Genomic DNA, 72,089 nt, shown 5'->3' on the forward strand with positions numbered 1-72,089 from the left:
AAGAGGGTCTGCAATTTCTCTAAGCCCCAATATTCTTGGGTGTTTCCAAAATAGCTCCTGTAGAGCGGACAGCTCTGCATCTCAGACCACCTGCCCCCAGGCTGTCTGCTGGTAACCCCGCCGACAAAACTCCCCCTACGGTTGCCCTATAGGCCAGACTCCCAGCCTCCGAAACCTGCAGAGTGCATTGGCACGACTCCCTGGACTGTTTTCCCGGTCAGGTCTGTTACCCCACACAGCGGGTGAGGCTGCCCCTGGCTCTGCTGCATTCTAGTTGGCGACATCAAAGGCATGGCAGTGAAACGGTGGGGAGATCAGAGAGCATGTGGGGGAAGCATCACTGCCTCTGCCAGGTGAGGATAGGGACTCGAATTGGATCTTAAAGAATGGATGGGCAATGTGCACATGGCACTTACACGGTAGGCCTAGATCCACCTGCCTTGTCTACCCAGGACAGATTTCCATCCAATCTGCATTACCTTAATGATCTTCAGACGATGCGTCATTGTAAGCAAATCCAAGCCGAGTGAAGCAGATGAAGGCTGAGCAGGTGGTGAAGGAAGAAGAAGCAGCTAATGACCAAAGCAGACGGCTCTTTGGCTGGAACATCCCCATGTTTCTTCCCCCTTCAGAACATTACCTTGTTGGCCAATTACATACTATAAGATCAGATTGAATTCCACGAAGAAACACTCGGTTGGAAATAATTGTAGGTAGACTCATTTTATTAGTATTCCTAAAGACCTCTGTTGAGTAATAATGATGGGAAATCATTAACATATATTTTCAGCTGCTTTAAAAATTAAATTCCGCAGTGTGTTTCACAATTTTATAGCCATTATATAGAACCCTTTGGATCCTCTCACAAAAGGCATTCCACAAATTTGATCTGTTCTTGTATTGCATTACAGTTTACAGCAGTAATCTGGCATTTGCTGTAAGGCGTCATCTCTTTCAGAAGCGGTGACGAAGGGAAGTGCAGGAGAAGGAAAAGAGTGGGTTCTGGGGAAGGAGTCGCCAGCCTCTTTTCAGAGGGGTGCAAGGGAAGGGGTCACATGTGATCAACGTTTTTTGGAGAGATTTAGTCCACTCTTCCCTGAGGCTTCCTGTTAAACGTTACCAGATATGTCTCTTCTTCAATTGTCCTTCAAAAAAAAATCCACGCAGGGATTCCTTTATAAGACAGCGTATAATGTGGACCACTCTTGCCTCATTGCAGTGGGGCCGAAGGACACAGTACAGATGAGCGCAGCCCAGAGTGGAGAGGGTAGTTCATCTCCTCTGCTTCCTCAGCCTGCTGTTTCCATAGTGACCGTGATGCTCGGCAGACCTCTCCAGGGATTTGAAAATTCAGATACAAAATTTACAGAGTAAATTTACAGGGAAGGCAAGGGATGTCCTGATCTATGGCAGTATTGTATTTTTTCACTTGTCTAAGCACTGTTTTAATTTTAGTTTGGAAAACCTAAAAGGTGTCCTTTAGTGGTATTGAGGTACCACACAGTTCTGAACGGAAGGGCCCTGACAGTAGTGCCTAGAAGCCTGGGCATTGACATAATTTAAATTCAGAGTTGATTAGACGTCAGTTCTTGGGGCTACAGTGGCTGCAGAAGGAGCTCAGTTTCTACCCCGAGACCTGAGTGACAATCGTCTGGCTGAAATGAATAGAATAATGAATTACAGAGAATGGGAAAAGGGAGAAATTCATGGGAGGAGAAGTTCACTTCAGGAATCTTAAATGCTTCATGGGAGGAATTCCCTGGCAGTCCAGTGGTTAAGACTCCACACTTTCACTGCCGAGGGCCTGGGTTCAATCCCTGGTTGGGGGGGGAAGATCCTGCAAGCTGCTGCTAAAAAAATCAATTTCACACACACAAGAAGGTTCTTCGTGGGAACAAGACCCGGGCTTTATAGTGGGAGGGTTGGACCTTGTTAAATGTTACTGGTGGTAGCAGACTGGGGGTATTGTATTAGCTGGCGTGCATTTTGGGGGCTATATCCATGTGTGAGCTTGGCGGGGCAACATGGCTGTCATAGAAATACTAATGCTCACCAATATCCAATGTGGTCCTTCTTGAGCTCATGGAAGGTGCTACTTCCCAGACTCCCTGCAGTTAGGCAGGGCCATGTGACTGGTTCTAGCCAATGAACTGTCACTTGCAGTGATGCATGTCATCCTTAAGCTTTCCTGTTGTGCCCTCATCCAGGACTCTGAGGGTCTTGTGCTGAGTTGGATGGAAGCAGCTGAGACTGCTGGGTCCCTGCTTGGAGGACAGCTCCCTGGACTGTGGCCCACACCCACAGAGGATTTTATATAGAAGCAAATACATTTTTGTGTGTTAAGCTAATGAGAGTTTAGATTTTTTTGTTGTTGTTACTTCAGCATAGCCTAGCCTATCCTGACTAACACCTGTGTATAATTTGATTTGGAAAATGAAGGGTAAATTCTCAACCTAATATATAAAGTAACCATGTGAAAACTTAATATCTGGTTCTTGCTCATTTCAAAGGCTTCTGAGGGCAACAAGAAAGAGACCTGAAATCCTTGAAGAGTGAGATACCATCTTGTGTGCCCCTGGAATTCACAGAGGAGCAGTAGTAAGGACCAGGGAGACATCTTCAGGACACTCCTGATTTCCCACCAGAGGGAGGACAGCCCGAGTGGGCCAGGCCCTGGCTTTTAGTCGCACTGGTTAATGGAGTGAAGGACACCAATTAGGGAATTACCTGCTTTAAGGTCAGCTCAAGGCACCATCAAAACAAGGTGGCGAATGTAAAGGCAGGTGGTCTGGGAGCTCTGGGAGCCCAAAGAAGAGGCTCTCAGCCCATTAAGAACCTCTTGGCAGCCTGTTCTCACAGTGGACCCCTCTGAGGCTCTCACCACGTTTGTGGATCCAGTGTCTGGCACATCATGGCACTGAAACAAATGACAGATGCACAAAACTAAGGGACAGTATTGGAGAAAGTTTCTGTAGGACAGACTTGCCAGGTGAGTAGAGTCACTGATGGGTAGTTTCAGCCAGGCTGTGAGTGGGAGGTGAAGTAGTGCAGGTGTGGAAAAGTGAGCATCTCCTGGTGACACCCATGTCAGGTCCTGGTGGCGCCGGTCAAGCTGGGCAGCGACTCAGTCCTGCCATCAAAGCAATGCTCAACATGTGCTTGTCTTTTGTACCCGGGAGCTTTTATTCTTGGAACAAATCCTGTTCTCGTTCATTTTCTTCCCCATGTCCTAAGGTTGTGTTGGATTTCATTAGAAGCAGCAGGAAATTCTTAGGGAAAAAAATCCTCTTTAGTTATGATAATATTAATCAATTCTGGGGACCCAGTGGAAATCACAGTCAATAGAATGTTTTCCCTAAATGCCATGATTTCTACTGGAACTGCTGTACCATGATTATCATTCAGTGGCGTGTCCTCGAGTTAACAATAGATCCATGATATTGTTGGAAAGAATAGATCCCAGTGAGACACTGGCTCTCTCTGACTTTGTTTCCAGAGAAATCAATAAGATAAGAAGCTTGGGGACGCTTCTGCAACACGTGTTTATTCATTGGTATAATTTTGTGGTTTTGTCTGCCTACCTGCCCTCAGGTGTTACAGGCTGTGGATCCTTAGTCCTCTTGGCTTTCATTGCAGACTCCTGGTTACCTTCATATGAACTTCTCCATCCCCATCCCTTTTGATCTCTGGGGAGAAGAGACCCAGTGCTATCAGACAGAGCACCTGCCACGTGCTAGTACAGAATCTGGGGTCTAGACAGATGCCCTTGGGTGGGATAGGTGAGCCTGGGAGACCCTATGGGAAACAGCAGGCAGAAGTCAGAGCAGAAAGGGAGGTTTGGTTGGGCCTGGAAGCAGGCAGTAAACAGAGGACTGGATTCCAGACCCAGAGGAGTTAACCTATGAGTAGGATGTGGAGGCTGCCAACCAGTGTCCTGAAAATTTTTAAAATAATGGGAAGGTTAAAATCCATTGCTTTTGATTTTTACTTGCTTTCTTGTGCTGTCTGAGTTTTGGGGAATGTCTAGTTAATAAAACTCTTTACATTGGAATTTAACTGGCTATAAAATATGGTCTTCTCCCCAGTTTGAACTTCGGCACAAAGCCAGCAGCCAGTGGATAAAATCGGTGCTTACTGGGTTGGCTAAACTGTAATCTTGGAGCATCTATGAGCTCAGTTTTTGCCTTTATAGAATAAAGGGTAGTCTTTCTCTACTTTTAAGTGATCAGATGCAAAGGATATGTTTTTCTTTCCATCAGCTCTCTTTGCTTCTGAAATGCCCTTATTAATATGAAAAAATTCTAGACTCTGGAGACCTTTTAGGATTGAATGGGAGGCTACTTCTCTTAGAGTATGTGCAATGGGAATTTTCTCCAAGGCACCCGACTGAGAACAGTATTTTTGAAATCCTCTCATATAATTACCCTATGACCCAGCAATTCCAGTCCTGGGCATATACTCAAAAGAAATGATTGCATATGTCTACTAAAAGACACGTACAAGAAAGCTGGTAGTTATATCTCTAACAGCCAAAAAGTAGAAACTCCCCAGATGCCTACCAACAGCAGAAAGGATGAAAAGTTATGATATACACATGCAACAGACAACTACAATAAGAAAGAATGAACTAGCAATATGTACAATAACCTGGGTGTATCTCAAAGACGTAGTGACGAGACAAAGACGCCAGACACAAAAGAGGACACACTGTGATTCCATTTATACCTGTTAAACTGCAATATGGAGATGGAATTCAGAATAATGTTTAACTTGATGGGAGGATATTAACTGGGTAGGAGCATGAATGAGCTTTTGAGGTGTTGGAAATGTCTTTGAATCTTGATCAGGATGGTGAATACACACACGCGCGCACGCACACACACACACTTATGGAAAATTCACCAAGCTGCCTACCATAGATAGGTTATATCTCATACATAATAATCCTACTAATAAAAAGACTGATAAAAGATACTTGCTTTTTCAATCTAGTTTTATGTTCACATTCCTAATTCTTGTTAGGTTATACTGAAATGAAAGACAATCTATTTCATTAGAGGAGGAACATATTTAGCTAAATTAGTAGATAAGATGTAAGTCCATGATTTAGGGCAAAGAATGGGGAAAATAAGACAGAGCACAAGGAGGTGATATATTTATACGTATTATATTTAGTTTATATTCAGAATGAAATGTGACCAGATGGACCAGAATCTCCCTGAGACTCAACTGAGCAAACCTTCTCCTGGTCACTCAGTCATTGGGCACCGTCTACACACTAAGAATTTGAGATGAGCAACAGCTGTGAGACCCTCCTAAAGCTCCTTGAGAAGATGAAATGACCATCTCATGGGGTTTAGATAAGTTCCTCCATTGTCAGAGGAGACTTGGGAGGGGTATGTATGGTGGAAAGTGGATGAGAACCCACGTAGGGTCTTGTGCTGCAAGTAAGAGAGATTATTCAGGTGCTGCCAGCTCAGGAACTTCTTAGGACGTGCAGATACCTTTCTTCTGCTATTATTATAGTCATAGTTATTTATTTATATTTTAAATGGAAGTATAGTTGATGTACAATATTATGTTAGTTTCAGACGTACGATATAGGGATTCGAAATGATCACTGCAATAAATCTAGAAAGCATCTGTCGCCATACAAAATTATTCCCGTACTATTGACTATATTCCCTCTGCTCTACATGACATACCTCTGACTTACTTATTTCATAACTGGAAGTTTGCACCTCTTCCCTTCACCTATTTCTCCCATCTCCTCCTCCCTCTCTGCTCTGGCAATCACCCATTTGTTCTCTGTATCTATGAGTCTGTTTTCATTTTGTTTTGTTTGTTTGTTTTGTTTTTAGATATAAGTGAGATCATATGGTATTTGTCTTTCTCTGTTTGACTTATTTCACTTAGCATAATACCCTCTAGGTCCATCAAGTTGTTGCAGTTTGCAAGATTTTATTCTTTTTTATGGCTGAGTAATATTTCATTGTGTATATACATATCACATTTTCTTTGTCCATTCACATGTTGATGGACACTTAGGTTGCCTCCACATTTTGGCTACTGTAAATAATCCTGCAGTGAATATGGGGATGCAATCTTTTCAAATTAGTGTTTTTGTTTACATCCAGTAAATACCCAGGAGTGGAAATGCTGGGTCATGTGGTAGTTTTATTTTTAATTGTTTGAGGAACCTCCATACTGTTTTCCATAGTGGCTGCACCAATTTACATTCTCACCAGCTGTGCACGAGGGTTCTCTTCTCTCCACATCCTGGAGAGCACTTGTTATTTGTTGCCTTTTTGATGATAGCCATTCTGACGGCTGTGAGGTGATTCTGTGGTTTTGATATGCATTTCCCTGATGATTAGTGATGCTGAGCATTTTTTCATGTGTCTGTTGGCTGTTTGTCCATCTTCCTGGGAGAAATATCCTTTTTTTTTTTTTTTTTTTGTGGTACACAGGCCTCTCACTGTCGCAGCCTCTCGTTGTGGAGCACAGGCTCCAGACCTGCAGGCTCAGCGGCCATGGCCCACGGGGCCAGCCGCTCCACGGCATGTGGGATCCTCCCGGACCGGGTACGAACCCGTGTCCCCTGCATCGGCAGGTGGACTCTCAACCACTGCGCCACCAGGGAAGCCCGAAATATCCTTTTTTAAATCAAATTGTTTTTTGATATTGACTTGTAGGACTTCTTTATATAATTAAAGGCAGAAGGAAATGATCATGAAGATGGAGAGAATGACCATGAAAAAGATGAAGGAAGGTTAGGAGGAGGAACAGGATGAGGAGAAAGTAACATTTCAACTTGGGAAAGTCACTGCAGCTTTGAACCTCAGTTCCCTGATCTGTCAAAGGCTACTGCACTTGCCTCTCTTTTTGTGACGATAAAGCGAAACAACAGATAAGAAAAGATCTCAACAACTGTGAATTGCTATATACATGGAGGCGTGAAGGTCTAGTAAAGATATTATGTATCAATAAGTCATGTGACCTTTCACAGCGGGTCAGATGCTGTGTGCATGTGAGTGGTGCATGCCCAGGGGGCGACGGTGCTCACCCTGTAAAGTGATGCAGGTCTGGCTCTGTAATGTCTCACCTGTGGGGTTCGGCTCTCCAGTTCCATAGACTCACACCTGCCCTGCAATAAATCAGTTGATATCCATATTGTTTGCCATGTTTCACCCCATGAAGCAGAACTTTCCATCCTTGTCAGCAGTTTTAATGAGTGATGGAGCCAGATGAAAACTGTTTAAATATGCTAATGGACTGACAGGAGATTAAATGGAGCCCTTAACAAATGACTCTCCATCCAGCCCCCAGCGTCACGTTAATGGCACTGATATTCCTGCCTGTCGGGAGTAAAGACCTTACATATCCCGGTCTTTGCTCCTGCTGCCCACCGTGAGCCTGTGACAGCCAGAGAATTATCACGCCTTCTTTGCACATTATCCCTCTGTCTCTCGGTGGCCATGGAGGTGGCTTTGCGAGGCTGCCCTGAGAATTATTGCCTTCCTGATCTATCTGTTGCTGGGCCACTCTCCTGGGCTAGTGACAGAAAGGAAAACCCAGTTACAGCACTTAAGATAGCAGTATGACGTATTTCTCGTATTTTGGGTTCATTTGAAAAACGATAAGGATGAACGTTTCCTGCAAAGGCTTGAAATGTATGAGAACTTGAATACTGAAACTTGAAAGGTACATTTGGGGTGGTTCCCGACTCATGCTTGATGTTTGGGGAGAGATGTTTCAGTGGGGTAAATTAATTTGTTGTTTTGGTTGGCGATAAAACCTGATTGACTGCGTGCTCCAGGACAGTGTTCCCCCAGTTCTGAGTGATGTGGGTCTCCTGTAAAGGACCCTCTGCTCCTCGTGTAGCTCCCACTTCCTCTTCCACTTCGAACTCCTAGGTCCTCCTGAAGCCTCCAGGCAGGAAAAAGCAGTGTAGCCCCTCTTACCAGAGGGTGCTTCTACCACGACCTGGAGACCATGCCGAGAGCTTAGCTGGGTTGATGCCTTGAAGATGATGCTTTCCCTCAAAATCCGTTCCCGTCTCCCTCATTGTCTCCAGATCAATAATAGCTGAATCATCGTTCAGTATAGTCCAACTGGAGAAATACAGTTTCTGCTATGGGAAGATCGCCTACTCAGTGGAAAATTTGTAGGACTGGGTGATAGGAACTGATAGGAAGCAAGAGAATGCGTGGGGATGGATATTGAAGGTGATGGTGGGAGGGATCGAATACAAGGTGAAAAGTGGCAAGTTGATGAATGTGGGAGCATCCTTCTGTGACTCACAACTGACATTACTGGCAGGAACTCTTGGAGCTGGTCCTAATATACAGTTGAGATGACTCCTTGAGGTTTGAATGTGAGGAGGAACGCAGTAAATGAGAGATTCCAGAAGTCTTTTGCCAGGGATTCTCAGGACAGCTCAGGAGGCTCAGGGAAGTGTGCAGTGGGAGTGGATTTATTGCACGAGAAGGAAATCTGATTCTTGTTCCCTAAACAAGTGTAGAGGACACTCATTCACCATGGTGATAAAGACGGCATGAGCGAGGGAGCCACCAGCACCTTTGAGAAGCCGGTGGTGGCTGTCCTCTGTACGCCAACATCGACAGTAGAAAATATTGCCGAGGAGCCGGGCTGCCTGTCTGTGGTCAATAGGATGATAGGATTCTGAAAAAACAGAAGGCAAGGGGCATTTCTTAAGTGTTAGAAGCTAGTGGATGTACATAGCATAATAGGCAACAAGGCTGAACAGGTGACCAAGGATCCCAACCCCCAGGGGGTGCTGGTGATGATAAAAGGCTGGACTTTTTCAAGATTCTCTGACCCGCAGAAATCTGCAGTGCTGGCCAGTAACTCATGATTATCTTAGGACAAGACATGTAGGTGCTGACTACCCTGCTTGGCTTCTGTGATCAGAAAAACATCAAAGGGTTGATGAAATACTTTGATCCCTCACCAAGTTTCTGTATCTGAGCCAACTCTCATGCTTAGATCGAATGGAAAGCTGAGTTCCTTTGAAGAAGGACTCTGTCATTTCTCTGCCCATATTTAAAACAATATTCCCTGGCCCCTTCCTAAAGTGACGTGTGTCCATTTTCTAGAAGAGCCGTACACGGAGGTAAGAGGAATATGCAGAACTCGGGCTGACACTGATATCAGGACCTCTAACTAGTGTGGCGGTGTGTGAAGCTGGGTGACCAATGAGGTTGTGGCCAAGTCCGTCCATCTCCCAGCTCACACCTCAGACTCACGGCATTCGTCTCTGCTCTTTACGCAGTGGCCCCCTGCTGAAGCAGCTCAGCCTCCCACTGTTAGGCACTGTCAGATGGCTGTAACCTCTTGGTCCCACCTTTGCTTAGTTGCAGACCTCAAGGGCATGTCCATGTGTGTAAGCGTGAGGGTGGAGCAAGTGCAGGCGAGGTGGGGAGAGATTTTGTCTGTTACCGAGATTTCACTTGCCTTATAGTAAAAAAATAATAATGCATTTCAAGGACGCTGTCCCTCGTATCCATCAAATCATGGCAGGAACAAAGCTCATTCATACATTAAGCTTTTATTCTTGGAGTTCTTGAATTCATAAGAAGATAATAATATCTGGCTCCAGGCTATCAAGAGAGCTCTTTACAACTGATTCTCAACCGTGGCATTCGTCACCAGGAATATCACTAAATCTCACTTGTCATCCTTCTGTGACATGACAAGCTCTAATGTATTTACAGTGTAGTCGTGCGAATGGGAGGTTACCTTGTTCCTTCCGAGGGTGTGTAAACAAAGCGCTTTCCAGCATACTTCTGTATCAATGCAGGTTTTTTTGCGTGTGTGCAAGGAAGGTGGTGGACCCATGTTGGCTAGACAAGTGGTAGCGTCCGGCTGAATGCCCTCTAGGGAGATGGAGTAAATAACTTTTGACAGTCTTGTCTAGAGGTTTCGGGACTTTTCTTCCCAGTGAATTTTGGTCTGCGGTCGTAATACCAAGTTGATCACTGTGATTGTGATTTTATGCAGCTTGATTTCTGACTTAACTTTGCTCTACTTTCCATTGCTCGGAAGGTGGAGGAGACAATGAGAGGGATGTTATTTTGAGGACAGATTATGAGCAGAGAGAACCTGGGGCAAAGTGCCTGTGTCTTGGAGAAATTCATAAAAAGCATAGTACGGGCATTTACAGACAGCTGCCCTGGAGCTTAGCGAAACAACGTCATATGATTCCAGGTCAGAGACTTAACACTAAAATATTCCTTAAGAGGAAAGAAAGATTAGAGAAAGCTTAAATTCTGGCAAAATAGTTGTGAGAGGAAACATAGGAGAATGCAAAGGGTGTGGGTTAGGGGGTTATTTCATCTTAAATCCTATCTCTGTGACTTTCTAGTTTTCCCCTTTCTGGGGCAGCGAGAGGCTGGCTCCATCCTTATCCCCCCACCTCAGAATGTGACCTTATTTAAAAACAGGGTCTTTGCCGATGTCATCAAGACAAGGTCATTCGGGTGGGCTCGAATCCACTATGACTGATGTCCTTGTAAAAAGGGTAGATTATGGATAAAGAGACGGACAAGCACAGAGGGAGGACGATGGGAAGAGATGCAGGGGGAGCGAACGCCATGGGACCATGAAGGCAGAGACAGCAGTGATGTGTTCACATCCTTGTGGGAGCCCTTGAATGAAATGCTTCCCCACAGCAGTTCTCAATCACATGCTCTGCTGGAGCACCACCTTCCCTGGGTCTGTGGGGTATAACGCCCTCAACAGTGCTATAGTAGCTCGGGGCCGGTATGGGGATGGGCTGGGAGCCTGACTCTGGCTTTGGGTGTTCTGCGGGGACAGCGTGGCTTTTGCCTGGCATCTCAGAGTCACCTTTTTTCACTGCTTCCCCTCTTTCCTCAGGTGGTCTTTCCCCCCACTCCCTCCAACTTTACAAAAATCCTCCCAGCTCCTTCTTTAATTCTCAGAATACCATGCATATTCACACTCGCTTATTCAATAACTATTGATTGATCTCTAGCTGAATTTCAGGCATAGCTCTAGGCATATTTCAATTAAACATGACACGGGGAGGTCTCTGACACCACTCATCGGAAATATCCGAGCCCAGGGAACTATATTTAATATCCTGTGATAAACCATATTGGAAAATAAGATGAAGAAGAATATGTATATGAATAACTGAGTCACTTTGCTGAACAGCAGAAATTAAACACAACATTGTGAGTAAAAGATATTTCACTTTCAGAAGACATGAATGGATATTTTGCAATGGCAATAAAGTAATTTTTGGTCGTTGAAAAAAAAAAATATCCTAGCCCAGACACCTGTTGACAACAGTTGGGGTCTTTGTCTGGGTAAGTCATACGGTGGTGATTGGACTTTGAGAGGAAAATGCTGGTCCAGGATTGCGCTCTGGGTATGCAGTCGGGCGAGGAGACTTGTGTCGGGAAGGGGGACACACTCAGCGCCGAGCTTGTTCTGCACACACACTGAAGAATTGTTAGACACTTCTGTTCTTTCTTACTCTGAAAGATACTTAAATCTGTTCATCTTTCTAGCTGTCTACCCTCCTTACAATAGTCAATGAGAAATCCTGTCAGGTATTTGGTTAAGTTGAATATTTCTTTATTAATATTAAAATTCATTCAGAACTGATGTTAATATTCACAGCGTCAGAAGTAGTGACCAAAACCACAGTCTACAGTACAAAGTATATTAATTGTTCTAGGGTACTCAACTTTTTTTTTTTTCTTCTTCTTCTTCAAAATCTTAACAGGAAATACATTTTCTCTATTTTAAAGAATTTTATTTTTCTGTTTCACCAAAAGGTGGCAGCAGATTTTAGTTTTGGGGTGTACGTCTTTCCCAGGAGCTAGGCCTGGAGACCTTAAAAGTACCGCCTTCTCATCCCCTTGACACTCCCCACCAAAATTCCCCCCCCCCACACACACATACACAGCTGGAGGGAGAGAGGAAGGAGCCAGTTTTTTTGTTTTGTTTTTAAAAATCTTTTTAATTAATTAATTTACGGCTGCATTGGGTCTTCGTTGCTGCACGCGGGCTTTCATTGCGGTGGCTTCTTTCTTCGTGGAGCACGGGCTCCAGGTGCGCGGGTTTCAGTAGTTGTGGCTCGCGGGCTCTGTAGCTGTTGCTCACGGGCTCTAGAGCACAGGCTCCGTAGTTGTGGCGCACGGGCTTAGCCGCTCCGCGGCATGTGGGATCTTCCCGGACCAGGGCTCAAACCCATGTCCCCTGCATTGGCAGGCGGATTCTTAACCACTGAGCCACCAGGGAAGCCCGAAAGGAGCTGTTTTATAAACGATTTGAGACTTGGTGCAGGAAAGAGTGCTTGGGAGCAGATGATGGAGTCTGACAGAGCAGAAGAGGGAAATCCTGGTCTAGAATAACTCCTGGAGATTCTCTTAGCCATGAGTCGTGCGCAGCTAATACTCCATCCAGACAGAAGTAAATGCCTCATCCTGGAAAGGAGAGCAGGACAGCAACTCACAGCCTCCACTACAGGGAGGCCAGGGGTCACTCCAAGTGCAAGGACTTCCCGTCCTTGATGGGATCAGGAGTTTGCATCAAAGAATAAAGCAATGCAATGCTTCTTGCCAGGAAAAAAAAAGTTAGCTGAACTTTTAGTGCATTTAGTGATGTAGTTGACATATTCTGACACAAACTCCTTATCTCCTCACGAGCTGGAAGATTTTGCAAACTGGCACTGTCAGCAAGCCGCTTTGAGTAGCGCTGCCATGGACCAGGTCTGTTCCCAAAAAACAGGCATTCACTCTGGGTCATTTCCTTATCAGCTCTATTTGTGAAGTTAATGTTCCTTTGACTTCCAGAGTCTCTGCTTTCCTAACACTCTTTTTCTTTTTTTTCCCCAGGGTGGGGAGGTTGATTCATCTTAGAGATCTTGTCAGATTGTGTCTGACAAGACACATCTATTTTGTCTTCCCAGATGTCCAATCTTTGTCAGCTGAGAAATATTTGAAGTGCTGACAAGGCTCTTACGGACAACACACCTACTGCTGCCGAGTCCGGAGGATTAATTCTTCTTAATTATGTTAGTGCTGGGCCATCATTCAAGTTTATTGATGCTGTCTGGTCATGTCTAGGAGATTTATAGGTATCTAAATCCATCTCACATAGAAGAGACCTCAAACAACTTGGCTATCTTTTCAGAGTCTTTTGTGCATGAGGCAAAAGTTATACGATTATTACAGAAAACTCCTTCATAAATAAGCACTTGCTTCTCTACGTTTCCTCTCTGGGCCTGGAGGGGAATTTGGGACTTGGGAATTTGTTTGCAATTCCTGTTTCTTTTTCCCCAGCGGCTGAGTTAAAACCCACTCTCTCCAGTCAAAGTGTTTCATTTCTAGTCCAGGGAATATTCTTGAGAATTATATCCAAGTTCATTAGGCAGCATTTAATTATTTTTGTGTACAGGGCCACTGGCTTTCATATCACCGGGTATGAAATGACTGGATTTCAGACAGTCAGATGGAAATAGAATATAGGATAACAGTCTCATGGACGTTGGTACGGAAATGAACCTGGGTCAGCCCAGGGTATCTTCATCCCGGCTGCACATTGCTGTCCTTGGAGACTGAGTGATGCTGAGACAGGAGTGATCTTCCAGCATCTGTACACCTCTAAAGACTGACAGATGGTTCTTACGTTCATGTAGGTTTAGAAACCATGGATGAGACCCTCTATTGATCTAGAGAGGGGAAGGACAGCGGAGGTGCAGAGCTGTGTATGTGCAGTGAGTGTATGTCTCCAGGTTTCCATCAGTGGGGATTCGAACCCAGGCCTTGGGAAAGGACCATGAAGCTAGGGCGATGGGGCTGTCCAGTTCAAACATTCTAGCAGTAAGCACTTGAATGAAAACTGTGCCAAGTCCTGTGCCAAGCTCGTAACGCATCACCTTTTAAAGTATCACTATAACTTTATGCACTGAGTATTATTATCATCATTTTGTCTGTGGGAAAACTGAGACCCAGAAAGGTTTAATAACTGGACCAAGATGACATAAATAGTAAGCAGAAGTCAGGAGGTGAACCCAAGCCTTCTGGCGGAACATTTTCTGTTCTTACCCTCCCTGCTAGAGGAAAAAAAAACCAATTAGGAGACCTGCGGGGGACGACCTGTAGTTTCCTTCGGAGGGCAGATTATATAACATATATGTGTCAGCATCCATAAAAATTGAAGTATGGTGGTTGGCAAACTTATTATAATTATCATTGTGCAAGAAAAGAAAACCATAGGTAATGGAATGGGGAGAAAAAGCAGGATTAGAGGAAGAAGCGTGGGTGAAGTGACGAATGGTCGATGGTCACCAAGAAGAGACTGATCAGTGGGGCACTTTCCTGGTCCCATAGACTCAGAGCTGGGGGGAGTGGGCGGGGAGGACAGCATACACCACGCAGGGCCACAGGTGGGTGGCACTTGGGAACAGACTGAATGCACAGGGGCTGTGAGAGGCAGGCTTTGTTGTGACAGGAGGGTGGAATGACCCCGGTTCCCGTGAAGTGATGAAATTGGTTTGAATAATTCCACGGGCTGATAGGGAACCGAAACCCACTACTCACGGATCAGCAGGCACCGTGCCTGGTCCCGGCAACAGGAGGGTTGTTCGGCTGGAGCGGGTATGGGACTCAGAGCCCTCAGGCCATTTGAGGGCTCCCACGTTTACCAGATGTCAAGTCAGCATCTAACACTGAGCGTGAATTTCCGCCCTCAGCCCACAGCCATTCCCCCTTCAGAAGGCTGTGTAACGACAAAGCTGGGATCACAATGTACGATCTGAAAACACGCCATCAATGTAGAATTGTTCTTAAGAGGAGAGCCAGACGCTTGCTCACTGCTAATTTGTTTTCTTTCCATAGCCATGCAGAGTTATTCAAATCGGACATTTTAATTTAGCTTTACAGCCACGTGTTAATTTTTCCAAGTCTACCAGAGTGTGAGCCACACGGCTCACACCTACTCATTCACAAGTCCTCTGGGAGTCACCTCGTCCTACTGCCCTTCTGCCAAGTGGGACCCAAGACTGGGCCCGATCCTCTGAAAGACTTTCACACTTAGATCTTCTTCTTGGAAAAAGTCCTACCCAAACACCTGGAGGGAAAAGTCACGTTAGAACCAGAGGTAAAAATTAAGGGCCAAATACAATTTCAGATTTTCCTTAAAATATCATTTTTATGTTCAGCTGGCATGACTCTTTCCCTTATTCGAACTCATAAAATAAAAACTAAAGTGTAACTCTATTCCCCAAATACGAGGGCCCTCGTGATCCTCTGGGGGGTAATAGCTGCTTATGGATCACGTGGTCACCTTGAATGGGACGGAAGGTGTGTACTCGGGTGTGGACCACAGTGAATTCGAAATGTAAGCACCGGTGAAGCATTTTATTCAGGCTGAAATGGACATGATTCAGAGCTTTGCGTGGAATCTTTACTCTTGATTTACAAAGGGAGATTAAAGCAAGAAGCAGTGAAGTACTGGTTTATGGATTCGTAGCTGAGGGGATAAAGTGGAATATAAAATGGAAAAAAACTGTAGTCCGAAGTAACAGGCCTAGATTTGAGTCCCAACTCCATCCATCACTCACGGTGAGGATTGAAAGGCAAATCGTTTCTCCTCCTTCTGCCCCAGCGTCCTTATTTATAAAATGGGTACCTCACCAGCTGGGTACCTCACCAGCTGCCCAGTAATCTCACTGGATGGGGGGAATCAAAGGATGAATGATTTAAAAAAATTACTGTTTTAGAAACTGTATGCACATCTTTTATTCTTTGTTTTATTATCCTCAGTAGCAGCCGTGGCAGTCTGGGAGATGGGTTCCATTCGTGTGGGAGCTAGGGGGGCAGGAGGCATGATGTGTATTTCAGGTTTCTTCTCAACCCAAAGGGCATCAAGCATGGCTGCATCGTGGAGTTTTGCTTCTTTGCTAAGCAAACGTGGAATGAATGCGGTGGGGGAGGCTTGTGGAGAACAGTCAACACGGCCGTGCAACAGAGGTCTCCCGGGATGTACCAGACCGCGGTTAGGAGACAGAAGGTGTGCTGTCCGCACTGCCTGTCCCTGTGAGAGGCGTCCCTGGGCCGGGATGCTCTGGACGTGATGGGAGCAACAGAAAGGGAGCCTGCTCTCTGGTTTTCCATCTGGTGGGCAGCCCTAGAGCAACCTCATGATGGGAGGGCAGAGGATGACGTGGGGGGTGGCAGGCTGGCCTCAGAGACAGCGTTCATGGGAGAAACCTGAGAACACCACACCCAAGGCCCAGGCAGCTGGAGTCTGGAGCCCTGGGGGGACCTTGGGGAGACCTCTTTAGAAAATGACGGAACAGTTCAAGCCTTTTGCTTTACCTTTGCCCACGTGCTAAACCCTGGGGAGGGGGTGTGGGTGGTGGTACTTAAATGCACAGAGGGTAGGGCGTGGTGTTTTACATAAATCCACATGCAGTCTTCACAAAACGCTTGGAGGTGGATGTTCATCTTGGAGCCTGGGATGTTTCCTCTGTAAAATGAAGGTCTCGTAAGTGGCAAAGTATACATTCAGATGCAGAGAAATCCTGTCCAGATCATTCAGTTGTATTCAAGGGGTTGAGTTCCAGAAGTTGAGTATAAGCTGGGGCAGGGCCCTAAGCAATGAAAACAAAGGTGTCAAAGTTCCGATTTTTAGTGTCCGTGCTCACACGTGGTTGCCTGCCGACTGGGTAACCCCGAACGGCCCATGGATGGGATTTACATGGTATACGGAATGTGGGTCTGCGCCACACCACAGATGGGCCGGGGGGTGAAAGGATAGGGTTGGGGGGAGCATTAGGGGCATGTAGGTTTGGGTGAGAAGGGGGAGGGGACAGGTCCTGGGCATGGGGCAGGCGGCACATTGCTATTTTTTCTGGTCCAAAGACTATTTCTCTGGTGGATAATTCAGGTCAGAGTGGTAGCAGGGCTACACCTCTGTTTAATTGGATAGGGACGCCCTAGGAAGGCATGCACATCCCAGTTGGCCACAGTCCCCACCATTCCTTTTGCAGGACACCAGCCTGTCCATCTGTTACCCTCCTGGGCCGTGCTTTCATTTGGCTTGGGACCTGGTCTAGCCATTTGTTTATAGAGCTCTGGAAGAGTCCCTTCTGCAATACATTTTTTCTTTCTATTTTTTTTTTGAAGTAGAGTTGATTTACAATGTTTCAGGTGTACTGCAAAGTGATTCAGTTATATATATATTCTTTTTCAGATTCTTTTCCATTATAGGTTATAACAAGATATTGGATATAGCTCCCTGTGCTAGACAGTAGGTCCTTGTTGTTTATCTGTTTTATATATAGTAGTGTGTATCTGTTGATCCCAAATTCCTAACTTATCCCCCCCACTTTCCTCTTTGGGAACCAGAAGTTTGTTTTCTGTCTGTGAGGCTGTTTCTGTTTTGTAAATAAGTTCATTTGCATCATTTTTTTTTTTAGGTTCTACATATAAGTGATACCATATGATATTTGTCTTTCTCTGTCTGACTTCACTTAGTGTGATAATCTCTAGGTCCATCCATGTTGCTGCAAATGGCATTATTTCATTCTTTTTTATGGCTGAGGAATATTCCATTGTATATACGTGCGTCATATCTCCTTTATCCATTCATCTGTCGATGGACACTTCCGTTGCTTCCATGTCCTGGCTATTGCAAATAGAGCTGCTATGAACATAGGGGTGCATGTGTCTTTTCAAATTAGATGCAATAACATTATTTCTGCCTCAGCACCTGGAGTGGTGTTGTTGGCTGGTCCCTGGCAAAGATTTTCCCTTTTCCTTTCCTAAAAGGAGCTCAGTTTATTTTATTTATCCCTTCGTCTCATAGTCTAAGTGCTACAGGGAAAGGACACCACACTCGAGGGGTGGCCTGATTTTTCTCTCCTTCTCTTTGCCCCATGATTGGTTGAGGAAGGAGTGATGTAATTCTGGCCAGTGGGATGTGAGGAAGACTTTTCTAGAGTCTTCTGGAGAAGGAGGTTCCTCACTCTGGGAAAACTACTAGAGGCTACTGAGGTCTCTTCACAGGCATTCTGAGGAAGCATGTAGCTGCACACAGATGAGGGAAGCAGCATCTTCCTTGTGAACAGGTGAGAGAGAAGAACGTGTGCTTCTGATGACGGCAGTGAGCTGCGATTAGCCAGCTGTCAGATCTACCCCACCTGCAGACATTCAGTTATAGAGCCAAATAACTTCCTTCTGAGGTTCATTCAGATTGGTTCCATTCGGTCCCCCTGCAGCCAAAAGTATTATAACGTTCATCACCCTTGACATAGATCATTAGTTTTTTGTGCTCCATGCCCTGGATACTCCCAGACATTTTCCCTCTGTGCCATATGCAAGGTAGAAAAACAAAGGAAAGCTTAACGGTTGCCGGTTTGCCTCTAAGAACCTGGCACAGAATTGGATGTGATATAAATGACCAGCCATGGGAAAGCACAAGGTCTCTCCAAGTACTAGATGTCCTTCCTTAGAAGAACAGGAGAAGAAAATTTAAAACCCTCTGAATTTGGAACAAAGGAGATATAATTGTATTTTTCATGATGTTATTGGAAATCCCATAAATACTAGTTTAAAGTATTAACAGCCCTGACTTTTACAACACCACCAGTAATATCTCAAGCAACATTAAAACCTCTAAATCAAAACTAGATTTAATTCTGTAAAATAAGTGTATAGGTATAAGTGTGTTTGGGTAGACAGAGGGATAGAGAGAGAGAGAGAGAGAGGGAGGGAGAGAGAGAGAGGGAGAGAGAGAGGGAGAGAAAGAGAGATTTAGGTGTCATCTCAAAAAATTAATGCAACTGAAATTAGGGCATTTGTAAACCATAAACGTTTGGGAATGTCTAACAATTATTTGAAAAATAGCTAATTACCTGGTTAATTAAAAATAACTCCTTTGCCTACCCATAGCCTTCTTAATCGAATGTACTAATTTATAGGCTAAAAAGCAGATTGAAAGAATTCGAAGCTGCACATAGCCATTCTTTCTAGTCCAAAGACTTTCTCCAGTAGATAATTCAGGTCAAAGTGGCAGCAGGAGTGTGTCTTTGCAAAGATAAAATTAGATTTTCTTGTTACTGCTCCCCCCAAATGGGGAGATCGTATTGTATTTTTTTTTTTTTCCATCACAAGGTCCAGGAGGAGATAGCTGCATTAGTGATCCTGAAAAATGCCAATAAGCTGTTTCATTATTTTAAAAGAAAATGCTTCTGAAACAGCAGGTCAGGATGTTGAAGAGCAGGTGCTGAGCAAGGGGGGCGATGACATGAGCCTGCTTGTGATTCCTTTTACAATTTGCTGCCGACGCAGGTTCTGACTCCCAGCTAAGCTGGGCGGAAGCAGAAGAATCGATCGCGGCGGTAGTTTCAGCCGCAGAGCGTGTGTGTCAGTGACACACACATGCAGATGGACGCGCCTCCCGTGAACACAGAAAGTGGAAAGGGCAGGAGCCTCTCTGGCTTCCATGAAGCACCATGTCCAGGAAGCAAACACAGCCCGTGGGGTTGGGGCGATGGCTTGTGGCCAGTGGTCCACAGGGAAAGTAAAACCAAACCTGGACCTCCGTGGTTGGTACCTGTGCCCCTCGCGCTGCTCTCTCCTCACTCCTCCTCCAGACTTAGAGCAAATCCCAACTTGAAAAATTTTCCATGGATATTGACCTCTGTCAAAAGCATATCGAAAAGGGGCTTCACACTTGGCTTTCTTTTGTTTTGTTTCTTATTATATACGAACACAAAGAGCTGCTAAGTTCAATTCTGGTAGAGTTTATTTCCAGTTCCACATCAGAAGCCCTCTACATTTGGAATGACTGTTTCATCTTAAATCCTTCAAGTATGCTTTAATCCAAAAATTTAATCACACTGAGAAAGTTCCCTGTGCAACGTGGCCTTTTATGTCAATCCCTTCTTATGTGTCCGTCATCCAGTGAGTGAAATGAACATGAGATCTGTCGTACATGGCATCAAGGATGTGGGTAATCCAGGATGAGCGATGGCTGAGGCCATTTCTCCATCAGATGCAAAAATGGATTTTACATGAAAACCAGAGGTGCTCCAGAGCTCCCTGATCATTTTTGCACCTCATTTTCAGCTGATCCATGCTTTCTCTTCCCTGGGAGATGGAAACGTGTATTTAGCTTTTAATAGTAAATACAAAGGATTTGGCTTTGTCGTATATGAACCTAAAACAAGGCATTGGAAGGGAAGGTGGAAGAGATGGGGTTAGGATTCATTGGGGGTAATCAGATTCTAAAGACAGAGGGAAACTTCAGATCGAGACAGAGGATTTCACCCAGGAAATACATTTTGCATTGCACTCATACCTCAGATCCAAGGCACCTGGGAATAGAGTGGCCCTTTAGATCCTTCCAACTGTTTTCACGATCAAGGGGATCATCGAACATCTCGATATTCCACACAATACCATACTGGTCCATAATATGACAAAATGCTAATTGGATCTGACCAACAGCATGTACCCTAAATGCCCTAGTAGTTCACACAGGAGCCAGGGGATGAGAGAGAAAAGCCCATGAATAGTTGGGAGCCTGTCACATCAAGAAGTTTATGGGGTCTGATGACCTGGGGCATGGCAGGATATCTCCTATAAGGTGAAGGAGAAAAGATTGCACCTTGGCAAGCTTACTGCTAAGAAAGAGGCACTGTACCTGGGGTACCTCTTCAGGTTCTGGCGGTAGCATATACCACTCTGGGAATATCACCTGCACCCACTCATTGGGTGAGTGGGAAGACTGTCAGTTTCAAAAGAGGCAGAGCAAGAAGGCTCAGCAGAGTCCAGGCTGGAGTTCAAGTTCTCCTGCCGCTGGAACCACTGAACCTAGAAGGTCTGGCAGTGCTGGGAGTATCCACACAGGATAAGGATGCTCGTCGAAGCTTTCCAAGCACAGTAGAGGAGCAGTGACCAAGAACCCTGGGGCTCTAGAGCAAGGCCATGCCTTGCTTAGCAGAAAGCTACTCTCCACTGGAGAGACAGCTCCCCAAGGGTAACCTTGGTGTGAAGTTGCCTGTTTCCTGCCCTTTGTGTCATGCCTTGGAGTCAACTGATGGATGGGTTCTGTACCTAAGCTAGAGACAAACATGCCTGGGCTGGACACGAGGGGCTCAGCAGCCCTGCAGGAGGCTTGTCCAGACCTCTGTCCAGTGGGAGTGCTGTGTATTGGACCAGCCAGATACTTCTTAATAGAGAAGATGATTCTGGAAACAAATACAGGTGTATCCCACTAGCTTATGTTGCTGAACTGTATCACCAGGTCTCCATGAGGCAGGATGCACATCCCAAGTTTCAAAATGACTGTACAGGGACTTCCCTGGTGGTGCAGTGGGTAAGACTGCACGCTCCCAATGCAGGGGGCCCGGGTTTGATCCCTGGTCAGGGAATTAGATCCAGCATGCATGCCACAACTAAAAGATCCTGCATGCCACAACTAAGACCCAGGGCAACCAAAATAAATAAATAAATATTTAAAAAATTCTCATTCAAAAAATGGCTGTACAGCTAAGGAGGAGACAATATCCCGTCCTGCATCACGTGCCTTTGTGTCTTCGCCGTGAAACGTCACTCTTGGTGGTCAGCTGGGCACGTCGCCTCACTCACTTAGAGGTAAATTGTCCGTGTGACCCTGGACGGGAAGTCTCTGCAGGCATTTTACCAGCCTTGAACTATCTGCAGGATACAAATACTACTCATTTCCTGGGAAGAAGTCTAATCAGACATTCAATTGAGTCCTTATTTGTGTGGTGTTGGTTTCAATTTGCACAGAGTGGACTGCAAATTACATTTGTACCATGGTCAAAAGGTTGACCTTCTTTGGAAAGTGAGGAAGTAGTATTGGCTGGGACTCTTTCCTTTCCAAGTAACTCCAATTTTAATTGCTTTAATTAAGAAAGGCAATTTATTGGGTGACCTGACTGATGTTTCCAAGGATAGATTCAAGCATGGCTAGATCCAGGAACTCACATAATTAATCCATTCAAGGTGTTTCACTCCCGTCTCCCTTTCCCTTTGAAGACTTTGATTTTCTTAGGCTCTGGTTGTTTCACCTAGCAAAATGTGGCAGGGTTATTGCTAGCCCTCTCGCTGTTAACACTTCCAGCAGAAAGAGGATCTTGTCACTGAAAGTGCCAACACTATGTCCCTGAATTGGAAAGTGTTGGGTCTTGTGTCATCCGGCCTCGAGAGCTGAGTGTTTGGTTTGGCCGGGCCTGGGTCACATGTCCACCCTTGGAGCAGAAGGTGGAGACAACCCTGCCCAAACAAGGGACAGAGAATGAGGAGACTGCGGTGTCCAGGGGGGTCGACTCTTTGTTTATCAGTAAAAGGGGAAATGGATCCTGAGCTGGCGAAGCGTCAGTGCCCACTCAAAGCAGCCCCATGTCAGCTGTAGGTCGGGAAGGCCTATCTTTACGTCTAAGTGAATTAAGAATGATCATTGTTCCCTGGGGGGAATGCTCACCTTGGGAGAAAGCACTTTCAAGCAGTAGCTTCTGACTCTGATCAGTTTGCTAATGAGAATTACCTTCGTTAAAGCAGGTGCTCAAAAGCTTTCCACCTGGCAATGCATTGTTCATGGTTTGAGTTATTGTGTGTGGTCGGGAGCGTTTAAAGTTGTATTTCTTGCTGAGTATGTGATCAATAATTTGAAGCAGTCAGGGGCAAGGTCCACCTGAATGGAGTTTTGCTCTGTCCCCATCACCCTTTGTTCTTTTATTCTGGGAACGTGCAGCTGCTCAGTGGCTACCTTGGGGAAGCTGCGTGGGGCTGGGGTCCCAGAGCAGCCCCTTAATAGCTTGCTCTTAGGGGGTTCCGAATCTCCAAATCTCCATCTACTTATTAGGGAAGTGGAGGTACCCCCTGCCCCCCAGGGATACTGTGAAGCATGAGGGTGGGAAGGCCCTGCCCAGTGTCGAGGGCACGGTGGGAACTCAATTTATTGAACTGGCCTGAATCTGGTCCTTGCGAGCCCAGCGTGGGAGAGCTGGTGGGGCTTGGTGCCCTGCCCACTGGTAGATGTTACAACCTGAACGTTGTGAATCGTGAAGAGTCTGAGGCTCCAGGGAAAGTGTATGTGTACCTAAGCGTAAGACAGTTGTTTTCAGAAGAAGAATTCAGCTGTGCAGTGAGGTTTGATTTTCATCTGAGTCTCTGTGCACTGGGTGCACGCAGCCTCTGCCTCGGTATTTAGCAGGAAGAGGAAGCAACGCCTCCCCAGCCGTGAGCCTTCTTCACGTCGTCGCCGCAGCCTCCATTTCCAAACAGGAAGCAAGTGAAGTGAGTGCATCCGGGAGGAGCTCGGATGCACCTCCCCTGCAGGAGCCAGGGCTGTCTTTCCACTGCAGTCCTCACCTTTCAAGGAACTGGGGGCTCAGATGAGCCTTCTGAGTGTGTGGTCACCAGGGATGGGGACTGAGGGCGTGGTGTATGAGTAGGAACCACGTTGCTTTGTTGTCCGAGGACACCCAGAGCCCTCGGCATGGTGTTGGGCATGGCCAGTGCCCCAGTATTTGCCACTGAAGCTGAGGATACCCACTATACCTGGCGGTGGTGCAGCCACTATGGGAAGCGGTATGGAGGTTCCTTACAAAACTAGAATAGTGTTACCATAGGATCCAGCAATCCCACTCCTGGGCATAGATCTGGGCAAAACTATAATTCAAAAAGATATATGCACCCCAGTGTTCACAGCAGCACTATTTACAATAGTCAAGAAATGGAAGCAACCTAAATGTCCATCGACAGATGAATGGATAGAGGAGATGTGGTACATATACACAGTGGAATATTAGCCATAAAAAAGAATGGAATAATGCCATTTGCAGCAACATGGATGGACCTAGAGATTATCAGACTGAGGGAAGTAAGTTAGACAGAGAAAGACAAATATTATATGATATCTCTTATATGTGGAATCTAAGAAATGATACAAATGAATCTATTTACAAAACAGAAACAGACTCACAGACATAGAGAACAAATTTATGATTACCAAAGAGGAAAGCGGGGGAGAGAGAAATTATGAGTATGGGATACAGATACAAACTACTATAACAGATACAAACTACTATACATAAAATAGATAAGCAACAAGGATTTACTATATAGCACACAGAACATATTCAATATTTTGTAATAACCTACAATGGAAAAGAATCTGAAAATATATGTATATAACTGAACCACTTTGCTGTACACCTGAAACTAATACGATATTGTAAGTCAACTATATTTCAATAAAAAAGAAGGGGTGCTGTCGTTCCTCAGATTCAGAGATATTAATTTGTCCAAATTCAAGTTTATTCAGTGCCTGAGATCACACTACTCCCATTTCCAGTATTTGGGCCTCAGAGAATCCCCTGATGTGAATACTGGCTCTAAACTCACTTCCTCAAAGATAGGAGAGAAACCCACAGTGTGTGACCCCCTCCTTCTGGCTTGACCCCTCCTGTGGCAGTTGAACCAGGAGAAGGGGGTCTGTCACCAGAGGATGGGGAGCTCTTTTGGCCTAGTGATGCTGAGAACAGGGGGACTCAGGAGGACTGAGCTAGGGTACTTTTTGTTTCAGAGAGTGTAACCTTTAAAAAAATGATATAAAATCTCACAACATAAAATTATCTATTTTAAGCGTACAATTCACTGGCATTCAGTACATTCAAAATGTTGTGACACCACCCCCCCATCTAGTTCCAAACCATTTCCATCACCCCAAAAGGAAACCCTGTACCCCTGAATCAATGAGTTCCCACTCTCCCTCTCTCCAGACCCTGGAAGACAGCAATCTGCTTTTTGTCTCTATGATTTACCGATTCTGGAAACTTCATGTAAGTGGACTTATATAACAAGTGGTGTTTCATGACTGGTTGCCTTTACTTAGCACGGTGTTTTTGGAGGTTCATTCATGTTCTGGTATATATCTGCACTTCCTTCGCTTTTATGGCTGAATTGTACTCCATTGTGTATATACCACATTTTGTTTACCTGTACATCTGTGAATGAATATTTAGGTTCTTTCTGGCTTTTGGCTATTGTGAACAGTGCTGCTGTGATCGTGTGTATACGTGTATTTGAGTCTCTGTCTTCAATATTTTTGGTGTATACTTAGGAGTGGAATTGCTGGGGCATATGGTAGTTCTATATTTAACGTTTTGAGGAACGTCCAATCTGTCTTCTACAGCAGCTACGCCATGTTCAGTTCCCACCAACTATGTATGAGGGTTCCAACTTTCCCACATCCTCACCAACACTTGTTATTTTCCATTTAAAAATTATCATTGTAGCCATCCTAGTGGGTATAAAGTAGTATCTCAGTATGATTTTGACTTGCACTTCTCTAATGATGAACGATGTGGAACATCTTTCTATGTGCTGTCGGCTGTTTGCATATCTTCTGAATGTGAGCTTTTAAAGAAAAGTATTTTGTTTTCTTCTAACCGTTTTGGGAAGCATTCTTAGGACATAAGAAACTCAACAAAACCTTGATAATGTGCTCTCTCTCCCCTGTGACTGTAAGTAGATGCAGGGTGGTGGTGAGAGTGGTGGTTGTGAAATAGAAGAGCTGAGTCTTAATACTCTCTCTGCTTCAGCCCTGCTTTCTCTTCCTGGACATACTGCATTGGAAACGTTATTCTGTGCTGGGCAGGACATCTCAGCTTTTCCAATACCCAGGCATTGTTTTCTCGACTAGTTGGCTATCTGGTATCCTTCTAATAGGATATACGTAGGACAGATCTGTGCACAGCTGTGCCGTGTAATAAAGTCTGGGTCCCTGGAGCTGCCCGAGATACTGCTTCAGTAAAGAGAACGTCCGAAGTTGGGCTGCAGCTTTAGGCTGTGTCCTCTTTCATCCCCTCATGGGAAACCTCAGTGCTATTTGGCTTTCTCTGAGTCTCGAGCTAGCAATTTTAGACAAACTGCACTTTTTATTTATTTATTTTTTTTTTGCGGTACGCGGGCCTCTCACTGCTGTGGCCTCTCCCGTTGCGGAGCACAGGCTCCGGACGCGCAGGCTCAGCGGCCATGGCTCACGGGCCCAGCCGCTCCGCGGCACGTGGGATCCTCCCGGACCGGGGCACGAACCCGTGTCCCCTGCATCGGCAGGCGGACCCTCAACCACTGCACCACCAGGGAAACCCCTCAATATGTTTTTATATATGAATCTAAAGTGCCTCCCTCTAAACAGCATATAGTTGGATCTTGATTTTCTTTATCAAATCTCACAATCTTTGACTTTCAATTGTTTTATACAATCCATTCACATTTAATGTTATTATTGATATGGTTGGATTTATAGCTACCATTTTTATTTTTGTTTCTATATGGCTCATGTCTTTTTGTAGCTCTGTTCCTTTTATACTGTGTTCCTTTTTATTAAATAAACATATTCTAGTACAGTATTTTTTTCTTGTTTTTTTTTGTGGTACGTGGACCTCTCGCTGTTGTGGCCTCTCCCGTTGCGGAGCACAGGCTCCAGACGCGCAGGCTCAGCGGCCATGGCTCACGGGCCCAGCCGCTCCGCGGCACGTGGGATCCTCCCGGACCGGGGCACGAACCCGTGTCCCCTGCATCGGCAGGCGGACCCTCAACCACTGCGCCTCCAGGGAAGCCCCTAACTGCACATTTTTGGTGGGGCAGGAGATGGTCTATTCTCAGGCTCAAATGGATAATAGATGTAAAATCAAAAGTTAACCACCAACAATATCGCAATTAAAACTTTTTTGAAAAACCAGAAGTTAACTACCACCTTCTTCTCCATTGTCACTTGGAGCATGACACGCCCCTACTTGAAAACCTTCCCTGGCTACCGCTTTCAATGAAACGAAGCCCATTAAGAGTCTTGAAAGGCCTGCGTGAGGTGGCCCCTGCCCTCGTCTTCCGTTTCTGTCCCTCAAGCCCTCACCCCTGAGGCCCCTGTCACACGGACCCCCTTTCCGGTTGAACCTGCCCAGCTGTTCTGCCGCAGCCCTGAATGTGAAGCTGTCAGCACCACGGTCAGCGCCAAGCCCAGCTCTTCTCAGCCTGGACACCTGCACTCACTCTTCCTGCATCGGACCCCCTCTCACCCTTCAGGCCTGAGCTCACTGGGGAGGCCTTCTGCACCCACCTTGTAAAAGACAACACACCTCTTCCCTTGGTTCTTGCTAAAGAAAACATTCTGATACTTGTTAAAATGGTGAGGAAGACTTTATTAGAGCTATTGTGATAGGTGTCAACGCAATAGGGGAGAGAATGGGGGCTTGACTCCGAATACAACACTGACTCGTGGAGATTTATGGCCAAGGAGCAGGGTTGGGGGAGCCTGTGGATGGGAAAGGGCTAGGAGGCGGCGTCAAGGGTGGCGGGTGGTGGCTCTTCAAACTGGCCTAGCAGGATTCGGCTGAAGGCGGACCAGGTGATCCGATATCACCTGTGGGATGGTGGGAGTGAGGCATTTGGTCAGATGCCAAGGGCAAGGGATTCTTTCCAAGTGGACTTAACAGGGTTCTTGCTAAAACTGGGCTCTGCTGGCCCAGCAAGGATGGGGGCCAAGGTTAGTCTAGAGGAGGGCTCAGCAGAGCCCGAATAAAGTTTGCATAAGGAGAGAGGCTTTGTCCTTGCTCACAGTTCTGTGACCCTGTTTATTTCTTTTATTGCATTTATCCTGATCTGTAGAGAGAACACTTACTAGGATCACGTCTCTATTCTTTCCTGTTTTGTCTTCCCCAGTAAAGCAGACACTCCCGAAGGCAGAGGCTTTTCACCCTTTTCAGCCCCGTCCTCGGTATCCAGAGTGGTGCTTGCTATAGCAGGCTTTCAGGAGGTGTGTGATCCGGCCGTGCTTGGGCCTTGGGAAGTTCTCCAGAAGTAACATGCGTGTGGAACGCGAGCCCTTTACTGTAGACAGCATGTATGAGCAGAAAGGACGGCAGGGCTCTGGAGGGTTCTGCGGAAAGCAGACCTACCTGTCAGTCTTGACAGCTCACCTGCCCGATACCTGAAGACAGCATCGTGGTCCACGTTCCAACACCCACAGTTTAGGGAAATCCCTGGCAGGGCAGGACTTCTGCTGTGACTTATGGATCCCAGGAGTGGCCTAAGCTGTTAGTTTTTCCAGCTCTCACTCTGTCCTGACATTTCCTGTCTCCCTCATTTTTTCAGTGGCAGCCTTGATACTTCACAGAAATTCAAAGAAACTCACCAGGGAGACTTCGGGGACCCCGCCGTAGTGCAGAGTGGATGTATACAATAGCATTGAAGCCAGTGCATATGGGCAGCTGTGTTTTATTCACAACACTGGCCATTGTTATGTTTGTATAGCTTGATATGCAAGGCTTCTTATAGGAAGTTAGTTTTCAGCACTGTTAGGAGTTGGACTCCAACAAGCTTGGATAATGTATCCACAGTTGTTCTTGGCATCCGGAACTCTGCAGATGCTTCTGGCAGCTCTGTATGGGGACAGACACACGATGCCAGCTGCAGTGCAGAGGCTCTCTGTGCTTTGTTGAGAACAAGGCCAGCGATGTCAGCGGCGTTTTTGAGATACTAGCTCCTCTATAAAGCCCTACAGCAGCCTACAGATTTTGTTCTTTAATTCTTGAATTTTAGTTTATTTACAGATTTATTTTTGATGTTAGCATATGGCTGGCAAAAAATTCACAACCATCAAAAGGTTTTTGGCAGTGTAGATGTATACAGTGTGTGGCGTTTGATTTTAAACTCGTTTACAGAACTTTTATTTTGGTCTTCACGATGCCAAACACCTGTTTTGCGCAATACTCACTTTTCAAGTGGCTGTTTTAGTGTCATTCAGAGAACTTGGGTGTGCACATCAATCTGTATTGTAACAAGGGAGAGTTGAGCCTTGCAGTTGACCGTGGTCATTGCTGGGCTCATCCAGATATGCAGACGCTCGTGGAGAAGTCTGTGAGGGAGGGATTTCTTTTTTTTTTTTTTTTTTTTTTTTTTGCTGTGCGCGGGCCTCTCACTGTTGTGGCCTCTCCGGTTGTGGAGCACAGGCTCCGGACGCACAAGCCCAGCGGCCATGGCTCACGGGCCCAGCCGCTCCGCGGCATGTGGGATCCTCCCGGACCGGGGCACGAACCCGTGTCCCCTGCATCGGCAGGCGGACTCTCAACCACTGCGCCACCAGGGAAGCCCCGAGGGAGGGATTTCTAACACAGCCACTCACTGTGTAAACTAGGGAAGTTAATCAACTTCTGTCTCAGTATTTTATCTGTCAAATGAGCCAGTTTCTCTCTAACTACCTTGCGAGATGTTTATGAAGTCCCTACTCGATACAATCCAGAGAGACTAGCTGGGTAGCAACAAAAGCAACATCTGAGCTGAGATCTGTCTGGTGCAAGCTCACCCTTGCTCACACCGGCGTGTCGGTGCCCTGCACATAGACGTTGGACATCATTTAATGAGTAGAATGGAAGACCAGGTGACTTAGCATTTTCCAAGACGGCAGACCCAAGGCAAGTTTTAATCACAGGTGGGCTGCAGAGGTGCTATCCCAGGGCAGAGAGAGATGGAAAACGGTGGTGAGGGGCGGGTGGGGGGAAGAGAAGGTCACATGGAACTTCCCTGCCCCTGCTTCACATGGGGCTGCTAGAAGACACCCTGTCACATCCTGGGGCACCTGGATGGCACTGGACAGGCTATTCAGAGAATCGTGCTTGGGAACAGTCCATTTGAGGGAAGGGAGAGTAAGTTTTCTGCTGCTGGTCAAAGTTGGCTTCCTGGAGGTTTACCTGCCCTTCCCCCTGGGTTGTCATCTGCCCCCCACAGCTGCCACTATGATGTGGCAGTTCACCCCAGAGGCTCTGAGTGTCCTGCCGGAGTCCGGGCAGATGCGCAGGTTCTCGCCGCAGCCCTGGCCCCTCTGGGGAGTGGATTGTACAAGAAGGAGGAAGGAGGTCCAGGCTGTCCAGGCTCTGAGTCGTGAGGCCACCACATCAGCTGAAACAGAGAAGCCACTTGGATCCTGGAGTCGGAGGGGGCTGAGGGAAGAGGCTGACCCTCAGGCCATCTGAGGGACAGGGCTTACATTTCTGAGTGTCAGACACATCATATCCCGAGGTTGCCCGATAGGATCTTGACCAGTGGGTAAAAATCCTGTACTTGTAGCAGCGTGGGGAGGGCTAGCTTCCTCAAGTCTTAGGAGCCCAACGCCTGTATTTTAGTAACCTTAGGTGGAAAAATGTCTTCTGGCACTTTTATTCGATGGGAATGGGGCCTTAAAAGTCAAATGCAGTCTACATCTGGCCATGAGCATAATCAGGGTTGGTGACTGTTCGTATCGTGGATGAGAACTTTGGCCCCAAACATACCCTTTATTGAACAACTTCCTCCCCCACTTACTGGATTTCCAGAAATACCATCTTGGTCACATTGAGTCAAGGCAATGTGTTACCTGGAGCAGCGGTCACTCCAGGAGTCTGCACTCCTTGTTTGTTTTAAAGACACAGCATCTTACCCTTGAAGCACTGTGCTAGATGCTAGATGTGGGAAGAAAAGTACAAGGGAGCTTGGTGTGTGGTCTGTGAAATTTACACCTGGTTAGCAACAGTACTTAGTAGGCTGTCAGGTGAGCTTCAGCCTCCAGAAGTCCTCGCAGGTCAGATTAGGAATGTTTGATGGGAAAAGAGATGACGGGTAACCACCATTTTACTCTTCTTTGTATGCACTTGACTTTTTTAGGTTCCTCATATAAGAAGGATGAGTCACACGGTATTCATCCTTCTCTGTCTAAATCATTTCATTTAGCATAATGCCCTCCAGGTTCATCCATGTTGTCATAAATGGCAGAACTTCCTTCTTCTTAAAGGCTGAATAATATTCTACTGTATGCATGTACCACATTTTCTTAATCCATCAATGGACACTTAGGTTGTTTCTATATTTTGATGACTTGTGAATAATGCTGCAATGAACATAGGGGTGCTGATATCTCTTTGAGATTCTGATTTCAACTCTTCTACATAAATACCCAGAAATAGGATTTCTGAAAAATATGGTACTTTCATTTTTAATTTCTTGAGAACCTCCATACTGTTTTCCACAATGGATGCACCATTTTGCATTCCCACCAACAGTGCATGGGGTGGGTACCATCATTTACCAACTCCCTTTTGTCAACTTCTAGAAGATTCTCATGGGCTTGGGATATTGTGTTTTGTTTTTTGTTTTTTTTTCAGGATCCAGGCTTGGCAGCTTTTTTGAGATATGTGTGTGACTCCCACCTCCCTGTGCCCTTTTTATTTCTCAATTTTTCTGGGTCACTAAATTTGTCTTAAGATTGTAAGTGATATGGAAATGCTTTGAGTTTGTCCCATAATTCAGAGTTAGAAATTATTGAATCTTGGACTTTAAATCTTGAGACACCTGTCATTTTATTACTTATTGGTGATTTTCCCCAACCAAACATGTGCCTCACACTTGCTTTTAATTTCAATGGTCCTGAAAGATTCAGAAATCCCTGAGGGCAGAAATTTTTCATTTGTGATGCCAACATCAACTTAAGACATTTTGTAAATATTAGTGCCTTCAAAATAATGAAATCTTGAATTTTCTCACTTTCTTTAAAACCAACCACTGAAACAGCTTAATGCCTCCCAACTTTGCCCTTGTGTCAGGTTACAGCAGCTCAATAATACTGACTATGTAATTTATTTGTGGGAGGCATGTAAAGAAATTTCTATGTTCCTACTTTCATGTCTTTCATTAATTTGCTAACTTGTTGTCACTTTCTCATCACTCTTGGAAAGGCTACTCTGAGATGAAGTAACTTACAGAAGGTCACACATTATATTAACGCTGGTAAGCTTGTCCTCTGGCAGCTAGGTGATTCTTGGAGAATTCTTTTCTTCTTGTAGCTTGGAGAATAGCTAGCCCATCGCCAGGTCCACTCGAGAAGTACACCAGGAATATTGTATAACTTACCCAGCTGAAAATATTCAGCTGCTTCCCTGAGGATACAACTCACCCCACAAGACGTAATTCAGACCAACATTTCTAAATACAAGGGGTGCGTGTGAGACCAGTTAGCTCCAATTTCTGAGCCTTTGTTTATACTATCCTTCTTGCCTGGGATGCCCCTGCTTCTTTCTTCTTCTTTCTTCTTATTCAAAAAAGTGAGAGAGTGGCATGGACATATATACACTACCAAACATAAAATAGATAGCTAGTGGGAAGTAGCCGCATAGCACAGGGAGATCAGCTCAGTGGTTTGTGACCACCTAGAGGGGTCGGGTAGGGAGGGTGGGAGGGAGGGGGACGCAAGAGGGAAGAGATAAGGGAACATATGTATAACTGATTCACTTTGTTATAAAGCAGAAACTAACACACCATTGTAAAGCAATTATACGCCAATAAAGATGTTAAAAAAAACCAAACCAAAACAAAACAAAAAACATTTCCTACTCCTATTGCAAGGTCTGACATAAATTCTGCTTCTGCCATTAAACCCCATCTAGTTATGACACCCATTAATGAGCTTTTTTACTGAGTGTATTTACCACACTTCATGTTTTGCCGTCCACTCAAGCCCTGAAAACAGCGTGTCTCACAAGGCAGCATCACCTCGGCAACTGGAGGGAGGAATGGCTTTCAGGTTCCTTGTTGAACTTGGCCATGGAGACACTGAGGAAGAACTCATCTGCGGATACTGTACCTTCCTATGCCAAAATTCAAGTTTGCTTACTTTACATCTTTAACCCAACTCCCTAATCTGCATTTGTGGCATTGTCTCATGAAGCACATTGGGCAGGAGTTGCCATAATGCACGTGAAGGGCAGTGCTGCATGTCCCCAAGCCGAGGAGCATTTCTGCCTGTGTGTTGTCACAGATGCCTTTGCTTGCCTCTCTTTTTTCTGGGGTCTTCATTTTAATTTGTTTTTTTTAATTTTTTATTTTTTGCGGTACGCGGGCCTCTCACTGTTGTGGCCTCTGCTGTTGCGGAGCACAGGCTCCAGACACGCAGGCTCAGCGGCCATGGCTCACGGGCCCAGCCGCTCAGCGGCATGTGGGATCTTCCCGGACCGGGGCACGAACCCGTGTCCCCTGCGTCGGCAGGCGGACTCTCAACCACTGCGCCACCAGGGAAGCCCTGAGATACACATTTGAAAGTAATAACTAGAATTATGACTTATAACATTATACCAGAACATATAAGATTTTTAGAAATTTCATGTAATGTCTGAAACATTTATATTAACATATTTCCATACAAATAACCCAAAGAAAGTTTAGTATTAGTTGTTTTTGTTTGTTGGTTGGTTGGTTTATACTGCAGGTTCTTATTAGTCATCGGTTTTATACACATTAGTGTATACATGTCAATTCCAATCGCCCAATCCAGCATGGTATTCTCTTATAGATGGATTAATGAGTTCCAATCAGTCCTGCTACAAAGGGACTTAGCTTTGTAATCATTCGGACTTTAGGGCATGCAGTCCATGGAGAATGAAGACATATGGCTGGGACTTGAGGCCAAGATAAGAGGAGAGGCAGCCGATGTGGTCGCTGGCTTGGCCCACTCCCCCGAGTTTGGAAGTGCCCTGAACGTCCTTGGTGAGGGGTGGTCTGGCCTACTGCATCAGTAGGTTTTCAGCAAGGAAGAGGAACGTCCTTAAATTAGGATAATTTCTAGAGGATTTAATAATGGGACTATTTATAAGGGTCTGGGTTGGGTAAAGGGGGGTCACAATGGACAGAGCTGTTACCGCCCTTAGGTCAGAGGGACGGGGGTGGGGGAAGGTTACCAGAACCTGGAACCTGGAATGATAGGTTCATTTAGGGAAGGCTGCTTTTAGAAAATCAATGACCATTGGGTGGGGGGTACATTCAAATTGAAGCCACTTTGCCGGGATGGGTTCAAGGACTCATAGCCTGTCCTCGCCTGCCTTTTCCCCTCTGAATTCCTGCTAGGGGCACCCCAGTGGCTGAAACACCTGGGAGTCAGTGATGAGATTTCTATGAGTCAGACTTCTGGGGCAGAGAGCAGAGGGAGAGTGGATCTGTATAACTAAACACATATACCCAGCACCACTATAGCAGAAATTCCTCGACCTCTAGACAAACCTGGGCTGCATGGACCAGAGAGCTGAAGGTCCATGTGGGACAGGACTGGGGGAATCATTCCCGGGTGCACCTGCCACAGCATTGCAGGGTCCTTTCCCCTGGGGACACAGCCTCCTCTCAGCCAGTGTGCTTCAGGTTTGAGAAGTGGGTCAGTGAGGACACTGGGTGAGGTGTCACAATGTTTTCCTGGGCAGCTGCTCCCAGCCTCCTGCCAACTACATCGATGTCTTGTGGTTGCACAGACTGCAGAATACTTTATGTAGCAGCCAGTTATATTCCTGCTGGGTGTGTCCTAATCTGTCAGCTCTTCCCATAGCTCTCAGGGCCATGCCCTTGTGTACCACCCTGACCTTGATACTTCCCTTTACTGTCCCGCATCCACACTGCTGACGGGGAGCCTGATTCCATTAGGGCATCTGTGACCGTCGGCCCGATCAGTAGTCAGACTTCACGTACCAGGTGCCCTTGTACCGTTTATTATTATTGCGTTTTTAATCGTAAATGAAATGTCTTCCAGTCCCTCCCATGCAGCATAGATATCTGGGGGGGGGGGGGTTGCCTACACGGCAGCCAGCCTCTCATGCTCACGCCTCTGAGTCTCTCCATTCTTTGGGCCACCATCGACCTTGGCAGTTCAGGTCATTGTCCTTTGCCAGGAGCTTGGAGGAAACAGTGGCCCTCATGGAGCCCTGCAGTAGCAGCAAGTCAGCACCAGCTCCTGGGGCCTTGCTGGGACCCTCGGTCCTCGGCCATGGGAAGGGTTCCCATCCTGGTAAACCTGTGTCCCACTCCCTCCACCCAGAACCCTCAGGTCCCATGCGTGTCCTCCCGGCTCCTATCAGTACTGATGGCCTTGGCTGATTGTAGAGGGACCTCTGGTTCTGGGATGACCCTTCAGAGTCACCCTGGAATGGGTGGGCCAGGTGGGCCTTGATTGGCACTCATCAGTCAGTCTCTGGGTGCAGCCTGACCCTGCCTCCACCCCAGGATGGGGCAGGGCTTGAAGGTCTCGGTTTGGCCACCAAATCTCCCTGCGGCCTTGGGAGTGAGAGCTTCAGTCAAGGAGGAGGGAATCGACCGTGCACGCTCCATACATGTCTCATGTTTATATAGATGATTTGGCAAGTGTAGACGAGAAAACACTTTCATCCGTTATGTCGACAACCCGAGAGAAGCATATTTCATTTCTGTTCCTTTTGTCTGTTATGTCTTGATGTGCATACATTTTTTTTAAATGAAACCATTCCACACAAACCTGGCTTGTCCACCAAGCTAGACATTTTCCCATTTTTTCTCACGTTCACCCCTACTCCTACCTTGCTCTGCTCTGTGTCATGGAGACTCCATTTTCCAGGGTGTCTCAGATCCTGGTTGGGCCACTGGGAGACTGAATGGAAGCATGGGGGTTGGCAGGAGACAAAGTATTCTTCCCCCGCTCTCTTGCTCAAGGGGGTGGCCCCAGCACTCACAGACTGACGATCCCAGCCCCTGGTCTCTGAAAGCAGGGCCGTACTCGCTGCCTGGCCATGCAGCGGTAACACCTGCCTGCTTTGCTAATCTTCAGGTTGGCTTGCCATTCCCTGCTTAATTACCGACGAGATGGAATTGCTGAAAACCAATATCTTGTATTAAATATACTTTGTCTAAAATACTTAGAATAGTTTTAATTAATCCCCAATTTTTGGACTTCGGGGCTGTTTCTTGTTTGTTCCTAGCAGCGTTGAGCCACGACCCTCTTTGTTACTAAATCTTTGTGCGCACTCATGATTATTTTATAAAGCTAAACTCCCAGAGGCGGAGGAATTACTGGCTCGAAAGGTTTAAAGCTCTTGTTCAGCTATTGCTAACTTTCCTTCCAGAAGGTTCTACTAATTGCTAATCTTTTCTTGGTCACTAACTGTGACTTAATCCCTCACCTGGGCCCTCCGAGCCCTGGATTTCCAGTCTGCAGCGTGTGGCTGCAGACAGAGCACCATGATGTAAATGATGACCACAGCATTGTGCTATGTAGAACCTGCGCAAGTGTCCCCAGCAGTTCCGCTGACCTGAACACATGGAACAGAATGGGAATAGGCTTTGTCTAGAGTGAAAGAGTGGCTGAAAATTAAAGGTGCTGAAAGGGTGGAAATTGTGATACCTTGTTGCCTCTCAGTGCCCGGGTGTGTATACTTCTTCTGTCAATTCTGATGTCTGGCACCAGCTCCTCCTCCTCCAAGAAGCCTTCCTGGATTTTACCTGGGCACTCACTCAAAAATGATGTCTTGTACCGTTCTCATATTTCACTTGTATATGTCTTTCTATTCCTGTCTTCAGGTAAACTTTCTCATTTGGGGCAAGCCTAGTTTCCCTGCTCTCCTGTCCCCTCTCTACCTCCCATAGTGCTTGTAATAATGCTGTAATGACAGGCATAGTTGAATAACTTGTTTCTTTTGTTGGAATTCTGGTGATCATTCCTGCCCCACCCCCACCCTGGGGAGTCAGTAACCTACTATTTTTCCAAGGCCTAACACTTTTTTCCTAAGCTGAAAATGCTAATTCCCACCCCCAACTCGTTGGTATTTCCCCTAGGATACTACTCACATCACAGTTAGAAGAGTATTAGGCTTGTTTATTACTCTCAAGGCTGCACCCCTGCTTGCTTTATCTCCTAGGCTGAGGGCAAGTGCCACCTCATGTATAGAACAGACCCTCAAAGTTGCCAGATTTAGCAAGTGAAAATACAGGACACCTAATTAAATGTGAATTTCAGATAAATAACAAATAGATTTTCAGTGTAAGGATGTCCCATACCATCTTTTTGATATACCTATGCTAAAAATTATTCATTGTTTATCCAGAATTCAAATTTAACTGGGCATCCTATATTTTTTCTGGCAATCCTATGCTCAAAGAAATTGTATTGTTTTCATGTAGTATTGATAATGCCAGGGAACTGTGGGCTGTACATATTTGCTTTATGTGAGTTTCTAAAGAACCACTGATATCTTAAAGTAGTTTACCTATTTACTTTGGCTCCCCTTCCCCCCAACCCTTTGTGTCTAACCCCCATTTGTCCCTCTCTGTGTTTACTTTAATCCCTTCACTGCCTCTCTGAGGATTCTAAGGAATTTCTCACAGGAACCTAAATCATATACACAGTTAATCTAGAATAAACCTAGCAAAAAGCATAATGTTCTACCCATTATTATAAGTGGGGCATTGAAATCTCCAATTATTGTTAAATTGTTCATTTCTCCTTTCAGTTATGTCAGTTTTTGCTTTATGTATTTTTTCAGCCTTTTCGTTAGTTGCGTATATGTTTACAATGGTTATACATTCCTGATGGATAAGCTCTTTTATTAATAGAAAATGTCTCTCTTTGATTCTAGTCATTTTTTTTGGTTAAAGCCCTTTAGTCTGATATTAATATAGTAACTCCACCTCTTTCAAGGATGCTGTTTGCATACATTTTTCTGTCTTTTAATTTTCAACCTTTTTGCCTGTCCTCTGAATCTAAAGTGTGTTTCCTGTCCACAGCATGTAACTGAGTCTTTTTTTTTTTTAAAGCTAGTTTGGCAATCTCTGTCTTTTGATTGAATTGTTTAATCCATCCACATCCTGGTCTGCTTCTCCTGGAGTGACACACGTGCTGTATGAGCAGAGCTGGGTTGGGGTGGCAGCCCCTGGTCTTCTAGGCTTGTACTCCTGCTGTGGAGCCTCTGCTTATGAATCAGCTGGTATGGGGTCAATCGAGGCCTCGGTATTGTCAGCCCATCATACCTGGGGTAGACGTTCTGTACCACAAGGTAGGAGTCTCATCTTTTCAGCCATGCCTGCCTGGAATTCTTTTTATTTATTTATTTATTTTTGGCTGTGTTGGGTCTTCATTGCTGTGCACAGGCTTTCTCTAGTTGTGGCGAGCGGAGGCTACTCTTCATTGTGGTGAGCGGGCTTCTCATTGCGGTGGCTTCTCTTGTTGCGAAGCATGGGCTCTAGGCGCTCAGGCTTCAGTAGTTGTGGTGTGCAGGCTCAGTCGTTGTGGCACATGGGCTCAGTAGTTGCGGTGCATGGGCTCAGTAGCTGTGGCACATAGGCTCTAGAGTGCAGGATCAGTAATTGTGGCGCATGGGCTTAGTTGCTCCATGGTGTATGAGATCTTCCCAGATCAAGGCTTGAACCCGTGTCCCCTTCATTGGCAGGCAGATTCTTAATCACTGCGTCACCAGGGAAGTCCCTGCCTGGAATTCTGAAGGCCTGAGAAGCACCCGTCACCTACCCTTTCAAAGTGAAAATGTAGCTCCACTGGGAGTGAGGTGGGGAGAGAGCCCCCGTCTTCTTAGCTGCATCTGCTCAGGTCAGAGCACCTGTGGTCGAGTTACTCAGGGCTGGGGGGCTGGGGGTGGGAGGGGGCTCAGATTCCATAGACTTTCACTGTTTTTAATGAGATTTAGTAGGTTTTCTTAAATGAATGTTTCTCCATTCCTTTGCTAAATGCCCTTAGGACAATTTCCAGAGGCTTTAGGTGGTTGTTTAAAAAAATAATTTTCACTAGTTAAGTGGTTGTTTTTCTGGGGAAGGTGGGTCGGCTGGACTCCCCAAGCTACCATTCTAGAATTCCGCCTCTAACTGCGACTCTGAACTACATGAAATAAAACTTTTCTTTTTCTCAATTGCCCGCACCGGCACGTGGGCCGCAAACCACCATTTTTGTCTGATGGAAAAGTTTAGCACAAGTATTCTTGTTTGCAGTAAGTGACACTGAGTCCTCTGATATTACTTATTAAATATTTGTAATCCTACATTTTTGATCCAGAGAAGGAAACTCACTGGTATAGCTGCAGTTCATGCTCCATGAATATTTAACCCAACAACCTGGGAGTTTTTATTACCCAGTGCCTTCGGACCAGTCGTCTTATTATAGATTTAAATCCTCGACTTGGTCTTAGAGATAAATTTATTATTTTGTATTTGCTCCCTAGGGAGAGATTTAGTCTAGAGTTTTTATGGGGTTTTACGATGAGACGACAGTGCTCTGTGGGTCCTTAAAATGTTTAGTCATGTGCATCCTGTTCAAATACTTCGAGATTTTGATGTTTGCTGGAGAATTGATCTACTCTCCTTTACCCTCACTGCTAACGGTAGACAAAGATGCCAACGGAACCAAAGCAAGCAGCCAAGTTAGCTGTATGCTCTGCTGTGTTCCAGAGAACATTTCATCTTTGGTGAAATTCAGTGGGGCAGGGGTGTATTTCTCCCCTTTGACTTTTTTTTTTTATCGGCAGTGCCGCGCAGCTTGTAGGATTTCGGTCATCCTAGGTCCTCAGCAGTGAAAGCATGGAGTCGTAACCACTGGACTGTTAGGGAATTCCCTCCCCTTTGCCTTTTAAGGATTACTTACAAGGATTTGTTAGTATCCTTCACATATATCTAATGCAGCAGTACGCCGTATGTGCGTATTTCCCATTTAACACTTGAATCATTGAAATGTATGGAGGATCCATTTAAGCCACATTTACTAAGTAAGTGGGACGTTAGAACATCATCACGTGGGCCATAGCTTTTAACCAGATATAGTTTTAATTTAACTCTTTAGGCTCAGGAAACTGGCTAGTCACCCCTCCCTTTCCTCTATCGACCAAAAGCTTATTGAAGACTTACTGTGGTTAATACTCTAAGTGATATCTCAGGGATACAAAGAAATATTAGCCTGACTCTCTTGCAAGGACCCCTAGTTCTCCCAATCAGGCAAACTCTATGTGTTAAATTATGAAACAGATAGAAGTTTGTTTTGTCTTTTGGATTCTCTCTCCTATGTGTTCCTTTCTTCACAGACATTATCAGGACTTCTATGTTGCTCTTCCTTTCATGCGTTCAAACACTGCTTTGAAAGCACATTCCCGCTACATGGATCTAAGGCGATGCTTTGGTCTTCTAAAGGAATTTGTGGGCCCAGCTCTTTTTGTTGTACAGACTGTGCCCTGTGCAAGGGCACCTGGCTCAGGGGGCAACATGACGGGCTGAATTCAGACCTTAGTCACTTTCCCAGCCCCGGGTCCTTGTGGACTATTCCAGAAAAAGGGATCTCACTATAGCTTTTCTGCCCTAATCCTAAATGGACCACCTTTGACTAATTCCTGTGAAGGTACCATGTGTGCAAGCTGACAGCCTAAATACTGAATTTTAAGGAAAGGACCTGTCGTTTATTATGGGATTTCAAAAAGTCAGGGAGAAGATAGACTATTTTAGGGGGCCTAGGGTCCCCCCTGTGATTAAGAACTCCTAAGATGAAGCTTGAAGTCTGCCCTACTTCAATGCAGAGCAGACTCAATGGCTGCTACCCCTATATCCTATGTATTTGTGAGAATTGTTCACATATTGGTTAAGAGGTAAGACCGAAAACCCCTATTGGGCATTTTGAGTTAAGCTTTGAGCTATAGATGTTCCTGGGAAAGAGAGGATGATGAATTAAAACGGTTATAAGAAACTGTAACTCAGACAGGTGCTCGATGTCAGTGATCTTGGGTCAATGGAAAGAGTGAACCCAGGTACGGATAATCACTAAGATCAGAACTGGGGACCTGGGGTCCAAAATTTAGATGAGAAAGTGCAACTTAAGCATCCAGCTGAAACCTGATTGAGGAGGACAGTCAATCTAAACCATTGTCAAACTCCCTGACCATGTCAGTCTATGCCTTGCACGTTTGAGGTGAACGCAGAACTAGAGAAAACTATTGGTGAGCCAGGGAAGCACACGGCACACCCAGGCCTTCTATGGAAACTTTGAATGGGAATGGTGTCTGTCTTCTAGCTTAAGGAGAGAAGAGACAGAAAGCAAGAGGACCTGGGCTCTTACCAGAGTCAAGAGCAAAGCCTGTTGGCAGAACTGAGGGAAAAACATGGCACTGGGGACATCTCTGATTACGTGTATGGGGACCTTGGGTCTCTCCTTAGCTCTGGATCCTATTCTTCTGGCCGTAAAAACGGAGACTGTGCTTCGGCACACACGTGGGCAGCCTTTCCTCTTTTGCTTTAGCATTTCTTGGGAATCCAAGGCCAGAGGGTGTCACCATGTCCCAGGTCTACCTGTGCCTTGATGGCAGAAATGAGATCGAGAGAGAGAGGGAGAGGGTGAAAGAACAGGAGAATTTGTTAGTTCCATTACTGATTCTGTGTGAGTTTCTGTAGAGGGTTTGTACACAATTAGCAGCAAAGTTTGGAGAGAGCCAGTGCATTTTATGACCTTGTAATATTTAGTAGGATTTAGTAGTAATATTTAGTAGTCTTTCATTTCTATGACTTTTGAAACAGTTAAAAGATGCTTACTTGGCCCCCACTTTGTTGGAGAGACCAAATATGCAAATTGAACCTAATGTTATGAAAAAAAATCTTTGTGATCAGAATTTTAAATGGTAATTTATTAATGGCTAGGTGTTGCAAAGATACATGGTTGCATTCAACAAGGAGGGCAGCTCATGTAGCCACTAATAATCCAATTATTATGCATGGAACTGGAGAACTGTTTCTCCTTAAGTAATGTGCTCTCCTATTTATTACAATAATTAAAATAGTTAACAATGACTCTATGAATTTTGTTTTGTAAATTTTGTTTACAAACCAGATAATGACTTCACTCTTGAGTCATTTTTTACTTCTGCAAGAGGGGATAGACGTTGGTATTGCTGTGAGCTCCAATCATACACCGAAATGTGTTTAATTCCACCTAACCCCAGTAGTACAATGACATACCTGCTGCATAGAGTCTGGCATTCACGCTGAGACTTTCTCATCGGTAAAACTGTTCTCAGTACTGTCATCACGTGTGTAGTGTGTTTTGTTGGGTGGATTCATGTCTTGGGGTTGATTCGTGTATGGTTTTAGCAATTGCCAATGTTCCCCCAGTGATACAAGCAGGCTTCGTGGAGGAAGTCAGATTTCCAGAGTTCTTAGGGCAGGAAAAACTTCCTAAGATAAAGACAACGAACGTCTGCCAGGATCAGTCCTAGGAATGTGATGTTTTTTTGTTTTTTTGTTTTTGGCTGCATTGGGTCTTACTTGTGGCACTCGGAATCTTCGTTGTGGCATGTGGGATCTTTCCTTGCAGTGCGCAGGTTTCTCTCTAGTTGTGGCGTGTGGGTTTTTCTGTCTCTTGTTGTGGCACGCGTGTGGGCTCCAGGGCAAGTGGGCTCTGGAGTTTGCCACGTGTGGGATCTTAGTTCCCTGACTAGGGATTGGAACCCACGTCCCTTGCATTGGAAGGTGGATTCTTTTTTTTTTTTTTTTAATTAATTTTATTTTTGGCTGCATTGGGTCTTCGTTGCTGTGCACGGGCTTTCTCTAGTTGCGGCGAGCGGGGGCTACTCTTCGTTGCGGTGCGCGGGCTTCTCATTGCGGTGGTTCCTCTTGTTGCGGAGCATGGGCTCTAGGTGTGTGGGCTTCGGTAGTTGTGGCGCATGGGATTGGTTGCTCCGCGGCATGTGGGATCTTCCTGGACCAGGGCTCAAACCCGTGTCCCCTACATTGGCAGGCGGATTCTTAACCACTGCGCCACCAGGGAAGCCCTGGAAGGTGGGCCACTGGGGAAGTCCCGATGTTGTCTATTTTAATGGGGGTTCTCAAGCTTCATCTTCAGCAGCTTCATCTGGAGAACTTATTAAAAAGCAGATGCCTGTGTCTACCTCTGATGAGGCTATTGTGTATCTGTGGTGGGTTCAGGCGTCTGTATTTTTTATAAGCTCCTCAGAAAATCCTGGTGTATACACTGTGTTTGTCAATAAACCTCATGTGTTCTATTCCAGTAATTTTCAAAGAGCCACATCCTGAACACTTTTTTTTTTTTTTTTGCAGTTCACGGACCTCTCACTGTTGTGGCCTCTCCCGTTGCGGAGCACAGGCTCCGGACGCGCAGGCTCAGCGGCCATGGCTCACGGGCCCAGCCGCTCCGCGGCATGTGGGATCTTCCCGGACCGGGGCAGGAACCCGTGTCCCCTGCGTCGGCAGGCGGACTCTCAACCACTGCGTCACCAGGGAAGCCCCTGAACACTTTTATCATGAAAATTGGTAAGCTGTTGATGATCTTTCCTTGCTGGACTACTTCCTTTCACTGTAAATTACAATGGCTAGTAAATCGTGATGTAACACACCAGAGCTTAAAATGCAAATGATTAATTCTGTTGAATAACTCAATTTATCAATGTCAGGCTTTCAATATAGTTAAATATTTTAATAAGTTAAATATTTTAATAAGCCTTTGTTTTGTTGGCTGAAAATTAGATATTCTATAGCATTGTTCAATAACCATTATTTGTAGGATTCTTGTTGGATCGATACTGCCCGGAGTTCCCCTCATGTGCTAACTCAACCCTGTGCTAAAAGTTTTCAGGCCCCAGGTAAAACGGTGTGAAAGAATGAGCCTACTCGAGAAAATGTAATTAAGAGTTTAGAACTATATTCATTGATTTTGGAGACTTGGCTTTTCTTCGAGTAAAAATCAGTTTTAAGTATTTTTAAAAAAGGATTATGAAGGATTTGCATTTGTTTAATGTGAACTACAATTCTGCAAGTTGCCTGAAATGTCGCCATTACATATTTAATCCTTTAATTTAAATTATGGTCTCTGGTGTGTCTGTCACAGTAAAAGTGCTATTTGGTGTCAGTCTAATGATATTTTAGAGGTATTGCAATGGAGTGAAAAGGCCACTGCAGTTGAAACAGAAGATTTGCAGTTATTAACTCTGTTCTCAGCCAAGGCACCTGACTCTCTGAGCGCCGTGTGGGGTTGAGAACTGAGTAGGGTATAACAGTATCTAACAATCCCTCTGCTCAACTGTACCCCCTTCTCACTCTGCAGAAAGCAAATCCGTTATTAGGCATCAGAGTGGAAATCTTCTCAAGAGTGTGGACACCTGGTTTTTCCTGAGAGCGGTCCTTGATGGGAGACTGACTGGGCTGGTACAGTTGCCGCCCATGTAAAGGGTTGCTTTTCCCACCTTCTCTGCCTCCTCATCTTTCCTTTTCTCTCATCCTTTTTTGGGAGCTCAGGGCTGGATCAGAGACCATCGCTGTGATGCTCCTGCATCATTCCCAGAGAAGCAGAGAGAGTGATGGTTTTTCTTCTTCCACCAAAACCGGCTGCCGTCTTTGCATGTTAGTTCCATGCTCATCTAGACCAATGTCCGAGGGACTCTGAGTCTTTCTTTATTGAGTTTATCATTCTTACGCTTAGCAGTTAATATTTAGGGTAAAAATTCCCCATGTTGGAGGAGAAAGAAAGGACACAGAAGCAGAAATGATGGTGGCATGAGTGGGGAAGAGTGAGAAGTCTGGCCTCCTTAAACGTCTACGTTCGGAGAAGGTGGGGCTGAATTCTAGGGGCCTTGGAAGCCAGGGTGAGCGGTTTAAATTTGATGGAAAAGGGAAAATGGGGCCAAGTATGCTCTGAGATGCACGCTTGCCTACAGGAAATTTACAAGGAGCAGTTCCCAGAGCAACGCCCGTGGAAGGGAGGAGAGTGGGCATGGCTGAGGCAACCTTGGCATTGGGGCATCAACAACAACCTCAGCTGATGGCCCGGGGAGCTCGGAAGCTGGAGCATTTTCAGGTGGTCCTATGGTGCCCCGACCTTTTTCCTCCCACGGTGGCCCGTCATGAGGTGTGGCTTCCTCTGCCCCCAGCAGTGTGATCTGGGGTGAAGGAGCTCTCTTCATTTGAGGGCAGTTTGCAGAGGGGGTGACAGCTGAGGGATGTCCATCTTCTGGGGAGGGGGACAAATCCTTCATCCCTGGAGGAGGATCTGGGTGGCACATCATGATATCCGTCACGGGGCATCACTGCCGTGTCTTAAGGACATCTACTGTCAGTGGCAAAATGGTTACTTGGAAGTGGTTAGGTGCCTTTGGCAGGATGACCAAGAGAGTCCTTCAGGCTGAAAGAGGAAACGTCCCCGAAGGCTGTAGGTTTACAGCAAAGCTCTCTGGAGGAGTGAGTGGCATAAATACAAACCAGCATTACACCTAACGGCACTCGGCCCCATACAGTTGGCACCTGACTGGCACCGTAGCCATGTTTAAACATGCCATCTCGCTCTGCATTCTAGAGAATGCAAAGCCTGCTGGTGGCAGGCTGTGTTTCATTACCATTCTGCTGGTTGTCAGCATTTTTGTGATAAATTAGAGGCATGTAACTCCCAGAACAAATGAGCCATGTTGAATATTGTGAGATGTGTAATTGAATGTAGTACTAGCCTGTAGAATAATTGAGTTTAGAGAAACAAATATGCAAGAGTTTGGACTGAACAACCTGACAGAGGAGGAACCCGACAGTCCCCAGACCTCCTGATTCAATCATTGCATGGAAGTGACACACAAGGAGAGCAACCATGCAAAAGCCACACACCTGTGCATTCAATTATTTTCCCCACAAACAGTTGAAGCCCGTATTAAATTTCATTAATTTTACATATTACATCAAAGTTATTGATCGTACGTAGGACATGTCTTTAAATCAACTCAAGTCAATCAACGTTATGGCCCCTCCATTAGATCATGACCTTAACCAGCATGCTATACCCACTAAATGCCAGTAGCAGCCCACAGGTATGACAATCAAAAAGTTGCCCCCAGTTGATAACCACTGCTATAGACCCGTCATAATGAAATTTTAAAATAAACTTCCAAAGGACTAGGGCGATTTGCAAGTAAGTTAATTGCCTGGTGAAACAAACCTCAATATTCTTGAAAGAAAGACAACAAAATCCATACAGTAAACAAGGCTGCATTTGTAATGTTCAGTGTACACTCTGTGGTGAGCACAGCTACCCAGATCACCTGGTAGGAATAAGGGCCCTGCTTCCCCTGCTGCTGCCATTGCTGTGGCAGGCAACCTAGTCGTCATCTCCCTTCAGGACCTGCCTCTGCTGTGGAGGCAGCTTGCTCCAGGTCACACCCTTTTCCTGGGGGATTGATATGGGGTTATAAAGGCCTGGCCCCCTTGTGTCAAGTTGGGAAATCTCTGAAGAAGTTAAAAAACAATTAATAAAGGTGTTAACGTGGATTTAGGAGTACTAAAAACTCAGTTAATCAAGAAAATCTAACAGAAGAAAGGAATGTGGAAAAAAGGAAACAACAGATAAGGCTAATAAAAAACACATCGCAGTGTGGTGGACTTATCCCAACTGTATCAGTAATTATCTTAAATAGAAATGCACTCAGCAATCCAGCTAAAAGGCAGCGATGATACACAAAGAAAAGCAGCAAGATCATATAAATGTTATTTACAAGAGATGCATTTGAAACATGAACAAAAGATGAGTTAAAAGGAGAAGCACAAAGAGGCTTATCATGCAAACTTTAATCTTAGAAAGAAAGCTGGTGTCATGGACCGAATGGGGTTCCCCCCAATTTGTATGCTGAAGTTCTAACCCGCAACGTGACTACATTTGGACATAAGGCCTTTAAGGAGGTAATTAAGGTTAAATGAGGTCATAAGGATGGGGCCTGAATCCTATAGGACTAGTGTCCTTTTAAGAAGAGGAAGAGACACAAGAGGTCTCTCTCCCACTTTGCACCTGTGCCCAGAGGAAAGGCCATTGAGGACACAGCAGGATGACGGCCGTCTGCAGCCAAGGAGAGAGTTTTCACCAGAATCCAACCCAGCTGGCACCGTGATCTTGGACTTCCAGCCTCTGGAACTGTGATAACATAAGTTTCTGTTTTTAAGCCACCCAGCCTGGGTTCTTTTGTTGTGGCAGCCCAAGCGGACTCCTACAGCTGCAATGGGTATGTTCATATCCAACAAATTAGACTATGGGAGAAATAAGGCATATTATCACAAATAAAGACATTTCACAGTGATAAAGGAATCAATTCATTAAGAGGAAAATCCTAGATGTGGAGATTCTCACCCAGATCCCCCTTCAAAAAAAAGAGCCTGCCGCCCCGCTCTCGGGGCTGCAGACAGCTGTCTCATGTCACCTTTGCTGGGGCAGCTGGCATGCCGAGTGAGGCAGGCTGGAAAGACTCGCACACTCTGGCCCCATGTGGGATCATGTGATGGGCAATACTCACTCCAAGGCTCCCCACTAACGGTCAAGGACTTAATCTCTGCTACAATCCGGGCACTGCTTTCCAAGTCAGGAAGCTCTATGCAGCAGAAGGCAGAGTTTTATTCCGAAACTCGCCCGCTGGGGTTTGCTTGAGACTTATCTACTCCTGGAACCCTGGCACCTGGATCTGCCGGGCATGTGGACTACCTGGGCGGGTCACTGGATTTGCTGCAGAACTCTCTTCTGCCCTGGTACACACCTGAACCTGGATTTTGGAAATAGCATATGTCAGACTTCAGAATCTTGTTCTAGCCTATTACCAGTTTAATTGAAAGGCTGCAGAAAAGGTCACTATGCCTTTTTTTTTTTTTTTGGTGGCAGGTGATACAAGTTGCAACGACCTGTCTTGACGGTGGAGGGGCATTTTGACTTGCCCCGGACCACTGGATGTATAAAACTTCACTACTGGGGCAAACTGGCGAGACTCTGAATCCCCATAGAATTTTCTCCCAATAACTGGCAAGAATAGATCTCACTGGGACATGTAGACATAACATATAACACATAACAGTTTGTTTTCTGATTCTGGGTAGTGATTTGGAAACACCATTGGAATTCATGGCTTAGAATCGTAGATCTATGTTCAAGCTACTGATATGTTTCCTTTTCATTTGAACTGTTGTCCTGGAAACCTTTGAAGCAACCAGAGGTGAAGCAAACGCCTACGTAGCATTGAGCTGCAGAGTCTCTCTCTTCTGCGTCTGAACGTGGGTCTCTTGTGGGAATCAAAACTGCTCACAGACTCTCAATCTGCGCAAAAGGAATATCCTTGGGAAATTTCATGAAGGAGGCACACTTGTGCTACATTTGTGGTCTCTCTTCTCTGCGGTGGCTCTGTGATAATAAATGTGTTTAAAAATCCATGACAGTGGGGCATCTATAGATGGTAGATTGTTTTGAATTTTTGTCAGCATCATAAACAATTTCACATTTCAAAATTTCTGCTGAAACACTCACGCACAATGTAGACTTGCATGCACAATGTAAAACCCAGACTGGTTTGAACAAACAGCACAGCGCTGCTTGGTTGTCTTAAATATTGGCACAGATAAAGATGTATTATTCATCTCAACTCTTTCCATTGCTTTGAAACAGAAAATAATTTCTGTGGCCAGCTCTGAATAAATATGTGAGTTGGTGCCTTAGCGATCACGATATGTTCATCTAGCTTGATGGGAAATGTAGAAATCCCACCTCATACTCCAGTTTCAACTTCTCTTCTTCAGGTCTAATTGCCCTTTCACCTGCTCTTCTTTGCATAGCTCTTTGAGGGGGTGGGGTGCTGTCTCAGTTCAGAAGGGTCTTCTCTGTGTCCTCCAGAGACAGAGGACGCAGTGGGTCAGGTCTGGGTTGAGGGACGGGCCTGAGGTCGGGCTGGTAGTGCTCTAAGTCAAAATGTCCGAAGATCAAATTCAAAGAGTTTCAGCCAAGGCCTTGCGGACCCAGGAACTCTGATTCCAGAGTGTAGGAGGTCAGATAACAATGCCAGCTAGAAGACAGAGCAGTAAAAGTTCAAGAATACCTGCTAACCTGTCAGAAGACTCAGAGGCCAGAATTAAGGCAAGACGCATGACAAAGCCTGCCTGGGGAGTGAGGGCATTCCTGGGGAAGGAATCTGTTCTTCAGGTCATGATACCTGAAGGTAACACTGTTGCTTGTTGCTACCACTGGCAACCAACGTAGTTGTACACAGGGAACTAGACTGTACTTACGCTGTGAAGTATAATTTGTGGTTTAAAATCATAGACTTCTATCGTAAATGAGAGTCTCAGACCACGGGTTTTTAAACGTCTGCACTTAATTTGTATTCAGGCCCTCATTCTACCAGTCACAGTAATTTGTGGTTTCCCCTTTTCTGTTTCTCTGGGATGATGTCCAGTTTCTGAGGGCAAGCACTGATTAGATTTGGGGTCCTGTGTCATCAGTCCAGGAAGACAGGTGAAGTGTCATGCCCCAGTGTCACCCTCAATGCCCCTCCAGATCCAGGGTCTCCTGCTGCTTCTGGCCCACTCCAGACCACAGGAGAGTTAGGCCATCCTACACCAACAGCTCCTAGAAATCCTCTGTACTCTTCCTAACTGTGTTGGAGTACGGCCTTCTCCAAGCAAGAACTCTCCACACATCCCCTAAGCCTTCAATGTTCATGGCCGATCAAGGCGCATATCATTTGGCGGGAAAATGGCATTTCAGTGGCTGGATCTGGTGGTGCTGGAGCCATTTCTCTCTACAGAAAGAGGTTCGATACTTAGAGGACCCCTTAGTCCGAATCAGAAGGTGTAAGTCTCATTCTTCGCTTTTCAGATGTTCTTCTGCTATCCAGAAAATCGAATCTACAAGAAAGTACAACAAGCCTGCATTCTTTCCCTTTGCCTCTGTTTCTGGATGACCAATCTTACAGAATTTTGTTGCAGTTCTTCAGTCACAGCTTCATCATTGTCTGTGATTTTGCAAGCTGGCCATGACGTTTGAATCTGATTATTCCACCCTGGGTTACAGCCACTGCTTCCAGGGCACTTGGCTCTATTTGTAGGACTTTTTATCAATTCATGACTGTCTGCGTATTCCTGGAGATTCTAGATAAGCCTTCCCATATTCTGGGCTCAAATTTTGACTTACAAATCGGGTGCCTAAAAAATGTAACCTATGTTCCAAAATTTCATGTCTAATTTGAGGCACCATTCCATCAGGGTGATAGACATTTCATATGAATTTAGGGCTCTTCCTTCCTCACTTTCCTAGGGCAGCATTTAAGTTCTGTGGGCACATGGCAACAAGGCACAGAGCGAAAGATGCTGCAGGAGTGGGTCTCAGCATCACTGACAGCCGGCTGAGAGGTCCAGAGACCTCTGGTCTTTGGTCAAGTCTGTAGTTGGACATGTGGGCTGTTCCCATTCCATGTATGTCTGTGATGATCTAAGGCGGTTTTCACTTACAAAAGAACATTCATGGCTTTAATGTTCCAGGAACATGGATTACAAATACAGAAAAAATCATTAAAGAGGTTGCTTAGGTTAGTGGATCAGACTTGGAATAGGAAAAGAAGTATTGTTCCGGAAGCTTCTGCCATAGCATAGTAATATGCTCGGAGGAGCCCTGTGTGAGCTTATTTTTTGCTCCCAAGATGAGGAAGATTGTAGATATAAATAGTTTATTTTCAGGAAAGGACCCTCAAAGGAAACTTTCATCATTTAACCACTCTTCAATTGCTCCAAGAAGATAAAAGTACAACCTCCAAACCTTGAAAATCAGGTCAAATCTTCCTAAACCCTGGAGTTGTGGGGATGCAGAAGAAGCAGGACGCCCATGAGACAGGTGTTATTATTCCTGCTTTCAGATCACCGACCGCTGGTCCGAGGTGGGATTTCCATGGAAAACGTAATAAAAATATGACTCGTCTTCCTGCTTCATTCTTCCCTGGTCTCAGAGTTGGGGGGAGGCTGTATGGAGGAAGTGTAAGATGAAGAATTTCTGTTTTCACTAAGAAAGATGATGTGATTAAGGAACGAGTTTTTGAAAGTCTCAGTCATTTTAAGGAAAAAAGATTTCTTAAAAAGGGGCACCCGCCGCCCCCGCTCCATATAGAGAATAAAAGCAAACAACTTAGAAATGGGTGATGACTGTATGCAGAGGACAGCTCTGTTGAAGCCCCATGTCACTTGGACATGGTTTCATGTAGCAGGTGCTCTAAATGATTCATGATGAAAGGAGTTTTCAGCATTATTACAATGTTACCTGAGGAACTACTCATCGGGAAGCGTTGGTCGTTCCATCGTGTAGCAGTGGTAATGATCGCTGCTCAGGAATGGCTCGATCACGCATTTTTGTCTTCGTTCTGTCCAGCGTGTCACTTTGAACCGAAATTAATTTTCTAGACAGAAGAGCCAGAAAATAAATCCTTTTGGAAATCTTAAGAGATTTAGATTCACTCCCAACCCCGCCCCCCGCCCCTGCATCTCTTAATGATGTGCCAGGCATCTGCTTAGCACTGGGTGCAGGACAGACAGGTGGCGTCCATGCGTTTGACAGATTTGAGCATCTATTAAGCACCAGACAGTGTGCTCTGCACCAGAGATTGGAGAATGTCCAGTCTCTAATGAGATTGGAGATGCCAGAGATTGGAGAATGTCCCTGGTCTTAAGGACATACAAAGATAAGTGGAGAAGAGATACTGACTGGCAATTAAAATACAGCATTGTGACCTCTAGTCATGGAAGTCTCCTCTAAGATGAACATCTGGCTGTATTTTTAAGAATGATAGTCATGAGGTGCCTCTTCTAGAAACTGGAAAATAACTACTTTGTGGGATCCAGACAAACACGAATCAAAATTAGGAAATATACTATTGGCTAGTTAACAATTTTTCTTTTTAAATTAGCAGGACCAAGTTTTTTGTTTTTTTTTTTTAGAAGTTGTTGGGGGTAGAAGTTTATTAATTAATTTATTTATTTTTGCTGTGTTGGGTCTTCGTTTCTGTGCGAGGGCTTTCTCTAGTTGTGGCAAGCGGGGGCCACTCTTCATCGCGGTGTGTGGGCCTCTCACTATCGTGGCCTCTCTCGTTGTGGAGCACAGGCTCCAGATGCGCAGGCTCAGTAGTTGTGGCTCACGGGCCTAGTTGCTCCGCGGCATGTGGGATCCTCCCAGACCAGGGCTCGAACCCGTGTCCCCTGCATTAGCAGGCAGACTCTCAACCACTGCGCCACCAGGGAAGCCCAGCAGGACCAAGTTTATAGATAAAAAGGACAAAGGATATAGTATTTCTTCTGTTTAGTCATTTAAAAAACTAACTGTTCAAAGACAATGTTTGTAATACTTGTGCTGAGCTGTGTTGCTGCTGAGGTGTTGTTTGATTCTTTCTGCTTATTGATTTACAAAGCTTCTTAAAAGGCAAACTTCAGTTTTCCTTTTGAACTGGACAAAAATTCAGAATGCACTAAACCTGACCACACGTACAATTTCCTAAGTTGTTCTCCCTTAAGAATGGCTGCAAAAGCTCCATCTAGTAAGATGTGGGATATCATTTTCTTTGCCTTGAAGACAGAATTTCCTCGAGAATTGTAAATATCAGATTTTTTTTTTTTTTTTTTTTCCTGGTACGCAGGCCTCTCACTGTTGTGGCCTCTCCCGTTGTGGAGCACAGGCTCCGGACGCGCAGGCTCAGCGGCCATGGCTCACGGGCCCAGCCGCTCCGCGGCATGTGGGATCTTCCCGGACCGGGGCACGAACCCGTGTCCCCTGCATCGGCAGGCGGACTCTCAACCACTGCGCCACCAGGGAAGCCCTATTTCCTGTATTTTAAGATGCTTTGACATCTTGGGGCCTTTCTGGTCCTGGAGAGTCTCCCCGTCCCAGGGCCAGTTAATTCCTAAAGAAAGTAAAACACTTGCTTTTGAGGATGTGTTTCATGTCCAGACCAGAACCCACAGCCTCAAGTACCGCCTTAATCTAACTCTCACACACCAAGCCGATATTCCCCTCTCTCAAATCCCCCCAGGGCCAGGTACTGGTTGACCAGGGACCCCTATAGCCTAGAGACCACTAAACTTATTCATACCAGCCAATCCTAAGCTTGCTCAGCTTGTCTACCCTGCCCCTTCCCTGCAGTGAGACCACAATAAAGGCTCCCGCCTGTGTTTTCTCCTTGCTCCTTCTGTGACTTGCCGAATCTGGTGCTTCCACATGTGGCCTTGCACAGCGTGACTGCCCTCTCCTCTTGGGAACAGTGAGTAATAAAGGCTTCTTTCAGGGAAGTCAGTTGCCTGTCACATTACCTGCCTGTCATCCCATCATACCCGATTAAACAAATCCCAGGGATATTTTAAAACGCCCGTTCCCCCATGCAAGCTCCCCCTCTATCACACTGCCCTGTTGTTGCTCTTTGGGGTCTTATCATCATCTGATAGTATCTTGTATATTGTTAATTTACTTTTTACTTATAACTACAAGCCACTGTTCCTCACAAGGATGTAAGCATGGTGCAAGTAGGAAATCTCCTGCCTGTTCAGCATCCCTGGTTCCCGGACCAGAGCCTGGGAGAATGGGCAGTCAGTAATTCTTGTCCAAATGAAATGTGTAGACACTGGGAGAAGAGCAATGAGAAAATCAAATGAAAGAGTATTTGAGAAATCATTTTGGAAGTTCTAAAATAGTATACAATTAAAATGGTGAGTTTATTGCTGGATGCCTCTAGTCTCCAAAATTAAGCATTTCATATAGCATCACAGGCAGGTCTCAGAGGGCTTTAAGGAAATATACTTTTATCCATTTTCCTGCACAGAAGGACAAGATATCTCTAGTGGTCTCAGAAAAATTTCTTATTAGGGAAAATCATGTCAAGATACACCTGTGGCTCTGGTGCTGAGATCTGTGTATTTTCCCATCTTCCTGGACAGCTGGACTACAGTTCCCAGCACCCCTTGCAGTTAGGTCTGGTCATCTGATTGAATTCTAGCCAATAGTGGGTGAGTGAAATTGATGGGCACCACTTCCAGTCCTGGCCCCTACAAGTGTCTCTGGGCAACCTCCAGGCTCCTTCACCTTCCTGGGTGACCTTGGAAACCATGGGGTGGTGGGGGAAGTGGAGGTGACACAGAATGGAAGGGGTCTTGGTTCCTACCTTATCACTTGGAGAGTCACTCAAGATCAGCAACATTCACTTTGGACTTAACCTGAGTGAGAAAGTTTTGTTTTGTTTTTTAAGTTTTATCAAGAAATAGCTGATTTACAATGTTGTGTTAGTTTCAGGTGTACAGCAAAGTGATTCAGTTATGCATACGTATATATCTATTCTTCTTTAGATTATTTTCCATTATAGATGATTACGAGGTACTGAGTATAGGCTCTTGTGCTAGACAGTAGGTCCCTGTTGTTTATCTTTTTTTACATATAGTAGTGAGCATCTGTTAAACTCATTTATCCCCCCCCCCTTTCCCCTTTGGTACCCATCAGTTGTTTTCTATGTCTCTGGGGAGAGTTTTATTGAGTGAAAACCCTCGGGTTTTGTGGACAACCTGTTTTAGGAGCTATTGTCTTCATTAACATCGGTGCCTCGAGTGTCTGGGTAAAATCTAGTTGATGCCAAACATTGTGATGACAAGGGGTTTAAAGCCCTCTTCTCGCCGGGAGATCAGAGGCTGTGGGAGTTGAATAACTCCTTTGCCAATGATTTACAGGGCTTCTGTATGGTCTAGGTCCACGCCTCCTGTGCTCTTTCCTGTGTCTGCTGTGGCTTGGGTTCTGCCATGACTCAGCATCTTGCCTTGATTGGGTTAGAAAGGGCAATCCTGAAGAAGTGAAATTCATATCTGTCAGTTTGGCAGAGTTTGCAAAAATCTACTCAAATGCAATTGTCTGGTATTATTTCTCTGGGCTCTTGGCAAACGGCCAGAAGGTGGGGATCTGATTTCCTCCCTAAAATATAACTTTGCTCTCCCAGGCATAGCTGTCAGCACAGGGGAAGGACTAGACCTCAGTCATCCCTTAACAGTGTCCTTCCCTTTCCTAGCTGTCCTCTCTCCCTTTCTGGGAACCAGGGCTCTGGGGCTGTTGCCTGGTGGCCCCAAGCCCCCAGCTCAAGCTGCCCTCCTTTGTGCCCCTGCTCCCTCTGGGTAGACGGTTCTCTCCTGCATCCTCAGAATCGCTCTCTGAGCCATTCCCTAGAGCCCTCATTTGCCCTCAGGGGCCTCAGCCTCTCTGCTGCCGTCCAGCAAGGGTGGGAAACAGGCAGACGTGCAGCCTTCTCAGGCTTTTCTCCACGGCCTCAGCAAAGGAAAGACAAAGCAGAGGGAATGTTTCTGGCTGGTCCTCTTTCTGTCCCTGGGAGGGTGGGCACGGAGCAGCCAGGCTGCATTTCTGAGGTCCTCAGATAAAGACCCACGGGCACTTTCCTGTACACTGAGACTTCTTCTTTTGTGATGTCAGCTTTTAACTTGCCAAGGCAGGGCGAGGTGACAATGCTTGTTTCATTCCCCATTAAAGAACCCTTGACCTCTGGTGTGAGGAGTTCACGGAAACAGGTGTTGAGACTTCCCAAGTATTTAGAATGAGGATTTCATGAGGAACCAGGTAAGTAACTTGGCTTCCAGTCCTGGTTCTGCATTAACTGGGTGTCTTCCAGCAGGTCCTCAGTTTCTGGACATTTTTTTCTACTTGTACAACATGGTAATGGGTTTCTCAGTGGATTATTTCCCTCCTAACATGTAAAACATAATATGTTTTTTCATATCAGATAAGTGAACTTTGTTCATCTGGTGATTCAATGCCAAGGAGATATGACATCTTCTCCTCAATAGATTAGCTGTCCTTTAAGAACACTCCTAACCAATGCAACAGTTTAGTCTGCTTGTTTTATTTTACTTTTTCTATTGTGGTAAGGACACAACACGAGATCTACCGTCTTAGCAGATTTTTTGTACATGGGCCTCTCACTGTTGCAGCCTCTCCCGTTGTGGAGCACAGGCTCCGGACCCGCAGGCTCAGCGGCCATGGCTCACGGGCCCAGCCGCTCCGCGGCACGTGGGATCTTCCCGGACCGGGGCACGAACCCGTGTCCCCTGCAATGGCAGGCGGACTCTCAACTACTGCGCCACCAGGGAAGCCCTTACTTATATAATCTTATCAATCTTTTTATCAGAAGAAGCTAGGCATCCTATGCCAATCATACTCAAAAATAAATTTCAAATATATTAAAGATATAAACATAAGTCATCTTAAAAATACAAAATTTGGGGATAATGTTTTTATAGTTTGGAGGAAGGAGTATCTGCTTGAGTGGAACTGGAAACTCAATATTATGTAATAACCTGTAAGGGAAAAGAATCTGAAAGAGAATATATATACAACTGAACTGCTGTGCTGTACACCTGAAACTTACACAATATTGTAAATCAACTATACTTCAATAAAAAGATTTTTTAAAAAAACTAGAAACTCAAACACATGAAGAAAAGATGGACGGTCTTGGCCACCTAGAAATGTCAAGTCTCTGAACGTGCAAAGATACCACAAATCAAAACACGTGTGATAAACCAGAAGAACACAGGGCAGCTTGTGTGACAAACGCTTCCCTTCTTCACAAATGGCTCCCACAAATAGATGAGAAGGCAGCCTGACAGAGGAGGGTCGGAAGAAATTAGCTGTTGGGTGAGTTACCGACGAAGAAACACAAACAGCCGGTGTAGGAGCTGTTGCCTCAGTTGTGACCTGCCAGGTTCTTGAGGTTTTGTTTGTTTGTTTGAACGGTCGCTGAAAATAATCAATAAACAATCAATAATAAGAATAGAAAAGAGTTTTATTTGAGCCAAACTGAGGACTAGCCCGGAAGCCTACTTCCCAGATGGCTCTGAGAAACTGCTTTGGAGAAGCAGGGTTTTCAGCACAGTTTTATATATTGTCAGGACAAAGAACATGAAACAAGTCAGGGGTCCGTTTCTTCAAGGTTCAAAAGAAAAATAAAAAAGAACAGACCAGCACGTACACAGCAAGTTAGGATGGCCTTAGCACCTGGGAAGGCAGTCTTATCATTAAAGGAGGACCAGCATTGGTGTCCCAAGAAGAGGGGCATTTAATCTTTATTTTTAACATGGACATTCTTTACTTCTGGTCAGTGAGCTCTTTTCTTTAATAATTAAAGCAGATGTTCAATGTATATTTGATAGACCACAAACAGGCCATTTTAGTTAGCATCAAATTCAAGGGAACTCCTGTATAAGCCACAATGACTTCCCTATATTTCAATATGTGAGCATTTCTTATATCAGAACCCATGATTGGCAATTTTTACTTTCATTTCTTCTTTAGCCCCGAAGTTATATTTGAGTGTTTTATATTTTCTAAGTGGTTAGATTTATTTTGACTGTCCTCTTGTCCTTTTTAGTTTTCTTGAGCAATGGTAAGAAAGCATGTTCTTTTTTTTCAAAATTTTATTTATTTTTTTATACAACAGGTTCTTATTAGTTATCCATTTTATACATTAGTGTATATATGTTGATCCCAATCTCCAAATTCATCACACCACCACCCCTAAGAAAGCATGTTCTGAATCATCGCTGTCTTAGGGAGACCATATGTTTATCAGCTAATGAAATTTTTATTAAATGTTCCATTAGCACCCTAAAAGTGTGTCCTCTGGTTTCGGGTGTAAACATTTTATACATAGTTATTAAATATTATATCAAGGTTGCTAGTCATGTTATTCAAATTCTTAAACCTCATTTTTATCATTTAATCCATTTCTGAGAAGTGTGTTTCTAATTCTCCCAATTTCTCATTGAGTTTACATATCTTTCACTGTAAGCATTTTGATGCTTTATTCTGTGCCCCCGGATACGTGACTATTGTGTTTTCTCAGTGAATTATCTCTGTAGTCAATATAAAATTTCTCCTTTGTCCTATTTAAGAAGGGTCAGCTTTGACATCTCATGTTAGCATTGCTACACCTGCTTTTTCTTGGCGTTTTCCTCGTGTGTCTCATCTCTTCCTTTATTTAGTAACGTTTCCTGTGTCATTTGGTTATGATGTGTTTCGTGTAAACAGCATGAACTTGTATTTAAACTGTCAGAGGGTGCCTTTTAATGGGGGAATTTAAACTATTAAGATGACGAATATGTCTCAAGTTATTCCAGTGACCATATTGTTAAGTCTTCTGTTTAAAATTTGAAGGGAAATCACTAGTCGATGGAAATAAGATGTAAAACTTCTAAATTACTAAAGGAAAGAAAGAGAACGATTTCCACCAATCAAGGCAGCGTAAGGAGAGACAGAAATCTACAAGGAAGGCAGTCTATTAAACAAAATCAACAGCTACCTTCTTAGGAGCTTCAGCATGCTTTCCCATCTCTCCAGTCACCCTGGAAAGATGTCCTATGAACGATTTGGAATTTTTTTCTTTTATTAACATTAATTTAGAAGTCCTTTCTTCAATTTGCATTAAAGGTAATGATTGCATTCACTTAACTAAAAATTTCCTGGCTCTGCCTAAAATTACAAGGCACCATGTACAGCTGAGGAATTGCTTACAGCAACCCACTGTTGTGAGGTTGCACCCTTCACACCTCCAGCATAATAGATTTTTATATATATTTGTGTGTTTTTATGTAGTTTTATTTTTTTAATTGAAGTATAGTTGATTTACAAAGTTTTGTTAGTTTCAGGTGTACAGAAAATGATGGAGATATGTATATTCAGTTATATGTATATATATATATATATATTCTTTTTCAGATTCTTTTCCGTTATGGGTTATTACAGGATATTGACTATATTTCCTTGTGCTATACAGTAGGTCCTTATTGATTATCTATTTTATATACAGTAGTGTGTATCTGTTAATCCCAAACTCCTAATTTATCCCTCCTCACCCCCTTTCCCTTTGGAAACCATAGGTTTGTTTTCTAGCTCTGTGAGTCTGTTTCCATTCTGTAAATAAGTTCATTTGTATCATTTTTTTGGTTCCACATATATAAGTGATATCATATGGTATTTGTCTTCCTCTGTCTGACTTACTTCACTTAGTATGATAATCTCTATGTCCATCCATGTTGCTGCAAATGACATTATTTCATTCTGTTTTGAAATAGTAATAGTAATAGTAGTATTCCACTGTGTGTGTGTGTGTGTGTGTGTGTGTATCTTCTTTATCAATTCTAGGTTTTTATATTTATCTCACAATTTCCTAGGAGATGTCAGTAAAATCTCTGGGTGATGGGGGCATATTTCAAAATTGGTCCTCTGTCTGTGACCATTTTAATCTCATATCTGGTGATTCTTTGTTGCTTATTAAGTTTTCATTACATATCCAGATTAATCTGGTGTGAGCTATCTCAGGAACTGTAAAAGTCACTGCTCCATTTCCTCAGAGGAAACCCCACCCTGCAGGGGAAGATGCACCACCAATAGGAGGGCTTCCCTTCCAGGTGCTGGGCAGGGACCAAATCACGGCCCCGCTGAGGGCTCCAGGGTGTCCCGCTGCTGCTGACCCCTCTTGGATCTTAGCTGGTCCAACACACATACACAGAAAAAGCTGGCAGAATACAGAGAGCAAACACCCACTTTAGCTAAAGTGACAAGGTTCTCTGATTAAAACGGTCTCAAAATGTGTATTTTTCTGAAGCGTTATACTTCCATTAAAAAGTTAAGGAAAACTGGATTGAAGAATGAGGCTTAGTCCTGAAGGGAGTTGGGACCTCCCTCAACCTGAAGACCTAATTGATGGATCCATGTTGCATGCGATGAATCTTTTTTTTTTAATCTATTTTTAAAATTTATTTTTGGCTGCATTGGGTCTTTGTTGCTGCACGTGGGCTTTCTCTAGCTGTGGCGAGCGGGGGTTACTCTTTGTTGTGGTGCGTGGGTGCACGGGCTTCAGGAGTTGTGGCACGTGGGCTCAGTAGTTGTGGCTCACGGGCTCCGTAGTTGTGGCTCGTGGGCTCAGTAGTTGTGGCTCGCGGGCTCTAGAGCACAGGCTCAGTAGTTGTGGCTCACGGACTTAGTTGCTCCGTGGCATGTGGGATCTTCCCGGACCAGGGCTCGAACCCGTGTCCCCTGCATTGGCAGGCGGGTTCTTAACCACTGCGCCACCAGGGAAGCCCCGAGAAGGTCTCTTGAGGTCTGGTGAGCCGCACAATTTCTTTGATGTAGAATAAAGTTCTTAATATCTTTTTTTTTTGAGCGGAAGACATGGGCCCATTGAGAATTTGATAAAAGCTATGGCCCCTTTCACTAGAAACGTGTATTTGCACATAATTTTGCATATAGTCTTGCTTAAACCCACAGGTCCGTGGGCCCCAGATCAATAACTCCTGATAGAATACGCATGGCTGATGTGTGCTGAGATTTGTCCTGTGATGAAGTTCCATGCCCTGCTTTTGGCCTTTTGGGGCATAAATTCGACACAACCTGAAGAGTGGCAAAGGCTGCGAATTGACGGTCACCCCTGTGCCCAGGAGAAAGGCCCTGTCTTCTCTATGGTGCAGCTTTCTTCAGAGATGGCTGAAGTGGGTAACATCTGAGGTCTATTTTATCACCAACACTTCCACGTGGTCTCTATCCCCATCACCACATAGAACCTGGTCTTGTCAAATTTACCAGCAAACTCAGTCTTTCCAAAACTGATGACATTTTTATTCATCTTTCACGACAGCTTAGCAGTGTCTGATCCAGCTGGTCGCTCCTTCCTTGAAATTGGTTTCATCCTTGACTTCTGGTAGGATTTCTCCTACTTCTCTGGCTTCTTCTCCTCAGTCTCCTTTGCTGGCTCTTTCTCAGTTGCCAGCATGATAAACGCTGGTGTGTCCTACAGCGTCTTCCTGAGGTCTTACTTCTTCTCTGTCTGTATTTATTCTCTAGATAGTTTCATCCAGTTCTGTTACCTTAAAATTCTCCTGAATGCTGGTGATTCCAGGCCTGAACACTACTCTGAGTTCTGACATATATATCCAACCACTTACTTGAATTCCCCACTTGGTGAAAAGCTTCTCAGAACTGATACCTGTGGGGACTTCCCTGGTGGCACAGTGGTTAAGAATCCGCCTGCCAATGCAGGGGACACGGGTTCGAGCCCTGGTCCGGGAAGATCCCACATGCCACGGAGCAACTAAGTCCGTGAGCCACAACTACTGAGCCTGTGCTCTAGAGCCCGCGAGCCACAACTACGGAGCCCGTGAGCCACAACTACTGAGCCCACGTGCCACAGCTCCTGAAGCCTGTGCACCCAGAGCCCACGCTCTGCAACAAGAGAAGCAACCGCAATGAGAAGCCCGCATACTGCAATGAAGAGTAGCCCTCAGTCACTGCAACTAGAGAAAGCCTGCACACAGAAACGAAGACCCAACACAGCCAAAAATAAAAATAAATAAATTTATTTTTAAAAATTGATATGTGCAAGTGAAGTTCATGATTGCAATAAGGTGCCATTTTTCTGAGATGGGAGGGACTGGAGAGAACCCATTTGGGGTTCCGGTGGGGAGGTAAATCAACATTTACACAACACCCTTAACTTTTATTCTTTCCCCTTATTTTAACCACCGGTCAGAGTTCCGCCTCCGAACAGATCACTATTGCATTGGAATTCTCCATTCTTGTTACTCTAGACCAAGCCGCCTTCCCCTCTCACCTGGAGTAATGCAGTACCTTCCTCCCTGTTTCCTTTCACTCCCCCAACCACTCTTCCACGGGCCACCCCAGTGATTCTTCTTAGACATAAATCAGATCGTGTTGCATCATTTACATTCTCCAACGTATCAGGGAGTTCTTCTTGTTAGGATGAAATAAATGCTCTTCACCACGGTCTCTGCAGCCTCTATCACCTGCCTGTCTCATACTCTCAAATGCTGTGCTATGTTGGAGCCAGGCTCAGGGGTCTCTTTCTAACTCTTAAATGAAGAATTAGGGCCACGGGGAGGATTCCAGAGGAAATATGATACAAATAAATTCATTTTCACGTGTATGTTACCTTATCCCTCCAATCACATTACAAACTCCTGTGAGCAGAGGCTCAATTTTATGCTTTCTGTCTCCATCATCCCCACTTCTCCCTCCGACCTGCTCCCCTTGTCTTTACCTAGGATGTCATCTTTTTTTATATGCGTATATATAATATTTATTTCTGTATTTATCACATTTTTTTATCCACTCGTCCATCAGTCAGGACTTAAGTTGTTACCATATCTTGACTATTGTAAATAATGCTGCAATGAACATGGGGGTGCATATATCTTCTGGAATTAGTGTTTTTGTTTTCTTTGGATAAATACCCGGAAGTAGGGTTGCTGGTTCACGCGGTAGTCCTACTTCTAATTTGTTAAGAAGCTCCATATTGTTCTCCATAGCGGCTGCACCAGTTTACATTCCCACCAGCTGTGCACAGGGGTTCCCTTCACTGCACATGCTCACCGACACTTGTTTCTTGTCCTTTCAAAAATAGCCATTATAACAGGTGTGAGGTGATACCTCACTGTGGCTCTGATTTGCATTTCCCTGTTGGTCATCAGCAGTCTTTGGAAAAATGCCTACTCAGACCCTCTGCCTATTTTTAAAAAGTGGGCTGTTTGGTTTTTTGCTGTTGAGTTGTAGGAGTTCTTTATATATTTTGGATATTAACCCTTCTCAGATATATGATTATTTTCTCCCATTCAGTCAGTTGCCTTTTCATTTTGTTGTTGGTTTCCTTTGCTGTGCAGAAACATTTTATTTTGATGTAATCCCACTTGTTTATTTTTGCTTTTGTTGCCTTTGCTTTTGGCATCAAATCAAGAAGCTCATCGTAGGATGGCATCTTGCACAATCCATTTAACACGCTGTTTTTTGAGCATCTACTACTCATGGGGGCTCTGGATTAAGTACTGGGAGTTTAGTAGACGTTAGATGTCGAGATGGTTTCTCTCCGTCTAGAAATACGAGCCATTGCATGGAGGGGATGGGAGTGGAAGATATCTGCCATAAGAAATGTGCAACGTGTCAAAGCAAATTTTCAGCTCTGGTAGAATTTTGCCATTCTGAAGACTATCTCAGGCTAACTTTCTTGCTTTGGATTAGTAACTGACTAAATGGTGCCTTAGTTGCTTGCAAGAGTATGATTTCCCAACGTGCTGAACTCTCTCCTACACTGTAGCTAAGAGGATCAAACTTAATGAAAAATAATGATACTCTTCACTCAAAGAGACAACAAGCAAGGTACCCCCTTGCTCCTCTCCCTTCCCCCTTGATAAACATCTCCTACTTAGAGTTTCGCCTGAAGCACAGCAGAAAATAAATCAAAGCATGTTAAGGGAGAAACGATTCCTCTTTTAGCAACAGATTCTTCCCTCTTGACTTAAAGAGAACAACCACAAACATTAGATGTGGTCAGCTGTTCTATTTGGTGTGGAGAATCTACCTGACAGCTTTGTTTCAAAGCTTTGTTTTTAAAAAAATTAAAGAGAGTCTCATCCGGTTATAACCTCAGGCTTCCTGCTAATTCAAGTGGAATTAGGAACCAGGTACCAACGCTGCATACACGTTGCACGGTACGAACTTACATTGCAGAGTTCGGTGAGCAAGAGGAAGCATGCCTTGTACATTTTAAGCTTTAATTACAGAAGAGCAGGCAGTTTGGTTCATCTTAGATGAGCTGGGCTATTCTGTGCTGGTTAAAAATCAGAAGGGGGTTATGGAAATGAGTAGCATGGTGTCAGTTACTTCAAAAAAATAAGTATATATATATATATATATATATATATTTTTTTTTTTTTTTTCCTTTTCTACTCAAATGAAAAACAGAAGCAGGGAAGAGGAAATGTAGGCATTCATGAGCTCTCTCTTGCTGTCGGGGGAGTGAAACCTGCGGTGGAAGCCGGAAGTCAGGGCCTCTTGATGGAAAGTGCCCTAAACCCGAGAAGTGGAGAGGGTGGAGCTTGGGCACCTGTGGAGGGCGTCACGCCTAACGGTTGGTCTTGCTGAACCGCCGTAGGAGGAAGCAAAGCAACAGCCTATCAGAATTACGCATTGAAATAAGTGATAATTATCAAACTATATAATTTGATAATTATCAAACTGTCCTCTTGGTGGGGTGTGGGGGAGCTAACTTTCCAAAAACATGGCAAAGAATGGCTTTGTCTTTTGAAAAGCTCTAGATATTTTCTTAAAAAACAATTAAGCCCAACTCAGTGTTACTAATTAATTTTGGCCAGATATGGTATTCGTTTATCTTAAAACAACTCAGAGTGACTTTTGGGTGCTTTTAAATATCCCATTTCCCCTCAAAGCCCAAGGATTTGGCACCACAAAAGATGCTGAAGTGGGGCTTCCCTGGTGGCGCAGTGGTTGAGAGTCCGCCTGCCGATGCAGGGGACATGGGTTCGTGCCCCGGTCCGGGAGGATCCCACATGCCACGGAGCGACTTGGCCCGTGAGCCGTGGCCACTGGGCCTGCGGGTCCAGAGCCTGTGCTCTGCAACGGGAGAGGCCACAACAGTGAGAGGCCCGCGTACCACAAAAAAAAAAAAAAAAAAAAAAGATACTGAAGTGGATTGATGGCTGTTCCAACAGGGAAGTTGTAAAACAGACTGTGCTGTTGCAGCATCAGAGGGGGGTGTGTAGACGCTTCCAAGGGGTGTGCTCCAAAGTGACCAAAACTCAGACACATCAACTCAAGTATCAGTCGAGCTACCTTGTAACCATACATCCCACACAGAGTCAGCCTGGAGCGAAAACTGGGTTGAACTGTGAAATCAACTTAAAAATTGGATAGACGAGTGTCTAAATATTTCTATGTGAGCTGTATATTTAAGTCGATTTAGTTCTCTGTATTATTAAATTATTTCATGGAGTCTTTAGATCAGACAGTGCAACTGGATGGAAGGTGTTCCAATGTCCAGCCCTATTGATTTGCACTTAGTTTATCATTCTTTCCACGATGCCCAGCAAAGTATGAATGATACATCTCATAGGTAAGGCTGATCTTTACCTTGTGTTCAATTCAACTTGAACATGTATTATTGAGCACCTTCCAAGGGCTGGAAGACCATGACGCTTATTTTAGGCTCTGCCACTTCCCGTTGTGGGTGATTACGTACCCTTCGTGAGCTGTCAGCCTCTGTGGAATTGGACAATGTCCTAATTATGTCCTGGCATCGTTAGGATCAGTCGTTTATTAAAGTTCCTTGTCCATTTTAACAATCACATGAGTAGGGTATCACTATTGCTATTTTTGTTACGACTGCCACCTCCTCTTTCACTCATCTAGTGATATCCCAGTATAGGCACATCCTAAATATTCAGGAAAACACCTCTTCTAGCTTTGCAAATCATAAGATGATCCAAAAGTCACCCCAGTTCCTTCTGTGTTTCTGTTACGGAAAACACGATGAGGGTGATCTAGGTTTTAAAATAAAGCACAGCTGGGCTGACACTTCCTGGGTTGTTTTCCACGCCTCTCCTCTGATTGCATGAAGGGTGCATCACCTCTATGGCTTTCTATTCCATCACAATCCCAGTATCTGGGCAGATCATCTAAGTTGGTGGAATACTCACTCCACAAGCCGAATCCTGAGGATTTGCCTTCCTTCAACACCCTTTCAGCTCAGTAACTGCAGAAAGAATGCCAGGAAAGAGCACATTCTGGGGCGCACCCTGCCATCTTGTCAACCTGGGGCCTTGAGAACTGGATGCCACCACTTGCTCCTAAATTTTGGCCTGGTGGTTCACTGTGTGGCCTCCTGAGTGAGGCCTGGTCCCCAGTAGTGACTCAGGGGGAGGGGTGTCATTTACAGCAGACAAGGCAGGTGAGCTGTCTGAGCTGGAGTCTCCCTCCTGCGTGTCCATCTGGCTGTCTTTCCCCTCCCCACACCTCTCATCCCAGGACTCGTAGTTCTTCACCTGGTTGGGTGCCCATAGAGCCAGCCTTCTGCACCACTGATAAAACATCCTAAGAGTCTCATCAAGAGACATTTTTCTCTTCCTAATTGATCACAAGGGGACTGGCTTCCCAAATCGATTTCCAGGTTTTTTTTTTTTTTTTTTTAAACCTCTAACTCATGGCTGGCTGCACAGTAAAAAATGGACAAATGGGGCCTCATCAAACTGAAAAACTTCAGCATGTCAGGGCAAGCAACAAACGAGTGAAAGCCGGCCTATGGGATGGGAGGAAGTAATTGCAACTCATAAATCTGATAAAGGGTTAACCTGCAGAATATATAAGGAACTTCTATAACTCAACAACAAAAAACCCAAATACTTGATTTAAAAATGGGCAAAGGGGCTTCCCTGGTGGCGCAGTGGTTGAGAGTCCGCCTGCCGATGCAGGGGACACGGGTTCGTGCCCCGGTCTGGGAAGATCCCACGTGCCGCGGAGCGGCTGGGCCCGTGAGCCATGGCCGCTGAGCCTGCGCGTCCGGAGCCTGTGCTCCGCAACGGGAGAGGCCACAGCAGTGAGAGGCCCGCGTACTGCAAAAAAATAATAATAATAAAATTTTAAAAAGGAAAAAAAAATGGGCAAAGGATTAGATGTTTCTCCAAAGAATACATACAGATGGCCAATAAACACATGAAAAGATACTCCACACAACTAACTATTAGAGAAATGAAAATCTAAACCACAGTGAGATATCACCTCACACCTGTCAGGATGGCCACTATCAAAAGTACAGAAATAACAAGTGTTGATGAGGATGCGGAGAAGTTGGAGCCTGTGCTCTGTTGGTGGGAATTTAGAATGGTGCGGTTGCTATGGAAATCAACATGGAAGCCCATAAAAAAATAAGCTAAAGAGCACTGCCATATGACCCAGCAATCCCATTTCTGGGTATTCATTCAAAAGAATTGAAATCAGGATCTCAAAGAGAGATTTGCACACCCATGTCATTGCAGCATTTTCACAATAATTAAGAGATGGAAGCAACCCAAATGAACATTGACAGATGAATGAATAAACAGAACGTGGTATCTATGCACAAAGGAATACTATGTAGCCTTCAAAAGGAAGGAGATTCTGATACCTGTTACAACATGGAAGAACCCTGAGGACATTGTGATAAGTGAAATAAGCCAGACACAAAGGGACGAATACTTGTCTGAGGCATTTAAGGTAGTCAAAATCATGGAAACAGAAAGTAGAATGGTTGCCAATGGCTGAGGGGGGAAGGAAGAGAGAAAATTAATGTTTAGTGGGTATGGTTTCTTTTTTTTTTCCCAGGCAAATCTCTCACTTATATTTTATTTTTATTTATTTTTTCCAGGTAAATCTCTTGCTTTTATTTTATTTATTTCTTTTTCAAAAATGTTATTGGAGTGTAGTTGATTTACAATGTTGTGTTAGTTTCAGGCATACAGTGAAGTGAATCAGTTATACACATGCACGTATCCACTCTTCTTAAGATTCTTTTCCCATATAGGTCATTACAGAGTATTGAGTAGAGTTCCCTGTGCTATACAGTAGGTCCTTATTAGTTATCTATTTTATATATAATAATGTGTGTACGTCAATCCCAATCTCCCAATTTATCCCTCCCCCCCTTACCCCCTGGTAACCATAAGTTTGTTTTCTATATCTGTGACTCTATTTCTGTTTTGTAAATAAGTTCATTTGTACCATTTTTTTAAGATTCCACATATAAGCGATATCATGTGATATTTGTCTTTGTCTGACTTACTTCACTCAGTATGACAATCTCTAGGTCCATCCATGTTGCTGCAAATGACATTATTTCATTCTTTTTTATGGCTGAGTAATATTCCACTGTATACATGTACCACATCTTCTTTATCTATTCCTCTGTCGATGGACACTTAGGTTGCTTCTATGTCTTGGCTATTGTGAATAGTGCTGCAGTGAACATTGGGCTGCATGTATCTTTTTGAATTATGGTTTTCTCTGGATATGGGTGTAGAGTTTCAATGTTGCAAGATGAAAATGTTCCAGACGTCTGTTACACAACAATGTGAATATACTTAACACTATTGAACTGTACACTTAACAGTTGTTTAAGATGGTACATTTAATATTGTGTGCTTTTTTTTTAGCTCAATAAAACACACACACACACACATACAGACACACACACAGACAGACACACACACAGACAGACACACACACAGCCTCTAAGTCATTGGCTTTTGCCTGCCCGCAGTGTCGGAAGTCACTTGTGACGTGGTTGGAAAGTTTCAATATTGGTAATGATTTAAGTTGCAAATGTTTGCAGATTGCAAGCAATAAAGGAATAAATTGGTACATGTAAATGGCTGAGAACCGTGCTTGGCCCACGTTCAGTATCAACACATATGTGTGTAGTGGTCAAGCATAGCACTGATAGTTTACAGTCTTTAAAGCAGGCTCGTTCTTTTGAACACAATACGAGAAATACTCTTGGAGTGTAGACAGACAGAGATAACTCATCTTCTCAAAATCCCTACTGTAATCTCTGATGACACTGAGTTGGGAGAGGACTTCAGATTGCTCTGCAGACTCTGGGCAGATGCAGAGTGTATGACAGAAAAAAGAAAGGGTGGCACAGCCTTGGCAAAGCTGGCTGATGACATTAAATTCTCTACAGATTTCATGGCTTGTAGTGATGTTGAAGACCCTTCTATCAGACTCGGAATTTGTTAGAGACTCAGACTTCTTCCTAGAGAGAGAAAGTGATTCCTGTAGCTCCGACTAAGGCTTTGCTGGCCAGGACAGGCAAGGGCCATCCCACAAGTTTTAGTCAGGACTGACACATTGCAGGCTTTTGGGACGACAATGTGAGCTATTTCTGCAGGTTCTGAGAGCCACCTCTTAAGGCAAAAGAATACATGCCCCTCAACTAACAGAGATACAGATGTGGAAAAGTTGTGCCTTGGAAAATAGCAGAGTCTACACACAACTGGGGGAGCTTTGCCCAGCCTTGGTTTGAAACCATTTCTAAAGCAGCCATTAAAAGATTACACAAGCCGCAATGTTCATACTCTTGGCTTTTCTTTGAGGAAATTGAGTATTTCATGATAGACTCCCCATAAGGAAAACACACACCCAGGAATGCAGAAGCTCAAGCATGTTGGAGGCTTGGTAAGGTGTGTGTGTTGATGGGGCAGGTGTGGGTATCACAGAAAATGGAGGAATAAGAGAATGCACTCCATCTGGGATCAGCATCCATCCCCCCTGGCAGGGTCCCAAGAATGCAGGGGCTGGTCCTGCCTCCTGGAAGAGAGGTACGACACAAAAGCATGGAATGGTAACAGCAAGAAGCTGCTGAAAGTGTGTGGACATGACCATCAAATACAAACCTGCATGGACCAACAATCAACGACAATTATATACAGCAGACAAGTTAACGGTTTCCTGTATCTCCAGAGCTCACCGTGCAGGTATGGAGCAATAGATAATGCCCCGAACACGGAAAGAGGATGAGCCAGGTCAAACAGTTCTGCCCTATAATGAGGTTTCATGTCTTCTTAGTCTCTCCATTCTCTCCTGCGTGAAGAGCAATGGTCAGTGCCCTCGTAGCATCCCTCAGCAGGCCCAGATTTCAGGCTGACGAGTTCTCTTTCTGCCCTACTCAAACTGGGATCTGAGCATTTTATTTTATTTTTATTAAAAGGGTCACAATATACTCGAACGTGAGAAATATTGCTCAATACTATATCCTCATTTTGAAGATTCATAAGGCAAACCAATATATTAAAGCTCAGAGCATGTTTCTGACATAAAGAAATGAGTTTAGTTTAGTTCAATGCAATTTTCCCAAATGTATATATACTCAGAACATGTTTTTTCTCAGAGAACATTATTAATAGTATTTGGATCAGCTTCTCCAGAAACATTGGATTAAGTAAAGCCCCAAGTCCTCAAACTCATTCAATTGCCTCCATAATCACGCCCTCAAATCAATCTAATCTTACCTACTACTGCTTTTCCATGTAAATCTTCAGATGGGGAGGAACGGTTGTTTCATTTTTCTGAAATTCTACATGTCCCTTTCTTTGCCAGTATTTCAAGCTCAAGGGTCCTTCCTGCATCTTTGCTCATGTTATAATTCTCCCAGGAATCTCTCTCCAGCACTACCACTTAAATTTTAACGTACAAATTAAGTACTTGCCATCTGTAAAGACTTCCCTAATTTCTTCAGTTATTTTGTTAATAATAATGGTTAACACTTCACAGACATTTGCTATGCACCATAAACTCTAACTAGAGCCCCTTTTATGCATTATTTTACTTGGCCATTAGTATTCTGTGAAGGTGGGTGTGTGATTAACTCTCTAGGCCTCAGCTTTCTGATCTGTAAAACGAGCCTAAGAATCCTTGCTTGCATCTGCACAGCTGGTGAGTAGCAGGGATAGAATTCAAACTCACTTCTGTCTGACTTCAGAGCCTGTCCTCTTAACCACTGTGCTGTGCCTTGTCTCCCAACAATGATTCTCTTATCCAAATCCCTACAAAGTTTTTGATTAGGCTGCTTTCGGAATTTTGCTATTTAATACCTTTTCAAACATTAAAAAAAAATGTTTTTCTGTGTAAGAATTTACATTTATTTATGTATTTATTTATTATTGGAGGTTAGTTGCTGCTGCACAGCAAAGTGAATCAGCCATCCGCACACACACATCCCCTCCCTCCTGGACTTCCCTCCCCCCATCCCACCCAAATAGGCCATCACAGAGCACTGGGCCGAGCTCTGTGCTATACAGCACGTTCCCACTAGCCATCTGTTTTACACATGGTAGTGTATTTACGTCAAACCTAATGTCCCAATTCATCCCACCCTCTCCTTCCCCCACTGTGTCCACACATCTGTTCTCTACATCTGCCTTTCTGTTCCTGCCTTGTAAATAGGTTCATCTTTACCATTTTTCTAGATTCCATATATTCACTGCCTTGTAATTAATAAGTTGCAAATTCAGAGCTTAAGTCAAGATGACAGGTGGCTCTCAAAAAATACTTGTTGTTTCTTCCAGGTAGTTGGGGTCAATGACAGCTTCCTAAATCCACATCTCACCACAATACAAAACAAGAGCCTATAAAATTACACAAAGTCCAGGACACTGGCACAACTAGAAGACAATGATTGTGCAAAATTTACGTTGTTTTTAAGTAAAAATAAAACCTCGGTAAGTAAAATCTCTCAGACTCTTTGGCAAACCTTTGTTACAGGCAAAGACAGTCTGATTTAAAAAACAAAATAAAACAAAACAGGAACATTGCACAGAAGAGAGAATAAGCGAATGAGCAGCAGGTCTAAAATTATTCTAAAACCACAACCAGAATGATAGTTAACCTAATTGTGAAAATACTGAAAACATTTACTAGTAGACCGTAGCACTGATTATAGGGAAGAGACTTAAAATATATGTGATTTGAAGTGGCAGTCTTCAAGAAGCATAGTTTCTGGTGAGAAAAAGACAAAAAATAAGGGATAGGCACTTTTGGGGGTTGGCTGGTAAAAATAAAAGGAATGAAAGGAAAAATTAAAGTCCTGCAAGACCAAAAGTAATATAAAACCTAGAGGGTGAAGAACTACCCCATGCATCCATTAGAAACTCACGCATTAAAGAAACCAGACTATACAGACAGAAGAGGACATCATGCCACTAGATTAGAAATCCTGTAAACTACCACAAATATGCAAAATGAATACTGTGGAACTGAATAAAGCTCCACACTATTCATACGAAGTATTGTGTGAATACAAAGTATTCCACACACATTCTATACAAAGTTACCACAAAAATATAAAAAATGAGAATTAACACGTTTCAGTTGATGAAACTCCTTCCCGAGAGACAACCATGAAGCAAAACTGTAAGATATGCTCCAAATGAGTTAAATATTTTCAAACACCTATAACATGAAGAACCACTTTGAATCAGAAATCAAAAATTAAAAACAAAAATGGACAGAAAAACAGAAATGAAGAAAGTAATAAGAGTCATTGAAGAAATGCAAGAAAACAACACGAAAATAAGATAAAGGAAGAAGTAAAAAGGATCAAAGAGAAGAAGGTTGGTTGGGAAGATCAACAAAGAAGAAACAACATACACATAATTGAAGTCACAGATGTAGAAAACAAACAATGGAACAGAGCTAATATGTAAATTGTAATCCCAGAAAACTTTACAGACATGAAAAAGACCTGAATTTATAATTGAAAGTGTCCACTGATTTCCTCAGAAGACAAAGAGGGAATGATTAGATTTATGATATAACCCAGTAAATCTATTAGACTTAAAAGATAAAGAAAAATATTTCAAGGTTTTCAGGTAAAAAGGATTAAAATAACTTGCAAGAGCAAAAGAAGTAATCTATAATTAGAATTCTCAAGACAATATAAGAAAACAAAGCAACAATGGAGCAGGATTTCAAAAAACTCAGTGAAAGAAAGTATGAGAAAGGACCTTTATTATTTTTAAAAAATAAATGTATTTATTTAGTCTTGGCTGCGTTGGGTCTTC

The sequence above is a fragment of the Phocoena phocoena genome, chromosome 9, assembly GCF_963924675.1.
Source record: "Phocoena phocoena chromosome 9, mPhoPho1.1, whole genome shotgun sequence".
Classification (NCBI taxonomy): Eukaryota; Metazoa; Chordata; class Mammalia; order Artiodactyla; family Phocoenidae; genus Phocoena; species Phocoena phocoena.